General features: G+C 42.8%; 2 protein-coding genes across 16 annotated transcripts; one reads left to right on the forward strand and one right to left on the reverse strand.

Annotated features, from left to right (window-relative positions):
* Nucleotides 1-1,302: 1,302 nt before the first annotated feature.
* On the reverse strand, nt 1,303-24,434 carry DBT (dihydrolipoamide branched chain transacylase E2). 15 transcript variants are annotated; one of them, XM_042840629.2, is made up of 14 exons: nt 22,317-22,395; nt 20,700-20,754; nt 18,655-18,773; nt 17,886-17,949; nt 16,671-16,794; nt 16,419-16,494; nt 15,366-15,547; nt 8,807-8,934; nt 8,096-8,339; nt 6,798-6,964; nt 6,286-6,363; nt 4,934-5,125; nt 4,662-4,733; nt 1,303-3,040 (listed from the first exon to the last, which is right to left on the reverse strand). In XM_042840629.2, the coding sequence occupies exons 5-14, from the start codon at nt 16,735-16,737 to the stop codon at nt 2,873-2,875; spliced, it is 1,374 nt and encodes a 457-aa protein (XP_042696563.1). In that variant the 5' UTR covers nt 16,738-16,794; nt 17,886-17,949; nt 18,655-18,773; nt 20,700-20,754; nt 22,317-22,395; the 3' UTR covers nt 1,303-2,872. The 15 variants fall into 15 exon arrangements, with proteins under 15 accessions (XP_042696563.1, XP_042696565.1, XP_005300958.1 ...); XM_042840631.2 differs by lacking the exon at nt 20,700-20,754 and having other exon boundaries at nt 22,317-22,405; XM_005300901.5 differs by lacking the exon at nt 17,886-17,949.
* A 181-nt stretch (nt 24,435-24,615) lies between these two features.
* On the forward strand, nt 24,616-36,812 carry RTCA (RNA 3'-terminal phosphate cyclase). The gene is made up of 11 exons (XM_005300904.5): nt 24,616-25,167; nt 25,577-25,677; nt 27,758-27,901; nt 28,369-28,492; nt 29,121-29,179; nt 30,987-31,128; nt 32,111-32,235; nt 33,349-33,407; nt 34,053-34,147; nt 35,294-35,398; nt 36,215-36,812. Exons 1-11 carry the CDS (start codon nt 25,123-25,125, stop codon nt 36,311-36,313), a joined length of 1,098 nt encoding a protein of 365 aa, XP_005300961.1. The 5' UTR covers nt 24,616-25,122; the 3' UTR covers nt 36,314-36,812.
* Nucleotides 36,813-72,089: the final 35,277 nt, after the last annotated feature.

A 72,089-nucleotide genomic window follows, 5' to 3' on the forward strand; every position in this document is an offset into this window, starting at 1 on the left:
CCCAGTGGAAATAAAGAGATGTGATGCTGTGGTGAGTGGTCTCCCGCTCCACTCCCTTTTCAGTCAGAAATCCCAACAGTTCAGAGCACCTGCACAGAGGTTTCCACAGGATCAGGAGAAAGGGGAACTTACATAGGAGATGCTGCTGTCCCTCCCCTTCTACACTCCCACCCAAGCAGTACTTGATTGGGCTCCTCTCTGCATGATAATTCCATCTGATAAATATTAAAGGTGAACTTTTAGGTAAGTGGGGTTTGTCTCTCTACCCCAAAAAAGAAGCAGGCCACAACTTCATGGATCCTCCAAGATTTGAGCACATCTCAGACATGGCTTCTGGAGATTCTGTGTCTCTGCGCTAGCTCAGGGCCCCGCCTCCTTGAGCTCCCTGAAAGCACAGTCCCAACCACAGGCATCCCTGGGACCTCCTGTGAAGTCTAACCCCTGCACTGATTCCCAATGGGTTTAAGGGAATTGTGCACCCAGTCCCCAGCTCTGCCCATCTTGCCCACAGCACATTGGATCCCAAGAGAGCCAGGACAGAAGGACAGGACAGAAATCACAGCTCACTGCTTGAAAGAGAATCAGTAAAACTATGTCCTCAATGACATTGCCCAAGAGTGCCGCTTGTGAAGACAGTTTTTGTAAAGTGGATTCATAACCACTATGTCAAATCCTCATCAAATGGCAATGCTTTCCTGTCACTACCAACCTGGGCCAGATTAGAACTGGTTCCATGTGAAGGTAAAAGGCTCCATAATCCATCACTAACCCCCTGATCCCTGTTAGTTCCCCCCACATCCATTTATAGATACCAACTGTACTCACTTTTCAATCCTCTAAGATTTTTTTCTGATTTAGTTATTGAAAACTTCTCTTAAATACCCAATTTCCTTCCTGATTTAATTAACTACTCAGATAAGTAGAGATGATTGCAGAAGATAGACTGCCCATTTTGTTAAGGATTTGACAGACAAAAATAGAAATCTGGCTCTCTTTGCTGGCAGAGTAGTTTAATCTATCTAAGGTATTTCTAAGGCACCTATCATGTTGTCTCATTCCTTCAGCCCTTCAATTTGGTTTTCATCCATAGTCATAAGGTTTTCACGTGCATCATTTGGATTGCAGCCCTTACAGCAACACAAATGATAGGTGAATAGCGTTTAGTCCATGTCCTTTTGCTAAGTATCACGAGAGCAAGACTCCAAGCACCCCTTCTTTGTGATCTCGAATAGGAAGAAGATTTATTCTCCTGTTCAGGATTGTCAGCATGAAATTCCCAAATAAGAAGATCCAAAGCACAAAGCTTGTCATAAGTTTTATTAATAGAAAAATCAGATTAAAACGAATCTTGTCTTACACTGCAAAAGCTAATACAGATAGAAACCACTGTGCATAGGAACATGAGTAGCAGCTTATATTTCTGGTGTATATCCTCTCCCCACAGCTTGAGAGTTTCTTCCTCGCCCCCTTAAGCAGTTAGCACATCAGGTCTTGCATCTTCCTCCCTTCCTTCTCATGGTCCCTCAGTTACACCTTTCAGGTTACTTATATCTACTCACCACAGGGTCTTATCCACAAAGGTATTCAGCCAGATGTACCCTCCAGAGAGGAGATTAGTCTCTTATGAAATGTCCTTTTTGACTTCCCCAAATTGTTTGGTTACATTATAGTGATCCTATATTGTTTTTGCAACTCAGTGTTCTCTGGAAAGTGTATGCGCACAATGGTTTTTCTTTGCATCTTATTTGCAAACCAGCATTCCCACTGTCCATTGTTTTAGCCTAAAACAACATATATGCTATTTGTCCTGGGGGTGCTAACCTGAATCCTATTGACTGTCTGCCTTGCATATGAGTTTAGAGAGGATTTATCTAATTCTTATGCGCTGTTTACACAGATTCTATTTCATATCAAATACTGATCTGTTATACCTTCGTATCTGAACAAACAATAGCTGTCATGTGCAAGGTGACGACAGTCTTTTAGAGCACAGTAGCTGTTTGCTAGGTTATGGTAATTATAAACTATGGTGGTAAGCAGCTATTTGGTTAGTGATGGAAAACCTATTCATGGCATCCTTTTGCAGGATGTTGCTTCCCAGAAGAAAAGTCTTAGAGTATGTAAACAATCCTACATACTTTCAGCCTACCAGAGTGTGTTGCAAGACAGTTCTACAGAGTTATTACAAAGAGTTGTTGGATACAAGTAAATATTCTGAAACTGTGCAGGAAGTAAATTTTGGGGGATATTGTCATCTTCCATTGTCACCTGATACTGAGTACCTGTGCTAAGAACTTTCTATGTATAAGAGGACTAGAGGAAACATTAGCACCATAAACCAATAAAAAGTCCACTGGACATCTTTAAAGATAATCGTAAAGACATTTTATTTGAACATTATTTCTGCATAATTTCTTTCAGGAACTTGGAAATATTCCATTAGATTTGTTAAAATAAATTCCCGTTTTCAACCAGGAATAATTGCGACGTAACTTCCCTTCTATCCAGAATAAGCAGTTTAAAAGTACTGCAGACATGTAGATATCTGTCTTTCAGTAATGTCAGCTTAGTGGCAGTCAGCACATATTATCACAGTCAGGCACTAAATACTTCCCCCCCCCCATCACATTTAGAAGTCACACCATGACCTATTATGTATGACAGCCTCCCATAGAATAAACTACAGAACTACTCATTTTAATTGAAAAGAATGGAACAGGTTATCAATAGACTGACATAGGCTCTTGAGACCTTTCAACCAAATAATATAATTATATAATAAGAAAACGGACATATGCTAGCATAGCTAGCTTTTATAATGATCGAGTTTATTCCTCCGAAGTTTAAGGATGTGTTCTGGCATTAGTGTTCTTTATTTAAGATCTATCAGCATGGAAGCAGGGTTCTCCAAATAGGATTTCCACAAGTTAGAAAAACGGGCCATTGTAGCTCCATCAATAATTCTATGATCAGCTGACCAGCTCACATTCATTATCTGTGCTTTAAATACTTCCCCATTACCATTAAATCGGGGAAGAACCTAGAAAGAAGAGAAGGGAAGAAAATAGGAACCTGATGAAAGAAACTATACAAACATGATTCTTGTCTTAACAATTGCTAGAGTAAATATAGAGTAGTATTTCAATTAAGAGAATACAGATTTCCCCCCAATTGTTTATGTAGTGGGTCTCAAACAGAATTACCACGTACCACTCCTAAGCAACCCTGTTGAATTTATCTTAATTCCTCCCTGACTCCAAATTATCCTGCTAGACCAGAGGTCCCAAAACTGTGGGGCGCACTCCCTACACGGGCATGAAGGAACATTTGGGGCATGGCTGGGCCCGGACCAGCCCCCACATGGGGCAGGGAGGGAACACCACCCAGCACCACTCCCCGCTCTGCTCTGGCCCTGCCCCCAGCCTTGGCTCCTGGCCATGGCACCCAGCCCTGGTCTTGGCCTCAGATCTGCCCTGAGCTGCAGCCTGAGCCTTGGCCCCCTTACCCTCATCCGCGTCCCCTTCAGCCCCTCAGGGGAGCTGCGGTCCCACTCCTGGCCCCAGGGGGCGCAGACAGGGATAAGGGAAGTATGACTCTGAAAAGTTTGGGGACCACTGCGCTAGAGAAGTTGATTGAACCTTTGGTGTTGAGGTGACACATGCCTCCCAAACCTTCCCTAAAAGCTCAAAAAGGCATAGGGTAAATATATGAAAAGTATTATCCACTAAGAAATGTAGGGGGAGGGTCTGTTTTGGTTTTTTGCTTGTCTACACTACCAAATGTATTTATCTGACTGTACAAAGTTCTTAGATAGATTTAAATCTCTGGATCACGTAACAAAACTTAAATATCAGAAGCAATTTGTTTCAAGTCTTCTCCTGGTTTGAAACCCTGCAAGTATTCTTTCTGAACAAAGATGGTATTATAAAACCCCTACAAATATCAGAATATAATCTAATTTTTTTCTTTTATACCTAGAAGCCAACAAGTTAAATAAAAACATCATGAGGTGAATATAATGGACTTCTGGTAGACAAAAAGATTTTTGTTTATAATTTTTGTCTGTGCTCAGCCTTTTAAGTCTTATAAAAACATTGTAAGATTTCATTTACAAAGTTTACATAGTGTCCTTCTTCCACATCTTGTAGAAAAAATGCTTTCAGTAAGAACAATGTACAGTAGTACCTCAGAGTTACGAACACCAGAGTTACGAACTGACCAGTGTACCACACACCTCGTTTGGAACCAGAAGTATGCAATCAGGCAGCAGTAGAGATGAACACCCCACCCCAAAAACCCCCAGAAACAAATAAAATTCAGTACTGTGTTAAATGTAAACTATTAAAAAATGTAAGGAAACTGGTTCTGTGCTTGTTTCATTTAAATTAAGATAGTTAAAAGCAGCATTTTTTCTTCTGCATAGTAAAGTTTCAAAGCTGTATTAAGTCAATGTTCAGCTCTAAACTTTTGAAAGAACAACCATAAAGTTTTGTTCAGAGGTATGAACATTTCAGAGTTATGAACAACCTCCATTTCCAAGGTGTTCGTAACTATGAGATTCTACTGTATCGAAGGTAGACAAAATGCAAAGTTTTAATTGAACATGGTCTTACTACAGTACAAACACCTGTGTCTTTGTAGTTAGATCAACATACACATACCTGTATCTTTCCAAGAGCACCAATAGCTACTTCAGGAGGTAGTATCACTGGTTTGGCATAGGTACCACCAATCTAAAAAGGGAAACCAAGAAAATTAGCTCAAGAATATTCCAGGAGTGCCCAATTGCAGTAGCAGCATGTTTCTTGTATGCTGTACTGTAATATTTGTTATAGAAAATACTTTTTTCTAACGATTACATATTTATCAATGTAACAGGTAGTAGTTATTTTTTAACCAATTTTTTGAATGTAAAAACTTTTTTTTAACTCACTGTGCCAATATTGGAGAGAGTGAATGTTCCTCCAGTGAGGTCATTTGTTCCCAACTGGCCTGCAGAGCCCAAGGTCAGAAGGCGATTTAATTCAGAAGCAATCTCAAACACGCTACAGACCTGAACATTTTTCACGTTAGGGACAATCAAGCCTTGTTCTGTGTCCATAGCAACTCCAATGTTGTGAGAAGCCTACAATATATTCAGTTACAATACAGTAAGTTTCACTAACCAACCATACGCTATATGTAAGTTAATGCAAAAAAAGGAAATATGAATTAGCTTTATTTTATACAAACTGAAGTGCTAAAATATTGTTTTCAGTATTTCCACTAAGGAAGTTTCTGTTCAGAATAAACCACACTCTATGCAGATTTGAATTTTTTAAAGACAAGTCTCTTTGGTATTCTCCATATAATTCTGGAACAGTAAAGGCAACTTCCAAACTGTTTTGGGGGAGTTTAAATCTAGGAAATTTAGGCTCCTGAGTTCAACATCCCCTTGGAAATATGAATTCTTTATACTGTTAACAAATCTGTGCACACATCGTAACAATAAAAACTATCACCCATGCTGTCAGTCTCAGCAGCGAGACCATGAATTTAAAGGAAACAGAGACTGAACTGCCCTTTCATCCTCTGAAGTGATTCAGAAAGAGTAAGTCTCAGAGATGTGGAGTAAGACAGTTCAAGGGAAGCTTGCATTGCTGACACCCGTGCTATATCATTTCTGTAAATACAGGAGTTCAGTCCTCAGGACCATCAACCCAGTACCGTTCACAAGCACAAAATAAATCCATGCAAAACGTGTATTCCGGATAGCCCTAACCACAAACTCTCCATATTTTCTATGTTGCATGTCAAGCTTCCTGCTTTCTGTCATACCAAGAAAATCCCATATTTTTTTTAAGTAGAAAGGTGACTTATTTAAGACATCAGGGTTGATAGACAGAACAGTGTCACCATTGCCACAGTAACAAAACATTTCTCCCCCTACATTTGTATGGGTTATGGTTTGGGACTGCTTGGCCCCTTGTCAGAAAGAAGAGCAAGAGAGCAGGTTGCTAATATGGCTAGCAGTGGCATGTCTTTCTTAGCAGGCGCTATATAAATAGCATCAATTGCATTAATCTAGTCCTCTCCATTCAATCCATTTTGATATTAGACAGAGGTGGTGGTGTATGGATCATTTTCCATCACAGTACTTAAGAATTGCTTTGGGATCTATTGTTTTCCCCCTTTTCCATTCAAAAAAAGTTAATTTATTTGTACCGAAAAAGAGCCCTGATTATTAGATGCTTGGAGGAGCATTACTTTTTTGGCACAGGAGTATTTTCATAAAATTGCACAAACCTTGTATGTGATATTTTGACAGTTTTCATCCACAGACGCATTAAGAATAGGATAATGCAATAATCCCAGAGAAGCTGCCTGTTAAACATAAAAAAACAATATTAACACTAAGACCTCTCTTAATACTCTTATCACCCAATGGAGAAAGGAAGGGGCAGGATGAGTGTACCTCAGGCAGCTCGTAATATCCAGAATGCAATCAAGTGTTTGTCTAGGTTACTCTAATTTCTATTTTGAAATACTCTGGAGATCCATACAAGTACCTAGATAGGCAAAGGGAACGGGTTACTGTAAGCAGGAAGAGTTCTCACTGTAGAACTAAAGAGGGTTTTTGTGTGTTGCTGATTGTAATGATGAGAGGGATAAAATAAAAAGGCAATTAAAAAAGCTGGCTGAAACCAAATGAAAAAATGCAGAAGAAAAGCAAGTTTTTCCTTCCTCCCCACTATGTCCTTTGGTGTCAACAGTATATGCCATCAGGAATCCTGTTCTGAAATGCAGCTATGACTCACCTTTATGAAGAAAGGCATAAAGGAGAGTTTAACTCCACGAACTTGTGCTAGAGGTTTCAATTCTTCTCTCAATTGAACGAGCTGAGTTAAGTCAATCTCATCACAATAACCAAAGTGAGGAATCTTCAATGCAGCAGTCATGGTCTTTACCATTGCCTTGTGAAAGCCTGAAAAATATTCAATGGGTGCTTTTACCAATAAAAAGCTTTTAGAAACTTTAGAGTTAGTCAATTTTGTTTGAAAAACTATAAATCTTTCTTTCAAAAGTTGGGATAGAATCCACTTATGATCATTCTTGCTTGGGCACCAAGTTACTTTAGTACTACACCAAGAGCTACTAAAATAGCACTGGATACAACTGGACACTCTGAGTACCTTTCCCAGACCTGAAGAAGAGTAGCTCCGTGTAACTCAAAAGCTTGTCTCTCTCACCAACGGAAGCTGGTCCCATAAAAGACACTACCTCACCCACCTTGTCTCTTTGTATACAATCGGAATTTTACCATGAGTGTGAAAATATTGATGGGGAGACTCGTTATACACCTGAAGCAGGTACCCGATAACTTCAGTAATGAATTTATGCTGCTCCAAATGTTTGGAATTATTTCCGTATCCTAGCATCTGTCTCTAGATCATTCCTACAGGCTAACCTTGTGTGCAAGGCCCACAAATGTTAAGCTGCATCAGTCTTTTCATCTTTTCTAGCCCAAATATTATGTAACTGAGGAAAACAGAAATGTAATTTGCTCTCCCAGTGCATCTTGTCTTATCTGTGCCCATCTTAGATTGGGAGCTCTACATGGCAAGACTGATTACATCACACATAAACAATCCTACTCATTGATCCTGCTAATAAATTACATAATGATTTCTATAGGAATAGTATTTGCAATACCGTTTGAAGAATTCCAGAGTACCTATTTCCAAAATTTTGCACAAAATGTTTTTAGATGTTCATAATGCACAGTTAAAAAACAGAATTTAAAATGAACAGGTGCAAGTCACAGCCCGATGCTACTAGCAGAGAACATGATGAAACCACACAGTGCCAGAGAAGAACACTGACAACCCTGTCTGACCACCATTTGAAAAATTATTTCAAACTCCTCCCTTCTGCGAAGTACACTTACCTTTCCTGATTCTCATTGTCTCCCCACACTAGTGTGATTACAAGATGAAAGCTGGCTCTCCGTCAATGGGAATAGGAGAATCAATTTAAATGTTATCATTCACTGACTAATTATTTAGAAGCTATATCAACTATGAGTGCTACTTCATGATTGCATTTATGTTTTTACCTGTCACAGCCTCAGTTTTATCTTTCCCTGCAAACACGATGGGCTTGGAAATGGGTATAGGAATTTTAGTTCCTTTGTCCTTTGGAGCAGCTGGTGCAGTCTCCGATTTTGGTAATGGTGGGATAATTTCAGGTTTTGGTGATGGAGGTAAAATAGCTCCCGTCTGCTTGGCCAAATAATTGAGAATATCTTCTTTAAGGATGCGGTTATCTTTCCCTGTTCCAACAACTTCACTCAGTTTAATCTGAAAAGTATATAACAAACTATAGAACTTTTGCTATATAGCACAAGTAGAGAAATTATATGTTGTAATTGGATTATAAATACAAAAATGTTACAGGTACTCGAGTAACATTCCTCAGGTTAATACCTTCTTGTGACTTAGTATCTGCTCAAACACTATCTAAACTTTCTGAAAGACCCTCTGTGTCCTTAATTATATATATATATTAAGGCAGAATAATGATTATTTAAAAGGTACTTTTTTCTTATAGGAGAAATATTATATACAAGCAGTTCACAGCTTCAACAGTGAAACACTATTCATTTGAAGCAAGCCATTTATCAACAACTTTTTTCATTGTTGTTCCCTGGCAATTCACCACCAGCTTTCAATAACATTTGAGTTTTATTGCCCTCCCAGATGCAGTCAGACTAATATACAAGCAATGGATATAAAACAGAGCTGGCTTCAATAGAATACAATCCTACATTGTTTTCCATGGCAAGGCGACGGACAGCAGGGGTTGCCAGTGTTTTGTGGCCTTTTATCTCTTGGTGTGTATGTTCTTCATGAGACACAGCAGGTGTCTCAACAACATCCTCTTCTGAGGCTACATCTGAAAATAATATAAAAACTGCTTTAACTTTACTACATTGCTCAAAGTGGTTTTGATTAAAACAGAGATATGTATACAGGTTATGGTTATGAATATATATATATATACACACACACACAAATATACATATAGATATATACACACACATATAGACAGATATACAGATATAGATATAAACGGTAATTGTAACTCAGGTTCAACTTCAGCATTACCTCACAACAGGGTGATGAAGCACTCTGGAAGAGAGGGGCTATCTCCCCAACCACAAGACACTGGTTTCAAGCACCTAGTCACTTCATCTTGAATGGTCCCTTCACCTTGAATGGTCTTTATCTAGAGATCTTGATCTGTTTTATCTTGTATTTATTCATAGAGTCACAGATTCTAGGACTGGAAGGGACGTCGAGAGGTCATCGAGTCCAGTCCCCTGCCCGCATGGCAGGACCAAATACTGTCTAGACCATCCCTGATAGACATTTATCTAACCTACTCTTAAATATCTCCAGAGATGGAGATTCCACAACCTCCCTAGGCAATTTATTCCAGTGTTTAACCACCCTGACAGTTAGGAACTTTTTCCTAATGTCCAACCTAGACCTCCCTTGCTGCAGTTTAAGCCCATTGCTTCTTGTTCTATCCTTAGAGGCTAAGGTGAACAAGTTTTCTCCCTCCTCCTTATGACACCCTTTTAGATACCTGAAAACTGCTATCATGTCCCCTCTCAGTCTTCTCTTTTCCAAACTAAACAAACCCAATTCTTTCAGCCTTCCTTCATAGGCCATGTTCTCAAGATCTTTAAACATTCTTGTTGCTCTTCTCTGGACCCTTTCCAATTTCTCCACATCTTTCTTGTAATGCGGTGCCCAGAACTGGACACAATACTCCAGCTGAGGCCTAACCAGAGCAGAGTAGAGTGGAAGAATGACTTCTCGTGTCTTGCTCACAACACACCTGTTAATACATCCCAGAATCATGTTTGCTTTTTTTGCAACAGCATCACACTGTTGACTCATATTTAGCTTGTGGTCCACTATAACCCCTAGATCCCTTTCTGCCGTACTCCTTCCTAGACAGTCTCTTCCCATTCTGTATGTGTGAGACTGATTTTTTCTTCCTAAGTGGAGCACTTTGCATTTGTCTTTGTTAAACTTCATCCTGTTTAACTCAGACCATTTCTCCAATTTGTCCAGATCATTTTGAATTATGACCCTGTCCTCCAAAGCAGTTGCAATCCCTCCCAATTTGGTATCATCCACAAACTTAATAAGCGTACTTTCTATGCCAATATCTAAGTCGTTGATGAAAATATTGAACAGAGCCGGTCCCAAAACAGACCCCTGCGGAACCCCACTCGTTATGCCTTTCCAGCAGATTGGGAACTATTAATAACAACTCTCTGAGTATGGTTATCCAGCCAATTATGCACCCACCTTATAGTAGCCCCATCTAAATTGTATTTGCCTAGTTTATCGATAAGAATATCATGCGAGACCGTATCAAATGCCTTAATAAAGTCTAGGTATATCACATCCACAGTCTTATCCACAAGACTCGTTATCCTATCAAAGAAAGCTATCAGATTGGTTTGACATGATTTGTTCTTTACAAATCCATGCTGGCTGTTCCCTATCACCTTACCACCTTCCAAGTGTTTGCAGATGATTTAGCTGTGCCATTCTGAGGATGTTTCTCAGACCTGAGGAAGAGCTCTGTGTAGCTTGAAAGCTTGTCTCTCTCACCAACAGAAGTTGGTCCAATAAAAGATATTACCTCACCCACCTTGACCTGTCTCTGGGACTGACATGGCTACTACACTGCATACACCAGGCCCTTGTCCAGCCCAGGAGTAAACAATGAGGAATCATCAAAGCAAATGGGAACAGCTTGAAAGTGAAAAGAAACCCCAGTCTTCAGAAACTAAGAAAGGAGAGAGTTTTCTCCACTTTGAATATCTGTAATGACTGAAGAAAAAAACTGCCACCCCTTTTAAAATGGAAGGAGTTTGTACTGAAGATCATCCAGAATTTGAAGGACTGTCTCGATCCCTCCTACAGGTAGGCTGGGAAACTGTTTAAGGCAACAAGTAACTCTTATTAGAAAAGGGGTTTTATCTGCTATGAAAGTGAAAAGCTTGAGGTTGTGTCTTTATGTTTGTTTTCTGTATAGCTCATATATATGTTTGCTGTTCCTTACTATTCCATCTTTGAATCTATGGTTTTTCTATTGAATAAACTTTGTTTATTTTCATCCCAAGCAGGTGCCCAGTGTGCAAACTGTGTGGAGTGTGTATGCCATAGTGAGCTAACTGAAAGAATGTCTTCATGACTTCAGGGTTGATGAACCAGAAGGGAACAGACCAAGTATCTGGTAATTCAGAACTCAGGGAGGATTTATTTGGGGAGACTTGGAACCTGGAGGGAAGTTGGTATCTTCTCTGCAAAGAATAACTACACTGGTGAGAGCCAAGGTAAGATCTTATGCTTGTGGGTAGACTACTGGTGTCAGGGAATTGAACCCATAGCTGCACAGCACAAAGGCCCCCCAGGTTACAAGGCAGGCAATGACAAAACTCCTTACTGGTCTGGATGGACCCCAAAACATCATAGGAAACCTTATAAGAAACTGTCCATTTTGGGACTTTTTAAAAACAATCACTAGATCAAATCAAGCAGCTTTGTCATTTTTTAAAAACACACTCAGGAAGAGAATTGACCTCAAGAAATTATGAATTTTCTAATCTCTAATTGACTGTATGAACAGTAAAAAAATCCCACTCTAGTGTAAAAAACTAAATGATTATGGAGATAAAACTGTGTTTAAACATATATAGGTTTTTTTTCTTTTGGCCATAATACTGCTACTAGGGTATTTCACTTTACCTGAAGTAATTTAAATGTAATTAATGTTAATACATTCATTTAGAAGTGGATCAGAAAAATACACAACAGTGTTAGGTATTATTAAAGTGATTAATGCCACGTCAAGTTAAAAAAGCTTATTTGCAAATAAAGATTTAAGACATCTATGTGATATTTAAATAAATTACTAAACAGTCATTATTTTATTTGAAATTCTAGTTAGTCCCTTGCATTTTACTCCCTACAATAAAAGATAGCTCAGAAGTGTGAGTGTTCTGACGGGTAACAAAAGTTCCAACAATTGAAACTGTCCCCAGTGTTGAAGTTTAGAGCTGCAGTTGTTTACATTTCTCTGATATATTGCAGTGCTCAGAAGTTATTGTAATTCTCTCCAATACCTTTGCAAGCCGGAAGTCTGGGGAGAGTGTATACTTTGCTACTGTGTGATTTGTGGCATTTGCCATCACATGAAAAGAAAACAAGTAACAGTTGCAAATTTACCATCATATTGTACATAACCCAAATTATAGAATTTGGATTATCATAAATTTACATAAAATAGATTTTATTATCCTTTTCACAGGTATGTTTCATTATTGTGGTTTCACTTGAGATTATCACTTTAGAGATTTAAGGTAACATTTTAAAAAACATCTCAGTGACTCTGAATGTCAGTAGGACTTAGACTAGTAATTCATCTAGGTTCTTAAAAACATTTCACCGTTACAAGTATAATATAATTATTCAACAAGACATCTGGTGGACCCCTAAGATAACCAATACTTAATTTTATTCTCCTTCCCACAAACCATAGCTAGATTGGTACCAAATACAAAGATATTATGCAAAACTGGACCATTAATTTATTTTTAGTGAGTTCATCATGGAACTGAAGGCTTCTTTTTCAATATACAGCTACCCAATGGAAATGCAACCCCTTCTCTGTTATTAAAAAATAAGCTAATATAGGGATATTTTTAATAGATAGCTGAATAAAAGAAAACTTTAGCCCCTCCTAGAGATCACAGAGCAAAAAGAAAATCATCAATTTTTCTTGAACTAACACAAATCTATCTTTTTGCCCCAAAGAAAATATTAGTCTTATCCCCAACGCCCCTCCTCTACTTGCGCTACATTGATGACATCTTCATTATATGGACCCACGGAAAGGAGGCCATTGAAGAATTCCACCTGGATTTCAACAATTTCCACCCCACCATCAACCTCAGCCTGGACCAGTCCACACAAGAGATCCACTTCCTGGACACTACAGTGCAAATAAGTGATGGTCACATAAACACAACCCTATACCGGAAACCTACTGACCGCTGTACTTACCTACATGCCTCCAGTTTACATCCAGGACACATCACACGATCCATTGAGTACAGCCAAGCCCTAAGATACAACCGAATTTGCTCCAATCCCTCAGACAGAGACAAACACCTACAAAATCTTTATCAAGCATTCTTAAAACTACAATATCCACCTGGGGAAGTGAGGAAACAGATTGACAGAGCAAGACAGGTACCCAGAAATCACCTAGTACAGGACTGGCCCAACAATGAAAATAACAGAACACCACTGGCCATCACATACAGCCCCCAGCTAAAACCTCTCCAGTGCATTATTAACGATCTACAACCTATCCTGAAAAACGATCCCTTACTCTCAGAGACCTTGGGAGGCAGGCCAGTCCTCACTTACAGACAACCCCCAACCTGAAGCAAATACTCACCAGCAATTACACACCACAGCACAGAAACACCAACACAGGAACCAATCCCTATAGGAAACCTCGTTGCCTACTCTGTCCCCATATCTACTCTAGCAACACCATCTGAGGACCCAACCACATCAGCCAGACCATCAAGGACTCATTCAACTGCACATCTACTAATGTTATATATGCCATCATGTGCCAGCAATGCCCCTCTGCCATGTACATTGGCCAAACCGGACATCCCTACGTAAAAGACTGAATGGACACAAATTGGACATCAGGAATGGTAACATACAAAAGCCAGAAGGTGAACACTTCAATCTTCCTGGTCATTCTACTACAGATTTAAAAGTCACTATCATTGAACAAAAAAACTTCAGAAACAGACTTCAAAGAGAAACAGCAGAACTAAAATTAATTTGCAAATTCAACACCATTAATCTGGGCTTGAATAGGGCCTGGGAGTGGCTGGTTCACTACAGAAGCAGCTTTGCCTCTCCTGGAACTGACACCTCCTCATCTATTATTGGGAGTGGACTACATCCACCCTGATTGAATTGGCCCTGTCAACACTGGTTCTCCACTTGCGAAGTAACTCCCGGCTCTCCATGTGTTAGTATATAATGCCTGCATCTGTAACTTTCACTCTATGCATCCGAAGAAGTGAGGTTTTTACTCACGAAAGCTTATGCCCAAATAAATCTGTTAGTCTTTAAGGTGCCACCAGACTCCTTGTTGTTTTTGTACATAAGCAGGATATACAGAGGCAAAACCCCTAGATTGAAATCCTTGCTCCAGTGAAGCCAATGGCAAAACTCCCACAGACTTCATGGGAGTTTCATCCCTAATCTTCAGGAGAGAATTAGGGTCATTTGCCATGCACCCCAACTCCTGACTCTATCTCTTGGGCTAGATATGTACAAGAATGCAAAACTGCCAGTATATCATTGCAGTGTTGTGGCTGATTTTAAAAGCACAAACTAGTTGAAACTTAAAGTTTTGATTCCCAGAGTAATACATCCCCTTGTGCAGATGCAATATTGTTTATTGTATAGGATATAAAATTGCATGCCTCTATGTAGAATGGAGCTGTTACGATTTTTGTGGGAACCATGATTTTGAATTGTCTGACTTGAAAATTTCAAACTCTACCACCAACAACTTTGGATTTTCTTCTATTTTTTTTTTGGGTATAAAAAAAAGTAAAAAGAATGTTGATAATATTTAAATGCATACACCACTGTTCTACTTTATGTAGTTCAGGGGTGGGGAACCTTTTTTGTGTCAGGGGCCACTGATCCAGCCAAAAAAATCAATGGTGGGCCACACATGTTCAACTCCCCTGCCCGGGGGGCACGGAGGCTAGGGGCTTCTGCCCCCCCTGCAGCAGGGCAAGCTGGTGCTCATGGTTTCAGTCCCGCCCGGGGGGGTGGGGGGAGGTGAGAAGGGGGAGAGAGGAGGGCACCAAGACTCAGAGCTTTCCCCTCCCTCTCCCCCCCCCCACCCCCCACGGCAGGGAGAGCCAGCACTTGCAGCTCCAGTCCATCGGCACCAGCCCTGTGGGTGGGAAGCCCTGAGCCTCCGTGCATCCCCACCCCTCCCAGCGGGTGAGCTGAACGTGTGTGGTCCATGGGCTGGATGAAAATGAGCAAGGGGCCAGATCTGGCTCACGGGCTGTAGGTTCCTCACCCATGGTGTAGTTTCTTATAAACAGAAGTTAAATTGTATAGATTTTAATTAAATTCATTTTCTGCAAAAAATGTAATCTTAACCTTGAATTCCCCTGAATACCTGGATGGTTTTGACAACAAAAATAAATTAATATGCAAGAGGAAAAGTGTTTACAATACCTTTCAGAGCATCAGTTTCTATGTCCACTAATGGTTTTCCAACATAAGCAATTTCATCTAGATTATAATGGAGTTTTCTAATGATGCCATCATAACGACTAGTGATAGTGACAGAAGCTTTATCACTTTGTACTTCACAGATGCTATCAAACTGAGACACACTATCACCTTCTTTTACATACCTATGGGGGGGGAAAAGATAGGCTTACATAGCACATGAGAGTAAAATCATACTGGCTCAATGTATTCTTTTAATAAACTCAATTATGAATAACAGTATAATATGATGTGTTGTTTAAAATGTGAATGTATTCTGTTGTATACCTCTTGCCAGCCTATAGACAGGAGAACTATCTTTGATATGCAAAATGTTACCATGACTTGGGATTCTTCCCCACAATACATTTGTTCTATCGTTTTACTACAAATATTAGTGTTCTCTTGACAGGATACAAACTATTTTCAACTAAAAGCCTCACGTTCAGTTAATGAATAGCACAGGTTGGTCTGACCCTGACAACATGAATATGTGACAGGGAAGCTCTACAGTTGGAGAGTCTACCTCCAGCTGACACAGAGCAAAAAACATTCCATGGCTGCTTTCCCCTTAGTGGAGTCTCAATTCTATTAAATCAATTTACCATTGAGGTTTTGGGAATGATTTCTGTGCTAGGTTCTTCCATTTTAAAAGGAATTATGGGCCTAACTGGGGTTTTCCTAACCAGAAGCTCTGTTCCAAAATTCAGCCTACCACATGTGGTCCAAACTTAAACCTCCTGCACCCCCAAACTAGTCATTGTGGAGGGAAGAGAGAGTGCTACCTTTAGCTGTAATTAAATTATGGACTCTTCCCCAAAGCAGTCCATGATGAGGTAGAACAATAGAATATTAAACTCAGATTATACAGGGCATGGGTCTTCAAAATGTGGCAAACATAATTAAAAAAAGCCTACACAGGTAACACAAAAAGGTTATTCACAATCTATTGATAATTAATGTAGACATTAAAGCATTTTTAATTTCTGAGTATGTTAGTAACAAAATTAAACTTACCATTCTTTCACAGTCACCTCTGTAATTCCTTCTCCAATATCAGAGAGCTTAAACTGGACAATTTGGCCATTTGAAACTTGAAACAGATAATCGGACAAAAATAGCAAGTTAAATATTAAATCTAAAATACCAGCTAGAAAAATGTTAATACACCAAATATACTAGATTATGTACTAGTAATTAGACACAAATCACAGACTACTGACATAATGGGAATGTAAAATAAATTACTTAAATATAAAAAAAACTTACTAGCAGATGTTCTGAACAATCTGTGTTGATGACTAAACTTGAATGCAGATTTGTCAAATATGCTCATGTATTTGGACTTTATAAAGCGAACACTGCCACACGATCTAATATGGTGAACACAGATCTGGAGGGGAAAAAATCTCAAGTATTAAAAAGGTGGGGTCTTAAATTACAATTGAAAACATTCTATAATGTATACAGATTCTAAATTAGCACAGTCTTTATTTGTCATATGTACTTATATAGTTTTACTAATATAACACTTGGGAGTTCAAAAACATCAAAACATCAAGCATTTTGTCATCACTAGTTAATAAAAATCATGACAAGATTTGGCATCAAATATATAGCCGTTATTGTTTCTAAGCAACTGGCATATGTTTTACAAAGATTACATACACACACTAAACACAAGTACAGCCATTTAAAATATTCATATGCAAAATGCATGTTGGAAAGAACTTTTAATGTGAGGAAAAAAATCTGTACATTTTCCTTTGACTTTATAGTAATCACAGGTTGATCTGAGGTGCTAATTAGAATGTAATTGAGATTCTAGGGCACAAACAACTGCCTTTCCAGTCCCATTTAAAATAATCTAGAATTGGCATATACCTTCAGGTAATTATTCTTTAACATCAGCTTTATTAAATTATTTTAGTATTGGGTATAATTTGCATGTTTTCTTTAGATCTGAAATTATATACAGTCCAGAAACCTAATTCAGGAGTGAATACAATAGTTTGAAAAGTTCTTTGATATAGAGGCATTGTATAGTCACAGAAGCAGTAATTCTGGATAAATGCCTACAGGCCAAGAGTGTTCCCACTGAAGTTAATGGATGTTTTATCATTAACCTCAATGGCAGTTAAACCAAGCCCTTAGAAACAGAAACCAGTTTACTACTTTAGCATGTATTGGAGCATAAGCTTTCGTGGGTCTCATGCATCTGACAAAGTGGGTATTCACCCACGAAAGCTTATGCTCCAAAACATCTGTTAATCTATAAGGTGCCACAGGACTCTTTGTTGCTATTTACAGATCCAGACTAACATGGCTACCCCTCTGATACTTTAGCATGAAACATGTTTATTTAAATTTTATTCTGGTTTTATGTTGTCTAAAAATGATCACTAAAGCTAACAAAAATAACTTTAAATAAATTAACTGCTGAGATTTGCTACTAAAAAACAAAACTCAGGTGCTACAATGTACCTCAAGTGGCTCAGACTGTAAAATTTAGAAATTATCTTCTTAGAGGATCCAGAAAACAGGATACCTGCATGGGAAAGTTTGCAATTATGTGTTTTAACTTAATTTTTCCCCCTTTCTTAGTTCAGACAAATAGAAAAGCATATTAACTTCCTATAGACAAAGAATATTAAACTTCTCCCATAAACTAGGAAAGGATTGGTTTTATGTGACACCTTTCATAAGAAAGATAATCCAGAATACTATGCTATATTGAATTTTAGGTACTGTTCATGTATTTCTTATGCATATTAGTATATATAATTTGATCTGATATGTAAATACCCATAACTGTTTCCTTTTTTCCCAGGAACAATATTTACACTGCACAGGCTAACTCTAACAACATTCCAATGTCATTTTCAGCTACCTTTCAGCTACTTGTTATTGAGACAATCTCTGTTGAGCTAGAATGAGTATTTTTTCTAATTCCCCCTATGAATATCCCTTCCTGCCTATTTCCATGACAAAAATTCAGCAAAATAACATTAAACGACAGTAGCTCTTGTTTCATGAAAACATTTAAAGTTTATGGCAAGTTAGATTATGTTCCAGTAAAGTGTGAATGACTTTTCTGCCCTGATTTTTTGGATTTTTTGTTTGTTATATGTTTACATCTCCTCGCTTGAGATCATGGCTATATTGTTTGCTCAATAAGGCTTATTAATTCAGAACATAAAATACAATTCTATTCCCTTATAAAGCCCCTAACTGGAAAATGCTCAATATTTACCTGAATAGATGATCACAAGCAGCAACCTCTGAACTATCACTAAATCTGAAGTTTCATGAATGCATTCCATTTGATTTTAACATTAGGTAACCACTGAAGATAGTAAATTAGTACTGTCACTGCCAAAAAAACAGACTGGTTTTGGTACAGAAGATTTTCAGTCCTGTCTTGAGTTGACATTTTTAGGAATAATTAAAAACTAATGCAGTGTTTTAAATGAAATATGTCTTTGATTTTTAATACTACACATTCTTTACGAAAAAACTTGGTGAGTTAACAGTTAACATATTAAATGAATCATCCAGCATGTAGTCTCTTTATACAATAAGGTGTTACTTTCTTAACAGCTCAAATCCATGGACTAAAGATGCTGGTAATTTCACTGCGTAATATCATTATAGCAATATTTATTGTTTCATTGAACAAATTACAAAATAATTTGTTATTATGACATGAAATAAGAGAATCACTCTTTTAATCCTATACTAGGAGTACCATTTAAATAATCCAACAAATATAAGAATATTAAACACATACACTGATCTTTGTAGGATTGGGCCTTAGTTAGAAACTGAGTCGAAACAAGCTTTGTAGGCTAGCTAAAGCCAGAAAACATTTATGAAAACAAGTGCTTGACACCCAGGATATGTCTTTACTGGTCTATTTAAACTGGTTGATTGGCACCCAGATCTGAACACCAGCGTTAGCCTAGACTGGGTTTGAATGTTTCCATAGTAAAGTCATACCAATGTTATTGTGTCCTCTCTGTTTCTGCACTCGCTTGTGTGTACTTGGGAACATATCCCATGGTTCTTTGTGCTGAGACACTAAGATTCTTTCCCAGTCAATTGTTGGAGAACTTTTCTGTCCTTTGAGGGGCACTATAGGAAGGGTATTAGAGGACTACCAGCACTCAAGTGATTTTACCTGGACCCTCACTGTAAAGCGGGCTGGTTTCTGCCCAAGTGAAAGCAGCAGATTCTAATCTATACCCTCAGCCATGTAAACTAGCCTGGATGTGAAGTACCTCCAAACCTGGGTGACAAGTTTTTCTATGGAGATAATGGGGTGTGCACTAAAATCTGGGTAAGAGCCCAAGTTGACTGCACAGTGAAGATATACCCATTGTCAGACACTGCCATTGTCAGACACTGCCATTGTCTGACAATTATAGTAATACCACAGTCTTCCCATGCAAATGTTAAACTTATTTCCAGAATGGTTCTGCTGGCCCAATTTTGCTCCTGGATTTCTAGATAGGTAAAAGAGGCCCTTGTGCTTTCTCAATCTACAGCTGTCCAGGAGACTACACTGCTAGCTTCACAACAGCAGTTGATGCCATATTCCCTTCAGGCTTGATTACCATTATATACTCTACTTAAAGCTACTACTTAAATCCATGTGGAAGCTTCAGTTAGTGGAGAATACCACTGCTTTCTTCCTAAGTGGGGCAGCTGAAACAACACATGTGCTCATATCTTTGCATTGACTGTTAGTTTGCAGGTACAATGCAAGGTGTTGATCTTTACAGACCTGAATTAAAGTTATGGGACCAGTTAAATTAAACTGCAAATCACTCAATCTCAAAACCCAGTCTGAACACAGTGTGACAAGTCTAAGAGGCCTTTCAGTGAAGGATGCCTACCTTGTGAACTCACTTGTCTCGGCAGTCTCTCAGAACTAGAACATAACTGAACTTCAGGGTATTTTTTTTTTTTAATATTTGTTTAAATTTTGTTTTGCATACATTTTCTATATTTGAAAGTGCCCAGCTGCCTTCATAGAAATCAGTAAAATAAAAATTGTATCACAATGTTATGATTATTTTATCATGAAACCTCAACATAAGTTACAGGCAAAAATATATTTACTGAATCCTGACAACCCTCATGACTCTTTGCAGTGGATGTTTTCAGGAAGAGAAATGGAATGTCTTCCAAGAATAAGAGAAAATGCATGCAGTTAGGTATCCAATCTAAACAGACAATGCTAAATTACAGACCAGATAACTCACTGATGCAAATAGACAAAAGAACCATTTTTACCTTAACATAGTTTTCCTCTGGATATGAAAAGCAGGCATCCTGATTAGATAGACGACTAACAAGACAACGCAGAAACAAGAAGCGGGAGTTTTCAAAATGCTTTGACAATTACAGTGAGTTGAATGTTGTCTAAAAAATGGTTGATTGCTAAACTGTTTAGACAATTGTCACAAAAATCCTTCACTACAGTATTATTAAGTGAATCCTAAATAAGAGTAACAGATTTATTTGGGCATAAGCTTTCGTGGGTAAAAAACCTCACTTCTTCAGATGCATGGAGTGAAAGTTACAGATAATCTGTTAGTCTTTAAGGTGCCACTGGACTCCTTGTTGTTTTTGTGGATACAGACTAACACGGCTACCCCCTGATACTAAATAAGAGGGAAAACTTGGTAGGTCTGTGACTAGATGGAACTGGATATAATTGTTTATAGCTGATAAGATGCTGTGGGGACAAAAAATATCCACTTCTCTCACAAAGCAGGATATATGTTCATTTTAAATGGTTTTTCACTTGGAAAAGCTCATGAGATATTTTCATTTTTGTGAAGTTCCACACGACAACAGCAATCATATACTCCTACACCAACATGCTTCAATAAAGGTTTCAATATAGACAGTTGCAAATACTGAGCATCATTTTGCAAAAACATTTTTAATTGACGAGATTACAAGTTTTATTAAAAGCAGACTGTTTGAACCCCTCCCAGCAAGTCAAGAGGCTGCTTATGCCAGCTCTTTGGAGCTACACATACAACATGGTTGTGATGCAAAGACACATACACAAGGACCATATATAGCCTATATAGGGATGTATTTGTATATGAAGGGAGTTGCCATCTGTGTGGGATATATAGGTGATGCAATGGGACAGATAATTGTGAGGCTTACCTAAAAAAAGGGTATAACTGGCTTATGAAAATGTGTATTTGAGATGTGGATTTCCTTGTAGAGATGTCTGCATATTGAAGAGATATGAAACAGTAGGGAAATATCTGCATTGGGATGTCTGGGCTGGTGGGTTATGGGGTGGGGAGGGGTCCACATTGGGGTGTCTAAGCTGGGAGGCTCTGGCATGGGGACCACTGGGGTGTCAGCTATGGCAAGGGACAAGTCAGCACAGGGGATTCTTGGACGGGAGCTATGGCACAGGGATGGGTCCACATGGGTATCTGGGACAGGGGAGATCTGGGCTGTCAGGGCCGGGTCTGCACTGAGGTGTCTGGGAGGAGGGTTAGAGTGTCTGAGACAGGAGGCAATAGCCTCCGGGAGGGGTCCATACTGGGGTGCCTGGGATGGGGCTGTGGGAAGGGGCAGGTCTGCACTGCGATGTCTGGGGCAGCGGGTCTGAGGTATCTGGGACAGGGGACTATGGCCTGCGGGAGAGGCTCGCACAGGGGTGACCGGGATGGGGACGGGTCCAAAGGGGGGTTACGGGGCAAGTGGAGGTGTCTGGGGCGGGGGTCTCTCCACTAGGGACCTTCTTCTCTCCCCTGCTCAGGAGGGGCAGGAGGTGCCAGAGGCAGCGGCTCCCCGGCGGGCCCGCGCACCCGAGAAGGCGGGGGTGCACGCGTTGCCTGGCCCCTCATAAGCTCCAAGGCGCCCCGCCCCCCTTACCAGGCGCCCCGCAGTCCGCGAGCAGCTCCTCAGCGCCCTCACTGCCGCCATCTTAAACAGGAAAGAGAGGGAGCCCCTACAACGCCCCCCACACCTCCCACCCGTCAACCAATCAGAAGACAGCTTCAGACCCAGCAGCCAATCAGGGGGTAGAGGACTAGCCCACTCCCAAAGCCAGTCGGTGGTGTAGGGAGCGGCAAGGTCTTGGGGCATCAATTTGTTCGGGCGCGGCGGAGCTTTGTGACTCGGGGCGGCGAGCGCGTGGCTGGGGGGCAAGCGGGCGTCCCCCAAAGGTGAAACTGCTGGGGAAGGGACTTCGGGGAGACTCGTACCGCACAGCACAGGGCGGAGCAAGGAATCGTGGAAGCTTCAAACGGGCCCGTTTCACCCACGTGAATTCACAGCGCCTTAAGTTCACCTATGCAGAGTCCCCACGCCCATACTGTTTCGTGTTGCTACACCTGGCTTTCCCTGGATATTGGAAATGATTGTCTTTCCCACTCCCCTGCAGGAAAGATACACAAACCAGGGGCTGCGGAATGACACTGACTACTACAGCACTCAGTCTTCATCAGTGATGTTTGCATTGATTGAAGCACCGCAAAAGATGCCGTTAATGCACAAACTCAACAAATGTGGGGGACCGGAGAGGATGACGGTTTTTCTTTGATCTTTCAGTTATAGGGATTTTAGAGGTTACTTAATAGGTAGAAAAATATCAGATTGAAATATGACTATAAAAGGGAATTTCCGTTTTAAATTTCATAATAAACATTAAAGAGCGAAGTTTCAGAGGGGTAGCCGTGTTACTCTGAATCTGTAAAAAGCAACAGAGGGTCCTGTGGCACCTTTGAGACTAACAGAAGTATTGGGAGCATAAGCTTTCGTGGGTAAGAACCTCACTTCTTCAGATGCAAGTCCTTGCATCTGAAGAAGTGAGGTTCTTACCCACGAAAGCTTATGCTCCCAATACTTCTGTTAGTCTCAAAGGTGCCACAGGACCCTCTGTTGCTTATTAAAGAGCGAGTGATCATCAGATAAAGTTGGTATTTCTCGTTATTTTAGTTTTTTAACTCTTTACTCTCTGATGTTATTATTCATTTATTTTAATTTAATTTTCTCAGAGGAGAGCCCTGCAAATCCGCAGATACAAAGCAGATATCTGAAGATCATGGACGGATGCTGATCCAAATTTTATTTCTAAAGCCCTGCAAATCTGCAGATATCCATGGATTATTTTTGCGTATCATGGATCAGATGCGGATACAATTTTTGTATCCGTGCAGGGCTCTATCTTGGAGCTTTCACAGCAACTGAAAATGCACACTATCAAAATTATCCCTTGTATCTACACAGTAAGACCTTGTCTGCACACAGTGTTCCTAATGTGGATGCAGCTATATTGGTGTAAATGTGCTTATAACGACATAATTTATTCCTAGGAAGCAGAATAAACTAAACCAATGGAAGCACATTTACACTAGTATAACTGCATTCAAACTAGAGGTTGTACTGGTATAACTATTGCAGTAAAAAAAATCACCCCCAAACCATACAAAATCTGTAAGAAATATTATATCCCTTTATTTTATGCCCCCTTTTTTCCAGTTAATTTTGATAGCCTTATCATGTATTGGTTTGATAGTTTTCTTAACTTTTTTACAGTTGTTTCCTGCTTTATGAGTGGCAAAAGCAACTATGAGAGGAGGCTGGTTAATTTATTCTACCATATGGTGTATAGCTATACAAATTACAGTCTGGATTAGTATCCTTAATTTGAGAATTTTATTCAAAACAGACTCTGCAGCTGTATAATATTTGGACATTACTAATCCACACCAATTTTTAAAGGATTATCTATGGTCGTAATAGAATGTTCCTTGAAGTCACTGGGACCTGAGGTGCCTACAATTAAGTATTTGCAGCATTGGGGACTGAGCATTCTCTTTTTGTATATTGAAAGCAATCAGTTTGTTGTCTGTAAACATCTCTTACCCTCATTAATGGAATAGGTACGTTTAGTTCCTCCTTTGTGGTCCCAGCACGTAATAGCTCCTTATAGTCCATTGAAGTTCTGCTGCAAACTTCACTTGCCGCAGAAACAAACATACTCTTGAAACATAAGCCAGCTTCCAGACAGTTATAGCAAACAGCTGTTTTAGGCTGTTAGAAGCCCGACTTCTTTATTATGAGTTTTTGGGACCTCAGGCCTGGCTGATCTTATTCTCTGCTGCTCTACATTCTTCACACATCTAGGAATACACCTTGGAGTATGATGGAATAGTCAATAAGGAAGCACAGTCAAAACATGCTGATAAACCGGAAATGTAAACAAAGGGAAGTGCTCTCAGTTCCCACTGACTTCAGAGGGGGACGGGGGGCTCAGCGCCTGGTAGGAGTGGGACCAAGATCTACGCACTTTTCCTCACCCCCCCAAACTTCTCTCCGGACCGGCCTGAACGTGCGCCCTTCCCACAGTGAGGGAGAGTCGGGCCGGGTCTATCGGCTCTCCGAGCTGCTCCTCACAGCTAAGTCACCCCCTAGAAGCCGCAGTCGGGAGGGGGCCCCGCTCACTCTGCAGCTGCCAGGCAGCCAGTGGCATTTCAGCGCTGGCTGCAGCCTTCACCGCTAGCTCAGAGCCCGGCTGCTGCGTCCTGACTCTCCCCAGCCACGTGTTACCGGCTCCTGCACTGTGCCCGGCCTAGGGAGCCTGTTCCGCCGGGGCCTCGCTGTCTGCAGAGCCCAGACAACTCTCCATCGTCTCGGCCGCTCTTACCCGGGGAGGCGCCGCGGCTGCCTGTTGCCCATGGACGGGGACAGGGTGGAGATAGATGGCGGGGTCATGGAGGGGGTGAGTGCAAGGACCGGGCCCGTGGATCGGCCCGGCCTTCCTGGTGGAACAGCACAGAGCTAGGCTGCCAGGGGCCCCGGGGCGAGCCTGGCTCGGCCTGGCTCCCGCAGAAGGAGGGTAGAGAGTGCATGAATGGCCGGCTGGGCTCCGGGCTGGGGGGGGGTCCTAGTGGGCTCCCGGAAACAGCCGGGCTGCGCCTTGGGGATTCAGTGTGTGCTGGGGTGGATCCTGGCTTGGCCCCCATCCCTGGCTGGGGATGGAGGTGGATAAAGGATTGGGTTTAGGGCCTTGATGGGAAAGGGGTGGTGGTTAGCCCGGCTTGGAGGAGTGGGGTGGAGGTAGACCCCTGGCCCAGCCATCCCTGCCCTGTTCTCCGTGGTGCAGCTGACCACCTGTCTCCCCCTTGCAGGGTGGCCAGATCTTGCGAGTCTCCACGGCCTTGAGCTGCTTGCTGGGGCTTCCCCTGCGAGTGCGGAGGATCCGAGCTGGGAGGAGCCAGCCTGGCCTTAGGTAAGCTTCCCCCAATGACCCAGAACTGGGAGACTTTCCATTAAAACGTGTTGAGGAAAAACCATGCCTAAAGTTGTGAGGGGTGGCAGGAGAGCATCCCACTCAACACACCTGGCATTGGCTGTGTCTACACTGACCCTTTGCTCAAAGCCCTTCTGTGTTGCTGTGACACTAATGCAACTCCAGCAGAGGTAGCAGTGGTGGCAATGCTAGTGTAAGTTGGGGCATGGGTATTTTTTTACCACCACATTGCCTAACCCTACCTATAGGTTTTGAGGGCACAATAATAATAAAAATGCCACCAGATAATAGTATTCCTATTCACTGGAGCTACACGAGTGCTACTGCAATAGTAAGAGATTTTTAGCAAAAGGCTATTGTGTCAGGAAAGGATCCAAGATTGAACTCCAGAAACTCTGAAGTCCTAACCTGTTCACATGCTTCATGTAAATATATTAGCTTCTGGCATACACTTTTGGCATCATCTATATAGTTTGTTATGGCAAAAGAGTATTTGAATTTGTTTCACCTAGGAGGGCTTCTGTCTCCATGACCCTCCACTTGGGTCTGGCTGCCTGATTCCCTTTCCCATAAGAGATCCCATCAGTTACACCTTGTTATAAAAACATAATATGACAATATGAGATTTCAAATATGATCAAAATTGTAAAATGTCTTGCTGAAACATACAGCAAAATATTCCATCCCTAGCAAGGGAGACTGCAAACATGTCTATAAACAATGTCCCCAAATAGTGAGTTTCCCTATACCAAGGCACAAAGATCTGAATGTTTTTACCTAGACTGTTTAAGGAGCTGATGGTTAATGACTTTTTATGTGGCTGGTGTCAGTACTATGTAGGTTTTGCTTAGGACACTTGGCAATAATTTTAGAAACAGAACCTGAAACAACAAGGAGAGGCCATATTTGGTTTTAAAAGATTGTCTGAGGCTATATGCTTTCTTTCCACTGTAGAAACTTCAAAAATATTTGTCACATGTGTGTACCTATCAAACTCAATTTAGTAATTGACATTCTTGTCTGTAGGCCTCTTCTGCTCCCTTCTTTAACTACTGTCTGTCTTTGATTTGTGACATACTAGTCCAATCACAATGTCACAGTTACAAGGCTATGGCATATAAAAGCCAACAGAGTTAATTATACTAATTACATTATTTTAATTTGAATCATAGTAAATGGAAACTCGTCCCGTAGCAGTTGTATACACCACACATTATTTATATATTTAAGTTGACAGTGTCAATTTGAAACTAACCAGCTTCACCAAAATCAAACAAAATCATTTTGGTGAAGTTGACTTGTCCTGCCTTTGAGTACCTTTGCACACTTAAAAAAAAAAAATGTTGACCATGTTTTCCTATTTTATTTCTCCAATGTTTTTCTCTCCTCTTGCTTTGTGGAAGACCCACACAAATAGAAGAGTGAATGTCCGCACAGCAGGAGCTATCAGGACAGATATTGCAGGAGAGCTCTGATCACCCTGCTGTGCACCTGACTCTAAGATGGCTTGAGTCAAGTGACTGCCCCTGATTCTATTCCAATCCTCCTCTCTGGCTCCATATAGCGTACTGGAATGGGGTTACTGCATTTTGGCTCAAGCTTTAACAAGTTCTTGCAGGGAAAGCAGGGGATTCCTGCTGCACCCCACCTCAGTCCCATCTCTCTACCCTGTCCTGCTCCTGTGGAAGAGAAACAGGATCCCCACTAATTCCAGAACGCTATTCTGGTTCCTCAAAAAGAACAGGAGTACTTGTGGCACCTTAGAGACTAACAAATTTATTAGAGCATAAGCTTTCGTGGACTACAGTCTCTAAGGTGCCACAAGTACTCCTGTTCTTTTTGCGGATACAGACTAACACGGCTGCTACTCTGAATTCTGGTTCCTGTGGTTTACGGGCAACCATGAAACTCTGTGGGAATCAGTTTGAATTTCTACTGTTTTGGTTTGGGCTGAAGCTTGCAATTGTTATGCTATTACTAAATATGTAATAGTTCTGTAATGTAATGTGGGTGAGTAGGCAGTCTGATATATGTCTTAATATAGTATTATGACTTGAAGGCCTCAACATCTGTCTGGACTAGAGATGATTCGAGATTTATGTGATGGGCAGCTGGATGGTGGAGAAATCGGTTCAACAGAAATAACCTTCACTCCTGGGAAGATCAAAGGTGGAACCCACATAGCGGATACCAAAACAGCAGGGTATGAGTGTTGTAATTTTAACTGTTCTTCAGCAGTTTTTAGGTTATGGCAAAAATGAGAAAAAACAAGGAAATTCATGCTGAGGACTGATACTATCTCCTTAATTCAGGCTATTAGTAATGTAGATGTACAAGGGAAATAAACAAGAAACCTATGTTAATTTCCCCCTCAAATGAGAGTGTATGCAAAACTTGACTGATCAAAGATAAAACAAAAATCTTAGGGAAAAATCTTTATTTTTAGGCTTGTAAAGAAACATCAATGACAAAAAGTTACTTGTTAGGATTTTGGCAGGGTAATGTATGTTAGAGGAATGTCTAATGTCATTTCACTAATGATTATCTTCAGATTGAAATATTCCAATTTATATGTAAAATGCTCTTGAAACTTCACTTGCTGACTGATATTTACTGGTTTAAGTGGATTATGCCTGCATTACCTGTGAGTGTTTTCCAAATTCATTTTAGGAGCGTGTGCCTCCTGATGCAGGTAGCAATGCCATGTGTGCTGTTTGCTGCTTCCCCTTCAGAACTTCGTTTAAAAGGTGGGACTAATGCTGAGATGGCTCCACAGATAGACTACACAGTGTTGGTAGGGATCAGCTTCTTTGACTTGCTAAATCTTTCAGGTGCAAAAGTAACTTGTGTACTTCTGTATGTTCCTATTACTGCTTTATATCATCAGTGGTAACTGTAGAGTAATCAAAGCAATTTTTTTCTTTTTTTGCTGTTTCAAATGTGAAATGAAATAGAATAACCTCCTTTCTATTTAAATGCTAAAATATGCAAGTGAAAAATAATGTTTGATATATTAATAGTGCAATATTTCCATACTATATGTTTAAAGGGCACCAAATTCCTCACATAATTCCTTGAAACACAAATAAGTCTGCCTCTACTTGTTTATTTCTCTTTTTATTTTTAGTTGTTAAAGATAATTTGAATTAAAAGTCTCTTTGTTCTAGAAATGCTAAGTATTAATAGGGAAGGAGGGGAGCAGGTCCTTAAGAGAATCTCTCTTACAAAGTGGTCTGCAGAATAAAATGTGGAGATCCCAATCTAATTCATTCTTCATGACACTGAATATTTTTTATAGTGTATTTTGAGATCTTCACTGTAGACCAGTGTATATCTATTTTTCTCTCTGTGGATTGAATGATAGGGTGGGATATGTTAAACACGAACTAGTTCTGCACATTTAAAGTATGCTTACTCCTCAGGTCTTTAAACCAATAATTGAAAAGTTCAATTTGACCTTTGACTGTGACATAAAAAGGAGGTAAGTTATACTGTCATGGCTTTTGAAATACTTTGTGCAGGGGGCCAGTCTCTAAGTGGAATGTGAGTCCTTTATGTTTGAGTGCTTTCCAGCCCCATTTTGTCCACTGAAGACAAAGGGAGTTTTTCTTTTGACTTCAGTGGAAGTTGTATCAGACCTGCTGAAGGCCTTCAGTTTACCCACCTATGAAAAGAGGATAAGATATATCTACTCATGGTTGTTGAGTGGCTTAATTAATGTTTGTAAATTGCTTCAAGAACATTAAATGACCATGTTATTTAAGTGCAAAGTATTATTTTAATTTCTTATATAGTGCTTACCATGCTAGCTGCTTATAGTCTCTACCCCAAAGAGTTTACTGCCTGTTTTTAGACATGGCTCAACAGATGAGAACAACAAACAGTAGGGTGTGAGAAAAGAGGAATAAGACATGGACTATGCTAATAAGCAGGGTGGATAAAAATTGATGATCAAAAATGGATTTTTAATTTAAATTTGATTTTATTTAAATTAAATGCAGGTTTATGTTTAAAAACTATTTAAAATTAAAAAATTGACAACCTATAAGGCCCAAATTTATTATAATCTTATTAAGATTATTTACATTAAATACAAAAACATAATATTAAGTGGTATTTGCTCGCTACCAAGTTTTAAAGAAAGGCAAACCACTGACCGAGTGGAAGGCACTGGCTAAGCACCTGGAATCAAAGTCCGTTAAAGTGCTAAATTAGCTTTTGACAACTGTGGCGCCTCTTCTGCAGGTGCAGAGAGAATATTTTCTTCACTTCAGTTTATTCAGCTAGTTTAGTTCAATGACTATTTCTTTCAAAATTAAGAAACCAATTGGGAGCTGAAAAAGCAGGAAAGATTATTTTCTTCTTCCAGTCTATGAATAAAAAAATAGCTGTAAAAGGATGAGATCTACTAGTTCTAAAATCTTGCAGGAGATGGTGACAAGAAACAATCAGTTCAACTCACTAGCAACATATTAAACAAATGAAGCATTATAAAATAAGTTACTTTTAAATGCAAAGCCTGTTTTATTAGAAAAAGTTTATCAGAAGTTTATGTATCCACCATGTTTAAGGTAGTTTTATTGAATAAAAAATGAAGGTGTGTTGTGCATTTTTAATTTAATTTGAATTTCCACCCAAATAGAGCTTGACACAAAATAATCACAAGTAAAAAAAAAAAATAATAATAATAATCCTCATCTGGTAAATAAGAATTGCACGATTCATCATTTTCTGACATAATAAAAATATAAATATTAAGAACCTGAATAAATGTAAGTCAAGCTGTATAATGCTTAAATAGATAAAATGTGTCCTCCTGGTTAGCAAAAAGAAGCACCAAATTTAATATAAAGGCCATGTTTAGTTGCAAATATGTTAAAATAATGTTTTAATGATTATCAACTAATAAGAATCATCCTTTCTTTAGGAAAATTAAAATTGATGATTTAAATCAAGGTTTCCTGCTTGCTGATTTAAATAATGATTAAAATCAGTGATTTTAATCAGTCTACCCTGTTAATAAGATTGTGCAGTTAATTAGGTTCATTCTATGCATGTTGAGGGTAATACTATGTTTTTATTTTTTGTACTCATTTCTATGATACACATCACAAATTTCTAAGCCACTTGATCTGTCTAAAATAGCATGTTAAGGATAAGAACACATACTAGCAAACAAATATGCTAAATCCATTTTTAGTTTTCTTGCTTATAGGAATAACTTAATTTGTAATGTCATGCACCCCTTTTCTTTCCATTTAACCATATCTGATATCCATTTTTAATAGGGGCTACTACCCCCAAGGTGGTGGTGAAGTGATAGTCCGAATGTCACCAGTCAAACAGTTAAGCCCAATAAACTTAACTGAACGTGGCACTGTGACAAAGATACATGGAAGAGCATTTGTTGCTGGAGCCTTGCCCATTAAAGTGAGTGCCTGTAATATTCCTAGAAGTAAGGGGATGTAATTTTATATAGTGTAAATAAATATTATACAATTATTTGTCTCTTATGCCATCTTTATAAGTAGTTCTATAAATTTATTGGTATTTTTTTCTGTAGTTCTCCACCTGTAAACCCAGGCAACCATAGTACAATGAATCCAACTGTACAGACCTTCCAAGGAGAGGAAAATTATAACAAATACAAATTTAGAGAATTCCAAAATAAAGTATTATTATATAGATTATGGTAGCACCCAAAATGGTAGGAGAGAACATTGTCCTTGTTGTAACCATTCGGAAGCCCTTGGCAGAGATTCAAGATTGGATACCTTTCTAAAAGATAGGCTTTAGCTCAACCAGAAGTGATGGCTTTGATGCAGAAATCTCTGGTTGAAATTGTCTCTCCTGTATTATACAGGAGGTCAGGCTAAATGAACCTAATGGCCTTTCTGGCCCTAAAATCTTAAGAACCTATGAAAATGTGCTATGAGCTTTCCAAACACTGTTGTATTTAGAATCTCTATCCCAAAGATCTTGTAACTGTGACCTAAAATAGCTCTCCGCTACATAAAATGTTGTGATTTTTAAGATCAGATATCTCAAGCTTTATCAGGGCTAGATATAAAATCCTTATCTTGTAGAATGGGGGGAAATCCTGAATTTCTATTGGTATTGAAGCTCCTATGTACAGCTTTAAAATCTGTCATTGGTCCAGGACTGAATATTACCTAAACTTTGTAGGAAAACTGCACCTTGAGGGGAAGGAGGATAAGTTAGATGTCATCTTACAGTTTGTAGTAGTTTACAATAATACATGAGGTACATTCATTTTAAAAGCTAGTCTCCTTATAGCTTGGAATAACATTATTCAAATATGCATTCATATGGTTAAATATATATGGAAAATGTTAGAGCAGACATTTATTTTAACTACTGTACCTGGTTCTTTTTTGTTTTACCATGCTAGCTAGCAAAAGACATGGCATCAGCAGCAGTGAGATGCATCAGAAAAGAAATCAGGGATCTTTACGTTAATATTCAGCCTGTTCGAGAACCTGATAATCAAGCCTTTGGAACTGGAAGTGGAATAATGTGAGACAAGACACAAACCTCCTATTTACTTATTTTACTGTGTTATAGTTGAGAATATGGTAATGATCCTTCTGTGACTGAGAGAGGTAGTAAACAAAAAAAGCAATACCCCTTTCCCTTTTATTAAGAATAGTAATTGGGGCACTTTATAATAAGCCAAGAAATTTCTATTTTTATTTCATCTTTGGCAGGAGAGATTGGTGTGTGTAAATCTTCTTCTAAGAATTTGTCAGGAGTTTGAATTAAATACATGTTAACAAAAACAAACTAAAACTTTGTTTTTAAGCATCTGACTGAAGCTTGAGCAGTTGAGAGAGGGAGGGATTTTTAGTTTTTTAATGTTATAATCTCAGTAGTTTTCTAGCCATTCATGGAGTTCTCTAGCAAAAACAGAGTACTCAGGACCTGGTATTTCTCATTTAAAAGCAGGAGAAATTGTGTTTGTTAGGAAATAGGCCTGCATTTATTCCAATCACAGAGATGCAAAAAAGGGAACAAATGTTATCTCCTTTGCAGATCACTTTTTTAAAGGAATTGAAATACAAAAAACTATATTGAAGCCACATTTAACGTACATATTTAAAGACAACACATTCATAATATAGTTACTAGTTAGGTCACTAAGTATACCTAAATATATACAGTATGTGCAATGTGGGTAATTTTTTACTGTGAGGATATTACGTCTGGCTTCTCTAGCTTTTTAATATATAATATATATATTTAATATATAAATAAAGGTCAAATATATAACCTTCCATGCTGAATTTCTGTATTTTCTATGCATGTGACTGTGCTTTTCTGACATGACACTTCTTCCAGCATTACGTCAGGGTTGTCAGTTGGTGCTCACTCAGAGGAGTACCATCTGCTGAGTGAGCAACGAACCTCTTCCCCCACCTGTGTATTTTTTCTTGGACATTTTCCATCCAGTTAGTGAGATCAGCCCTAGAAGTCGAAGTGTATGTTTCCATTGACTTTAACAGGAATTGATTTGGGACTCAAGTACTGGTCATACCAACCATTCTTATCTTGATATCATAACCCAGTGTGCTGTGGTTGCAGATAAATGCCTAATTGCTATCTGGTAATTTACTTCATTTTTCTGTTTAGTATTGTTGCAGAAACTTCAACAGGTTGTCTGTTTGCTGGATCATCACTTGGTAAAAGAGGTGAGAGTTGTGTAAAGTATATCATGTTTCGTGCATTTAGTTTCCTACTGGATATTAAATCCATATTGTTAGTAACCAGGGGCCAACAGACATTCACGGATTTTAGTTTTGCTTTATAGAATCTTAAACTTTCATTTAAAAAAATACACTGTCTTTACATCCATGTTTTTTCCACAGCATGGTGAATCAATCAACAAAGTTGTGAACTTATCCACTTATTTTAATGGATTGTTAGAAATCACTGATTTGGGAAGACTTCTGGGTTATTAAAACATACACACTCCACCCCTGTTCATCTGATGTAGGATTTGTCCTGTACTATATAAAGCAGAGTATATAAGTTAAAGGTGTAGGAGTGAATTTGATTTAATTGATATCTTGTTTGGCTAAAGCTGCTTCTTAAAGTCTAAGGAGGCCTAGACTTTTCCCAATGCTGAGGAGTAGGTACCATATTTATCCAGATGCACTAGTGGGATGATAGATCACAGTACTCAGAGAGTGACAAGTGAACATTTGAGCCAAGAGTGTGGCAATAAAGGTGTAATTAACTGCCTTCTGTTTCCTGTTTTTTTTTTCCATATTCTACAGTGAATGAATATTATAAATGTTCTGGAGCTTCTTAATCCTCCTGAACTCTCTCCCTAGGTAAGAATTCTGACAGGGTTGGAATTGAAGCTGCAGAGATGCTGCTTGGAAATCTTAGGCATGGGGGAGCAGTGGATGACTATCTGCAAGATCAGGTAAGAATCCCATACACTGACTTTAAGATGAAGTTAAGGCAGCAAGCACACAGCGGGTTTGACTGTGTATTGAGTGTACATCAAGAGAGCAAAAAAAAAATAAAAAGTCTTGAATTTCAGAGTTAAAATTGCATTTCCACAGCAAGCCACAGATTTACATTCAAATAGCCACTACAGCCATAACTTTAGGAGGTGTTCAGGGGTCTCCCAAATCCAGTCACCCTGAAGTCATAGGGGAGGGGCTAGTAAATAGCCTTTTCCGGTTTCCACCCCTTAAGTGTTAGACGCCTCCATGGAGGGGACCTCGCAGCATGACTTCTGGATTATTATAGCAATAGCAACCCACTACGATAAGCCAAAATGGACTTTTTAGGAAGTTTAAACAAGCCACTTAAGCCCATGGGGAAACACATATGACACCTGGAAAGGCTCCTGAGGCTCAAGGAGGGGTGACAACTAGCCTCCTACGACTCACTTGACGTTTCCTCTTCCTGCAGACCTCAATAAATCCAGAGGAAGAGGGTGGGAATTCCCTTCCCCCACCTCCCTATATCTACTCTCTCTAGATCCCCTCTACACAACAGATCTAGAGAAGGCAGCCCTGTTCTTGCAGACCTAAGTGCCTCAGGAGGTGACTAAGTGAGAGCAAGGGAGAACATACTGAGGGAACATTCTCTATTTTGCGTACCTGGCTCCATGCAGGAGACCTGGGGAATGAAGAATCCTTCAGCTTTCTCCAGCTACACCACATTTAGCGCCAGGCCAGGGTGCAACAATCAACATGTCAGAGTGGTATTTCTAATTCAAGTCAAACTACTACATATGTGGTGAATACCTCTTTGAGTGTGTCATCATTCAGAAACCTCATTCCCAGTGTCCTGTTCAGCCCCAGGTGTAACCTATCAATCTGAAGTCAGATGTGATTTTTTTGGTGTGGATTTTAGCAAGGGGGCTAGAATCAAGATTGCAGTGGCAATACCAGTATAAACTTAACTCGGGAATGGCTGTTACCAGTGTATAGTATACATTGAAACAGCAAGCCTACTTGCTTTCAGTTCACTTGTGTGTTGCTCTGACTCTTTTATGGATCAGTGTTATGGAACTGTAGTAATGGTTTAAAAACTAATTATTTTTTTTCTTCTTAAGCTGATCATTTTCATGGCATTAGCGAATGGGGTATCTAGAGTGAAAAGTGGACCAATTACACTTCATACTCAAACAGCTATACATTTTGCAGAACAGCTAACAAAGGTGAGTCCAGAGAATGGAGAAGAGTACTATTAGTGGGCATTCATCCTGTGGCTTAGGCTTAGTGTGTAGCAAGCCAGAGCATGAATCTACAGCACACTAGTCTGCTGCACACTAAAGCCAGGTCTACACTACAAACTTACACGGATACAACTACGTTGCTCAGGGGTGTGAAAAATCCACAGCCCCTGAGCAATGTCGTTATAGCAACCTAACGTCCTGTGTGGACAGAGCTGTGTCGACAGGAAGCCCTCTCCAGTCGACATAGCTACTGCCTCTCATGGAGGTGGAACACCTACGCTGACAGGAGAAGCCCTCCCTTCAGTGTAGGTAGCATGTTCACTGAAGCGTTACAGCAATGCCGCTGCACCATTTAAGTGTAGACCTGCCCAGAGTCACTGGGTGGACCCTGCTAGCAGCCAGAACTATACATTAACTCCCTGGTTTGCCACGCACTAAATCTCCATGTAGATGAGCCCTTGATATGTATACTTTTGTAGTGTCACCCTCTGATGGCTTTTTTGTGGTGTATGTGAAATGAGTTTGGTGTTGGGATACAGGTGGTCAGAACACCACAGTTCTTACTAATTACTAGCAAACACCCCTGAAAATAAAGAACAGCGTGTTTAGAGTTCAATTTTAAATTCCGTGGCATTGGTTAGATGCTTTCACAACCTTAATTAAAAATATTTTCAGTGGAATTAATTATATATACATGTACATCTGTTTGACTAAATATATTATTATTAGACATCTAGTATTCTGGGTCTGGTCTAACTACATTATAAGTTTTCTAATACTTTGTCCTCATCATTGCAGGCTAAATTTACTGTGACAAAATCAGAAGATGAAGATTCCACTAAAGATACCTACTTTATTGAGTGCCAAGGAATGGGGTTGATAAATTCAAGCTTGTAGTTTTTCTTTAAAGAAAAAACATACCTCTGATGCATTGCACTACATTTCAGTTGACATGCTACCCAGTGGGGAACAGGAGTTACTTTATCATAAATAATTGGTTTGATTTAAATTCAGAGATGATGTAGTGATTTTGTGGTATGCTGAGAATACTTCCTGTCCTTCCTTTGGCTGTTAACAGCAAAATGAGTACTGATGAAATAGCAAATGGAATAAAATGCAAGTGTTCAGGAGAGCTGAAACTAGAGATGAGTAGCTTTAAGCATCTGAGTGCACCAGAATTGTTAAACTACCATTACAACTTTTAAAAGTTACTTAAATGACACAACCATTCCCCTTAAAGTATGTAGGTATATCATATGGGATCCTTTACATATTTATGTTACGAAATAGTGCATTTCTGTTTATCTATCAGCCTTTGTCTCTAAAGTATTCTGTTTCTGTAGTCATTTTGCTGAAATTAATATGGAAAAAATAAAGCAATTTCGGTGTACTTTAATTGGATAGTTTTTGCTTATGATTTCTTCAGCAGTTTGTTGGAGTGAGGTAGATTCATTAGCTGTGAGTTAAGTTTTTTGCAAACACCATCTGGAACTTCTTTTCAGTTATCCAGGAAGGACCATAGACACTCTCTGCTTTAAAGTCATCATCTTTCTTGCGTTAAGGGGTCAGCTCTACAAGTCGTCTCTTCTGTGCTGTAACCTGTCTTTGTTTATGACTTCGTTTATAACTTTGTCTACACTTGCAGCGACGTGTAGGGTGTGTGTAACTATATGCCACAGTGAAAGATAGGCTGCATCTACACTCTCTGTGGGGTGTAGCTACACACAGCATTGGGAGGGCTCTGGCTGGGGGTGGGGCTGTGGATGAGGAGCTTTGGGTGTAGGAGGGTGCTCTGGGCTGGGACTGAGGGGTTCGGAGGGAAGGAAGGGGATCAGGGCTGGGGCAGGGGGTTGGGGCGTGGGGAGAGGCTCAGGGGTGCAGGTTCTGGGTGGCGCTTACCTCAAGTGGCTCCTGGAAGCAGTGGCATATCCCTTCTCCGGCTCCTACGCAGAAGTGCAGCCATGCAACTCTGCACGCTGCCCTGTCTGCAAGAACCACCCCTGCAGCTCCCATTGGCTGCAGTTCCCGGCCAATGGGGGCGGCGCTTGGGGCAGCGTGCAGAGCGGAGCCCCCTGGCTGCCTCTACGCGTAGGAGCTGGAGCGGGACTATGCCGCTGCTTCCGGGAGCTGCGTGGAGCGGCCCCCAACCCTGCTCCCTGGCTGGAGCACCAGAGCGGGGCCATGCTGCTACATCCAGGAGCTGCGTGGAGTGGCCCCCGACCCTGCTCCTCGGCGGGAGCTCGAGGGCTGGATTAAAACAGCGGGTGGGCTGGATGCGGCCCATAGTTTGCCCACCCCTGGCCTAAATGTTGCATTTAGGCACCTAAAGTGGCCCTTAAGCACCTAAGTCCCTTTGTGGATCTAGCCTGAAGTGACTTACACAAGGTCACACAAGAAAATAACTGCAGCAGAAGCAGGAACTGAACCTAGATCTCCAGCATCTTAAATAAGAGCCTGAACCACAAGACCTTCTTCCTACTCTAGATTGTGTCCATGGTATTTGATTTTCAGAGCTGCAGCTCAAGTGTAGTACTCTCGTTTCTTTTATGTTCATTCAGATCATTGGCTGCAGTTGCTTCACTGTGCATTTTAATTGGGATTAAAGCATTGAATTTAGGACTGAAGAATGCCCACTGAAGCTAAGAAATCGCTCCATATGTATCTGGTTAACTATATCAGCTTCTCCTTACAACTTCTTTCCTCTCAGAAATCTGTCATGCACAGAAATTGGGCAGGATTAATTTCGTAACCAATAGAAATAACCCTTAAAAAGCTTGTATTTCTAATATTAGGAATGGCCTGGTGGTGGCAGCAGGCAACCTAATAAACCAGTGTTGTATGAATTGAAATTTAGTTTTAAAGTTGATATCAGGAGCACATCTCTCAAACACCATTCCAGGCTCTTGACTTTCAATGCTAGTAAGGGGCGATAAAAGACCCAGAAAATACTTATCCAAAAGCGGAGAAGCTTGAAGGGAAGCATACATGCAGCTAACATCTCCTTTCATCAAAACACACTGCTCTAAAACATGTTAAATAAGTCTTCCCTGGGATTTTTTTTTAATTTGCATTACACAGGAGATTAGCATACATTCCTTATTTTCCAGAGTTGTAGGTGCTGTAGAAAAACCTACGATAGCGAAAAGAGAGAGGGAACTGATTGTGACATTTTAATGTTGACATCTCTGAAGATACTAGCTGGTGTGTATCTTGGAGTAGGGTGCGGTGTGAAGAATCTCCCTCAGTTTAAACTAAAAAAAAAAAAAAAAAAAAGGTAACCAAAATTGGGTCAGTTCCTCGGATGTGGCCATGTTCCACTCAGTGGCAGTGCAGGACATGAAACTAAGAAGAGGCAAAAGTGATTGTTTTCCCTGATATCGAAGCCAGTTTGGTCCCAAATGCAAGTCAGAGCAGTGTCAGAGTTGCCATAAATTTTGCTCAGCTATAGTAACCCCCAAGGCATCATTTTAACAGCTGCTCAACTTGGGGAAGCCAAGAGAAGGTGGCAAAGAATCAGCTATCCTCTTCTACGTTACCTAGGAAAGTCTTCTATGCCTGGCGAATCCTCAGGTAGCTGGCTTTTGGGACTGCTTTGCTCTGAAAGACTGGCACCAAGCAGCCATATTGGAGCCTAGGATTTAAGTTGCTCTAAAATCCAAAACAAGAATTATGATCATTGTGACATGTTTTAATTCTAGACCCTGTCATATGTTATGGTTTCAAAAGCTTGAAACAAAACAGAAAAGCCTCCTCTAATGTAGTCACCTACGTATTTAAAGGCAGGATTTTAGGGCAATATAATTGCTGGATTATAAATGGATTAATAGTTTTATAAGAGTTCCCTATCAAAGACTTGATCAATCATAGTTGGATCTCTCCTAGTATGCAAATAATCCAATTTAGAGTTCAGTGCTAAGCACTTTAAACCTTTGTGTAATGTACTTCACAAGGGATATTTACATTGACATTCTTTTTACAAGATGTCCACATTTACTTGAAAAGAACCAGGAGTGCCTACCTCCCCACATACTGCAGTTTGGAAACTAATGCCTTCCCTTCAGATTAAAAAACCCTCCAATAGAAATTCCTTTAAATACTGTTTTTCTTACCCTATAATCACTGCTACATGTTAACAATCAAAGAGGAATGTCTTACTTTCCAACCACAAAGGATCCATTAGGCAACCAATTGTACTTAGGTTATGTTAATTCTTAGTTCATTTAATCTTTAAAATGTCTAACAGAGCTAACTCTTGTAATATTAAGAAAAGCCCAAGAATGAAAGCATTGGTACAGTAATCTACATCTTTTAGATTTATGTAGTCCTTTATATTCGTTTGAGTGTGTATGTGACTCACACTGCTTTAAAGGTAGTAGTAAAATTGAGGATTAGCACAGGTATGATTAACAAAAACAAACCACACCCTTTGGCCAAATGCTCAGAAGGTGTAAGTTGTCATAACTCCATTGCCTTCTGCCCTGATGTGTACTACTTGCAAATTGAACAGAATAGTATTTTTACTGAGAAAGGTATGGTCTGTTGGTTTAAACCTGGGACTTTGGGTACATCTACACTACAGGGGGGAGTCGATTTAAGATACGCAAATTCAGCTACGTGAATAGCGTAGCTGAATTCGACGTATCGCAGCCGACTTACCCCGCTGTGAGGACGGCGGCAAAATCGACTTCTGCGGCTTTCTGTTGACGGTGCTTACTCCCACCTCCACTGGTGGAGTAAGAGCGTCGATTCGGGGATCGATTGTCGCGTCCCGACGGGACGCGATAAATCGATCCCCGAGAGGTCGATTTCTACCCGCCGATTCAGGCGGATAGTGTAGACCTAGCTTGAGAGTCAGATAGTCATAGACCTTTCACTTGCACCCTCTGTGGTTTTGGCAAATCACTCCATCTCTCCGCCTCTGTTTCTTCATCTACAAACGGAATGGTATATACCTGCCCCATATGAAAGAGTAATAAATGGTTAACTTTAAAAGTATTACTATTCAAAGAGACCTTGGGTACAAGTTGTTCTGTGTAGTATGGTAATTCTAGCACCAAATGGTTTTCACAAAAACGTTTACAAAAATTAATATAGCAAAATGTGAAACTCATCCCTTTCCTTCATTCCATTCATTGCTGTGAGGTTTGTTTAGAGTCATTATGGACCATTGAAATGCTAACGTTAAGTACAGACATTTTGTTAATAAAAACAAAATAAGGACGTTCCAATGCAAAACACTCACATTAACATGGAATTGATTCTATGTGTATCCCTTCTGCCAGCGTCAATGGCAGCTACAAGGGCTGGGTTCTAAAACATGTAAGGGTTCTTCTTGGAAAATAACACAACAACTTGAGTGCCCATTCAGTCTTTGATTTCAGCTCTGAGAAAAATAAAATAAACTCTCCAAATCAGTTCTTTTCCACTTGGGAGGACTCTTGAGTTTATTTGGAATATAAAACAAAGGAATATTTTAATAAGGGAAAAGGGAACACAGACAAAAGAATAGAGCTGGGTGGAGAAACTTTGATAGAATCATACAGGGACATCAAAAACACTGGTCTACAATTTTTGAGAAGTCGTCTGCTTCAGAGATAAAATGTGCTATTTATTATGTATTTTGATGTGCTGAATTCAAATATGACAATTAAAACAACTGATTGGCTACTGTTTCTAAGATATTGAAGTTTTTACATTTTATGTTTATGTATATTATGTAGATAGAGTTTTAATCATAAATTGTAAACCTAGGTCTTTTCATGTGTTTATGGTTGCTTTACATGATAATATTTCACTTGTCCTGTTTATGTAACACTTTAAAAATCAGCAAAAGGGTTATATAAATAAAATTTATTATGAAACAAAAGGCAAAAAACTATTATGTATGTAGTTTAGTCCTATTCAGTGTCTACTCGGCTTGTCTCTTGTATTCATTAAATGGAGCATCTCTTGTCACTGTCCAGCAATAGTCTGCAAGCATTGATGGGCTCCATTTGCCCTGATAGCGTTTCTCCATTGTTGCAATGTCCTGGTGAAATCGCTCGCCGTGCTCGTCGCTCACTGCTCCGCAGTTCGGTGGAAAAAATGTAGATGAGAGTGCAGAAAATGTATCTTTAGTGACATGTTGCAACCAAGGCTTTTGTATGCCTTGAGGAGATTTTCCACCAACAACCTGTAGTTGTCTGCTTTGTTGTTTCCGAGAAAATTTATTGCCACTAACTGGAAGGCTTTCCATGCCGTCTTTTCCTTGCCACGCAGTGCATGGTCAAATGCATCATCTCGAAGAAGTTCACGAATCTGAGGACCAACAAAGACACCTTCCTTTATCTTAGCTTCACTTAACCTTGGAAATTTTCCACGGAGGTACTTGAAAGCTGCTTCTGTTTTGTCAATGGCCTTGACAAAGTTCTTCATCAGCCCCAGCTTGATGTGTAAGGGTGGTAACAAAATCTTCCTTGATTCAACAAGTGGTGGATGCTGAACACTTTTCCTCCCAGGCTCCAATGACTGTCAGAGTGGCCAATCTTTCTTGATGTAGTGAGAATCTCTTGCACGATTATCCCATTCACAGAGAAAACAGCAGTACTTTGTGTATCCAGTCTGCAGACCAAGCAAGAGAGCAACAACCTTCAAATCGCCACAAAGCTGCCACTGATGTTGGTCATAGTTTATGCACCTCAAAAGTTGTTTCATGTTGTCATAGGTTTCCTTCATATGGACTGCATGACCAACTGGAATTGATGGCAAAACATTGCCATTATGCAGTAAAACAGCTTTAAGACTCGTCTTCGATGAATCAATGAACAGTCTCCACTCATCTGGATCGTGAACGATGTTGAGGGCTGCCATCACACCATCGATGTTGTTGCAGGCTACAAGATCACCTTCCATGAAGAAGAATGGGACAAGATCCTTTTGACGGTCACGGAACATGGAAACCCTAACATCACCTGCTAGGAGATTCCACTGCTGTAGTCTGGAGCCCAACAGCTCTGCCTTACTCTTGGGTAGTTCCAAATCCCTGACAAGGTCATTCAGTTCACCTTGTGTTATGAGGTATGGTTCAGAGGAGGAGGATGGGAGAAAATGTGGGTCCTGTGACATTGATGGTTCAGGACCAGAAGTTTCATCCTCTTCCTCGTCTGACTCAAGTGAGAATGATTCTGGTGCATCAGGAACCGGCAGTCCTTCTCCGTGGGGTACTGGGCGTATAGCTGATGGAATGTTTGGATAATGCACAGTCCACTTTTTCTTCTTTGACACACCTTTCCCAACTGGAGGCACCATGCAGAAGTAACAATTGCTAGTATGATCTGTTGGCTCTCTCCAAATCATTGGCACTGCAAAAGGCATAGATTTCCTTTTCCTATTCAACCACTGGCGAAGATTTGTTGCACAAGTGTTGCAGCATATGTGTGGGGCCCACCTCTTGTCCTGATCTCCAATTTTGCCGCCAAAATAAAGGTGATAGGCTTTCTTAACCATAGTGGTTATACTGTGCTTTTGTGATGCAAAAGTCACTTCACCACAAACATAGCAGAAGTTATCTGCACTGTTCACACAAGTACGAGGCATCTCTGCTCACTTTGGCTAAACAGAAATGTGTCCCTTTGCAAAATCAAACACTGACAAATAAGAGAGCACGACACTGTATGATTTCTACAGCTGATATAGGGCAATTTGTTCAGCAGAGTGATGTAAGCTTTGTTATGATTGCATCATCCATGACTTCTAGGAATAACATGATGCAATTCATATCATGTATGACGCAATACCAGCTTCAGATTGCATCATTCATTGTTTTGCCTAAAAAGCAAGTACTGTCCAAACCCAATCATAGATTTATTCATAGATCCAGTCAAAGATGTATTTTAGTCATTTCTGGTTTAAATTGAGATCCCTTCCCTTTATAACTCACTTATCCTCTGCCATTCCCAAGTCAAGGGTCATATATACTGACCCAATAGCATATCTTAAAAACTAGAGCCAATCAACAATTTTAAGCATCATTTTAGTTCTCAGTGACCCAGAATTAGTAAAGTTTGACTACATTTATTTCAGAAGCATTTTGGCTGTAGAGCAGTGAAATATAAAAAATGGTTTGCAAAATGAGGTCAATTTCACTGGAATTTTGTTTTGGAAAAAAACATGGAAAGAAAGTTCAGACAGCACCAAAACTGCTAGGAGTTTATCCAAAGCCCATAACCACCACCTCAACCAGCCGCAATAAGTGTCCAGTGGCTGGAAGTCCAATACCCTGACTACCCACAGTTCCACCCAGCTGAAACCCTACTCACAATTTGAGTCAGGGCATATGGTGTGGCCAGTCCTCTGCTGACCCAGCTCTAGTCCCATCAGAGCTGCTCAGCCTGGTTCTACCCCAAAGCAAAACCCTCTGGTCCAGCTCTTGATTCAACTTGCTTCAGCACTGAATGGGTCAGGGTGCTGTAAAATCTGCTCTGTTCCCCTCTGCCAGCACTGCTGTGGAATCTACTCCACTGGTCCAGAATCTGCTTCCCCCTGCTGCTGGTCCAGCAAGTGCTCACCAGAAGTGAACTCTCTCTCAGCTGCTGTTTGAAGCAGTACTTGTCAGCTCTACTCCCCAGTCCACTGCTGGTCTGATCAAGCCTTGTCTGTAAACTCTTCCTCACAGTATAAAAGTTCTTCCAGATGATGGAAATCCACAGCAAACTGTATTCTTAGATAAAACCCCAACTCCTTAGACTAAAGCTTTCACCTTTAGAGCAAAACCTTTTCCTTACCCTAGCTTCATTATCAACCCTTAGTTCACATCTTGTATCCTTATGGTGACCCACTCACCCCGGGCATGGTTAGCACAGCTCCTATACCCTTTCTTTAGGTAATAAGGTTAATTTCGTATCATATGCATTTAAAACAAAGTTTAATCAAAACAACAAAATCAAACGTGGTAGAATTAGTGATAACAATATGCAAATTAAGCTGACCTGAGTTGGTTTTTTCCCTTTCTCATCAAAAGAGGGCTCCATCCCCTAAATCCTCTGACCATGGGGCTTGCATATGAATTTAAACTCACAAGTCAAAATATGGGTTACAATTCTCTTAGTAAATAACATTCCTACATTGCACATACTGTACATAGTTATACTTACATTTCAGAACTTGTAACCATCGTGCATTAGCTGGAGTGTTCACCTAGACTAAATTATTTGTAGGGAATTTATTAATATTTTGTTTAGTACAAGATGAAAAATTACTTGCACCTGCTATATAAGTATGCCCTGAGTTTTCTTATGTTATTTAGGGCAAATCAGTGTCTCACATAAAAACATTACTGTGAGTATTTAGTTAAGGCTAAGATGGTTATATTCACAAATAAGCTCCTATATGTACCATGGAATCAGATGTGGTTAGTCATCTCAAATTGTCTTAACTGCCCTATCTAGTATGTTTCCACTGGATAAGAATTACATTTTTAAGTGAATTTAGTGGTCGGGAGGGTGGGGGGTGGCATTGATCAGCGTTCACATTGCACTCCCCAGCAGTACCCGGCCGAAGCCGGGGAAGCTAATGATCCAACCAGCAGACCAAATTCAGTGATGAATCATGGCCGCATACCACCTGAGGCACGTTGTACATACGCTAAGAAGAAGAGTGGTCAGAGAAAGGTATTGGATTGAAAGATCTGGAAACTGAAGTCCTCAGACAAATAAATTCATTACATACAGCCTCTCTGTTACAAAAATTTCCCCAGATTAGAAAATAATGAAATCTAATTTTGATTAAATTTCATTCCTCCCAAGAAGAAAAGTAAATCTTTAAACCTTTTCTCATCTTGCTGTCTGAGTAGAGTCATCATAGAAGATTAGGGTTGGAAGAGATCTCAGAAGGTCATCTAGTCCAACCTCCTGCTCAAAGCAGGACCAACACCAACTAAATCATCCCAGCCAGGGCTTTGTCAAGCCGGGACTTAAAAACCTGTAGGGATGGAGATTCCACCAACTCCCTAGGTAACACATTTCAGTGCTTCACCACCCTCCTAGTGAAATAGTTTTTCTTAATATCCAAGCTAGACCTCCCCCACTTCAACTTGAGACCATTGCTCCTTGTTCTGTCATCTGCCACCACTGAGAACAGCCAAGCACCATCCTCTTTGGAACCCCCCTTCAGGTAGTTGAAGGCAGCTATCAAATCCGCCCTCACTTTTCTCTTCTGCAGACTAAACAAGCCCAGTTCCTCAGCCTTTCCTCATAAGTCATGTGCCCCAGCCTCCTGATCATTGTCGTTGCCCTTCGCTGGACTTTCTCTAATTTGTCCACATCCTTTCTGTAGTGGGGGGCCCAAAACTGGATGCAGTAGTCCAGATGTGACCTCACCAGTGACAAATAGAGGGGAATAATCACTTCCCTCGATCTGCTGGCAATGCTCCTAGTAATGCAGCTCAATATGCCATTAGCCTTCCTGGCAGCAAGGGCACACTGCTGACTCATATCCAACTTCTTATCCACTGTAATCCCCCGGTCCTTTTCTGCAGAACTGATGCTTAGCCAGTGTAACCCTCCTGCCCGTCAGAGTTGGCAGCAACAAGGGCCGGGTTCAGTATTTAGGGGTTCCGTTTCAATAACACAATGCAAAACCGGCTCGAGCCCCCACCCAGTGACGAGGGACAATTACATAACACCCCCTGGGCACCTCTAAGAGGCAATACTTCCCCTCTCGCAAGCACGTAGTCTGAGTGTAGCAAAAGCCTTTTAATAAAGGAGGGAAACAATGTGGCATTATCTTGGGAAAACACCACAAACAGAATTTATAACACAAATCATGAGCAAAAGACCCATTCTCAAGTAAGTTTGGCAGTGTCCTTTTCCCCTCAGGGTTTTAAGTCCAGCAACCCAACAGTCACCCCCCCCCCCACAGTTTCTGACGTTGGTTAGTGCAGACCCCAGAGTTCAGAAGTTCCTCTGCAGAGTTTACCTCCCAGCCTGGGTGGAAGAGGGGGAAGGTATTGGGGGGGCATCTCACATGCTCTGCTGCTCGGGTTGACGGCTGATTGCCACGCCTCTCCGTGGGGTTCTGCCGCAGTCTTCACCACCAGCTGCATCTTTCCGCCAGCTGCCCTGCTATCCTCTTCGCTCGCCACACCTCTCCGCTATCCGCTCCTCTCCACTAGCCGTTCTGGTAGTAGGGGAGCCTTAGTGCTAGTGCACCACTAGCCCAAAGTAGGTTTAATGCCTAGACCCAGGTATCAGTGATTTCAGCTCTGTAGCACATTACAAGACTCCTAATGGAGTCAAAATTAGCTCTGTTATTGCACACTGAAAAGAGGAGGGGTAAAAGTGGTGTTTAGGGCCCTCAGAAGGGGCCTACAGTACCAGGCACAAATACCTGTCCCCAACCTCTCTTAATTCACTGGGGTTTGGCACCCATGTTCCAAAGTGAGTGCTACTTAGGTAAGGATGAGTCCCTCCATCATAAAATGCCAAGTACAGTTCTACTGTCCTTGATTCACGTATCAAGGGCCTGGTCCACACTAACCCCCCACTTCGAACTAAGATAACGCAACTTCAGCTACGTGAATAACGTAGCTGAAGTCGAAGTACCTTAGTTCAAACTTACTGCGGGTCCAGACGCAGCAGGCAGGCTCCCCTGTCGACTTCTCGTACTCCTCTCGCGGAGCAGGAGTTCCGGCGTCGACGGCGAGCACTTCCGGGATCAATCCGGGATCGATTTATCGCGTCTAGACAAGATGCGATAAATCGATCCCAGAAGATCGATTGCTTACCACCGGACCCGGAGATAAGTATAGACCTACCCAAGGATAACAACGCTTTATTACTCCTGCCCCAATAACAAAGAGACTGGGGATCCCACAGCAGCTAAAGTGACCATTTGAGCAAGCAGTCCATCATGCTAGGCAGGGTGGGTGTGCCCATGCAAACGAAATCAGCCCCTAAAGTCCTTTTCCACAGCTCACCACCAGATTTTAGGGGAGAGCTCATTCTAACTCTGCTTACACCAGTCAGTCCCCAGCCTGTAGCAATGCATGGGATTCTTTCGTCCTAAGTGCAGGACTCTGCACTTGTCCTTGTTGAACCTCATCAGGTTACCTTACAAGTCCCTGCCTCAGAGCCAGAGGTTAAAATTTTGTAGAGTGTCTACACACAGGAGTTGTCTGGGTTTAATGTAAATCACCTAAAAAAATCTGATTTAGTTAAACAAGTGCAAACCCTTGTGTGGATAGTTATCAGTATGTCCACAAAGTTGCACCATTTAAATACCAGACCTTTAATTAAACCAGTTCAACTTTGTGTGTAGACCAGGCCTAAAACCCACCCTCCTGTTTTTGGGCATGATTCCCTGCTATGTTACTCCAGTTTTATGATGGTGTAACTCCAAACGGGGGTAATGCAGGGATGAATCAGGCCCTTTGATTTTAAGATTGGAAAATGCCCTTATAAAACAATATTTTTCCCTTCTGTATATTTGTAACTCGTATCGCTCTTGACTCTGGGTATTTCATTCTAGTGTTCACGTTAGGTACTCAGATACCATGGTGAGGGGCAACACTATGAAAAACAAGTAGACAGATGTTCATGTTATTATTGCATATTATTGCAGTATAAAACTGGAATGCAGGTTCTATAAAAACAGAACTGAACATTGTATATGTTAGAGATTACCAATGTATTAGGGATAGTTTAAATTAACGAGATCACTTTATAAATGTCATGCCTAAGCACCAAAGAATTCCAAAGAAATGCTCCAGCAAAGAAGTTATGCTTTTTTGGAAAACTAATGCTTGTTTTATTTATTAACATGACCTATATATTAAATAAAACATTATAAGTGATAATACTCTGTCTATAAAAATGCTCAGATAAAATCAAATGGTTTGAAAGTTTAACCATGGAAAGCTAACGTAGTTTCATTTTAGAATCAGAGCTACCTCTCAGACTAAAAATGAATTAGGAAGTAAATGCACAGGAATAATCTACTGCAGGGGTTCTCAACCTTTTTCTTTCTGAGGTCCCCCCTCAACTTGCTAGAAAAACTACAGGGCCCAGTGGTGGGTGGAGGTGGGGTACTTGGGACTCGTGCTAGGGGTGGGAACCCTTAGGCATAGGCGTAGTTTGTCTTCTGTTTTGGGGGGGGAAAGGGCTGGCGGGGCTCTGGCCAGCTCTGCACCGCGGGGTCCAGGGAGGAAGCGCCACCTCCACCCCCGACTCACTTCAGCAGTCTGGGGCTGTGTGCCAGTGGCTATTCTCCGAGGGCTCGGCTGGGCCAGGAGCTGCCCAGGCAGCTCTGACCAGCTGTGTGAGCAGTCCAAGGGCACTGGCAGCTGAGGAGCAGCCACAACGCTGGCTGGTCACCAGGAGCAGATGGGGGGATGCCATGGATGCTCACTCCATGGCACCACCAGCGATGGTAGCCAATTTGGGTTGGATGTATTTCTGAAGATTTCATCACATGACATTAATCTTTAATTCCTGGAGACTCCAGGCCAATCTGGGAGCATTGGCAACCCTACCACCACCCAGAGGAGTCACACACTGCCTGGCTCCGGCTTCCCGCTCAAGACCTGGCCAGAGGGTGAGGCCTGAGGGGGGTGGGGGAGAGGAGGATGAGGAGGTGGGGGGGTGGAGTTGCACCCAGGACTGTCCCACTCTGGGTAAGGTATTGCAGTTTGGGGGGACAACACCCTTGTGCTCCCCCAACTCTGTCCATGGGCTCAAGGTTTCTGCCCACATTGGGGTTTCAGCCCCCACTCCCAGCTTTGGGGGGGGGAAGCTTGGGGTTTCAGTCCTGCACTGCTCCCCACTTCAGCCCCGCTCGAGGCACCGGGTTTCAACGGTGGGGATCCCAGGAGGCTGCGGACCTGCAGTTGAGAACCGCTGATCTACTGGATACTGAATGTGCTCTAGAAAACTGAGAACTAAAACTAATACTTGAAAAGCATGCAAGGTGCTCAGAGCAGTCGAAAAGAAGGGCTGTTCCCCTTTTTCATTCTGTAACAAGTTGTAAAGGTTTGAAAAAACCTTCGTATAAGGTGCTTTCCAGCTGAGAGACGAGGCTGTGAAATTTTGGTTCCGATGTGTCCAGCACACAACACTTACATGGCAAAAGAACAGCCTGCTAACAGGTGATGCTTTCTCAAAAAGTCATCAGCCAACATTGTTCCTGAGGTAGGGAACTCTTCATGTGGACCTGTTTGCCACAATGCCAAGCTGTTTCTGTCTGCATTCCCTCAAATTCCTGCCCTCCACAAGGTTCTGCACAAGATCAACCAGGGCAAGTGCAAAATGCTGATCATAGCCCCAGATCACTGTGTCACTAATGCAATTCAAACGTTACTGAGTCACTGGTCTGCCTAGTGTAGCGAGATAATGAAAGTACTGCCACCAAGAATAACCATAAAAGTCACTCTGTGAGGCTAGTAGTAGAGCGAGACTTCATATATTGTCTTGAATGGAGATAAGGCTGCTATTATTGTGTTGTGGAAAATTGACTACACGGTTGATTTTGGATCAGACAGCCTGAGGTTCCTTTATTGATCAATCAAACATGCATGCATGGGGGAGTCAGCCAAGGCAGCCGAACCCCCACGACAAACAAAATGCAAAAGCTTATATAGGAGAAAACCACAACAATTACATATACTTCCTTAAAATTTTACATCCATATAAGGAATAAAGCAAGCAAGCCTTTTCTGTTTTTCCTTACTTTTGCCCTTCGTGGTTTCTTGCTCTGTCACCTGGCAGCTATTAATCATAAACTGTTACAAAAGGTTAATTCTACTTTTATACAGTTCTGCTTTTATAGTTTCTACAGTTAGTTCTGCTTTTATAATTTCTCTTTTACCTTTCTTTTTCTATCTCTCCCCCCCCCCCCCCACCCATTTTCTACCTTCAGGCCATACCATACAGACTGCTTAACTAAGTTTAGGCCCTGACCATCTTTCCTCCACAATTGCTGTTGGGACAAAGAAACAACCTGGAATAAGTGTAGAGGGACCCAGAGGAGAGCCACGTGTCTGAAACTCATCCCAGCATACCCTGAACTTTGCTTGTTCAACTCAAATAGGATGGACTCAGATCCAAACCACCCCTGGTTAGAGTTTTGCTCATCTTTAGCAAAAAGTTTACTTCAGAATGATACACAAGAAAAAGCTTTTCTTTAGAAGCTTTGATGTATGTCAATTCTCCTCCTCCACATTTCCTAAAACACTCAAAGATGCATTAGGTTAAATGTTTAGCTTTTCTCCCCTTTATAATTTCAAGAAATAAACTAGGGCTGAGTTTGTAGCCATTTTAAGATTGGGGTCCCTTGGTAACAATCTGTACTCCTGTATTCACTCCTTACACACTATTGTAATAATCTTTGTATAAAGTATGCCTTGTGAGGTATCATTTAAAAACTCATAATTTGCTGGTCAATATTGTCCTGATAAAATGTGTGTGGAACATTGTATATAATGTTATAAGATTCCGCTGTAAGGCAGGGCTGCCCAGAGGATTCAGGGGGCCTGGGGCAAAGTAATTTTGGGGGCCCCTTCCATAAAAAAAAGTTGCAATACTATAGAATACTATATTCTCGTGGGGGCCCCTGTGGGACCCGGGGCAAATTGCCCACTTGCCCCCCCGGGTGGCCCTGCTGCATGGTGTTATTAACACATGTTCCAAACCACAGCCCAGCCCAAACAGAAGTTGGCAAACAGGTCTTTAAGAGAGCATACCTTCTTTTGTTTGTGACAGACCCGCGTGCTGCCCCAGCCAATTGCATTTAAGCAGTAAACAGTCATCAAGCACAAAGGGAGATCCAACAGGTGGGAAAACCTCTTCTATAGACTTTTTGTCTCCTGAAACTCAGCTGGAAATGTTTTCTAAGAGGGGCACTGATACTATAAAAATGAGGGACAAACACTGGCAGGGACCCCTCCTCTTCTGCTCTCACTCTGTCCATCAATTGACTACACCAGAAGGAACTAATGAAGCAGCCATTACACAGAAGCAGGCCTGGAACTTCCTGACCTAGAGGTTTGGCCACTAAGACTATTAAGAGCATGTGTTATGAGAAACTTTGGTTTGACTTTAACACAGTTTGTTAAGTTAGGCATTAGTTGCATTTTATCTTTATTGCTGATTTTTATGTTCCATTACTTATATTCACTTAAATCTTCCTCCTTGTAGTTAATAAACTTGTTTTATTGTTTTATCTAAACCAGTGTGTTTGAAGTGTTTGGGAAACTAACTCCATTTGGGATAACAGGATTTGTGAATATTTCTTTTAATAAAATTACAGACTTTATATGAGCTTGTATTGTCCAGGAGAAGGCTGGGCAATACAAGACATACATTTCTGGGACTGAGAGTGTGCTGGAGTTACCCTGAAGTATAATTCAGGCTAGTGAAAGCCTAAATCTGACTGGTAGACAGACATAGCTAGGTGTGATTTATATGCTAGAGGCTGCTTGTGAGCAGTCCAGGAGTGGAGGCAAAAACAGCAAAGCAGTGTCCAGGTCAGAGGGCAGGGAGGACACTTATAGTCCAGATTATAACCTGGGTATGTCACTCACTTTGTACATCCCACTTTACATCCAGAGTAACTCTGCGGAGTTACTCTGAAATTACACTGGAAATAAATGAAAGATTCTGACCCCTTTGTGATTAAGAAATATCGACATGTGTTGATAGACCTTAGATAAAGAAGTTGGGGTAGTCATTATGGTGTACTGAGGATAACCACATGGCCTCTATTCAAGTGATCTGGTGATGTTGTATAAAGCTCTCTTATCTGAAGCAAGATTACTAGCGTTCTCCTCTATGCTGGTGGGTTCGTTTTTGTGATCAATGTCAGATTTGCTGAATAGCAAATACTCTGTATATTCTAGAACAGTAACAGGAGGATATATGGTCAGAGTTCAGAATATGAGTTATATAATTATATTTCACAAAGCCAAGCATATTCATTAACAGATATTGGGCCTGACCTCGTCATCTTTATAGAGACAAAACTACCATTGACTTCAACAGGAGTTTTTGCCCAAATAGGGAGTGCAACACTGGGCTTAGCGTTGCCAGGTGTCTGGTTTTTGACCAGAACGCTTGGTTGAAAAGGGACCCTGGCGGCTCTGGTCAGCATTGCTGACCAGGCCATTAAAAGTCCAGTCGGCGGTGTTGCAGGGCTAAGGCAGACTAGTCCCTACCTGTCCTGGCACTGCTCTGTGCCCCAGAAGTGGCCAGCAGGTCCGGCTCCTAGGTGGTGGTGGGGGTCACAGGGCTTTGCGCGCTTCCCCAGCCCTGAGCACCGGCTCACACTCCCATTGGCCAGGAACCGAGACCAATGGGAGCTGGGGGGCAGTGCCTGCAGGTGAGAGCCGCACGGAGCCTCCTGGCCCACATGCCTAAGAGCCGCCGGACATGCCAGATGTTTCCAGGGCACAGCGTGGTGCCAGGACAGGCAGGGATCATGTCTTAGCCTGCTGTGTCGCTGACCGGGAGCTGCCCAAGGTAACTCCACACCCCAACCCCAGCCTCAATCCCCTTCCACCACCCTGAGCCCCCCCAAATCCAGAGCCCCCTTCTGTGCCCCAAACCCCTCATCCCCAGGCCCATCCAAGAGTCCACACCCTCAGCCCAGAGCCCGTACCCCCTCCTGCAACCCAACCCCTTGCCTCAACCTGCAGCCCCCTCCCACATCCAAATCCCTCTGCCCCATGCCCCAGCCTGGAGCCCCCTCCTATATCCCAAAACCCTCCTCCCCAGCCCCACCCCAAAGCCTGCACCCCAGCCCAGAGCCCTCACCCCCTCCTGCACCCCAACTCCCTCCCGTAGCCCAGAGTCCCCTCCCACACCCTGAACCCTTCATTTCTGGCCCCACCTCAGAGCCCATGCCCCTAGTTAGAGCCCTCACCTCCTCACCCCCTCCCGCACCCCAACCCCCTGCCTCTGCCCAGAGTGAAAATGAGTAAGGGTGGGAGACAGCGAGCCACCAAGGGAGGGGGAATGTAGTGAGCAGGGGCAGGGCCTTGGGGAAGGGGCGGGGCTAGGGTGTTTCGTTTTGTGTGGTTAGAAAGTTGGCAATCCTAACTGGGCCTCAGCTTTCAGCTTTATCAGCCCATGTGCTATTCACAATTCATTTTAATTTTACCATTTTTACCACTGCTTAATTGATAAACCTTTCTCAAATTAATTAAGCTTCTTTCTTCCCATTCCAAAATTAGAAGGGCATTTGAAAATAATACATAGTATTGGACAAGGAGCAATTTGAAAGAGAAAGATCAACTTGTGAAATTGTGTGTGTTGGAGGGTTAAGGAAAGACATCTCTTATCATCTGAAGAAGAGATTCAAAGCAATGATTCTGTTCAGCCTGAAAAGCATCTGCATTCTGGGCCAAAATGTTCAAACTTGGATGCTTAAGTTGGGCATCTTTTCAAAGCACTGAAGTGATTTAGGAGTACAAGTCCTATTGACTTCCATTGGAACACATACTCCCAAGTCACTTAAGTGCTTTTGAACATCCTCCCCTCCCCCCAGTCCATATTTATGTGCCTATCTGAATGGGTCTACTTTTCAAGGTGTTGAGCATTTGCTGCTCCCATTGAAGTCTATGGACAGTGCAGGTGCTCCATACCTCTGAAAATTAGGCCTCAAGTGTCCAGCTGTAGGCAGCCAAGTGTGAAAATGTGGGCCTTATTGCTTTAGTGTTGCACTAGTGTGCTTGTCTTACTGTTTCAATAAGCTTGCTTAGTTTGCTTTCCTTTGTCTCTATCTGCTGTAAAAAGTTTTGCTATCCAGAAATGGCCGAGTGCCTGTTGGTTAGGGATAATGAAATGGAAAGGTTTAGAATAAGTTAATACACTTCACTCTGCAAAAACCACATACATCAGAAACATATGTGGCTTCATCTGCTCCGCGACAGGAGTTAGGATACCTGAGCCAGTATTAAACAATGTTCCACTAAGAGCAGGTTAAAATGATTTCAGACTAACTTGCTTTAAACATGATTTGGTCAGTCAGCACAAATAGTTTTGAAACCATGTCCCCAGGCAGTTTTCCTTGTTTCCCACATGGAAGTTAGTGACTGAGCCTTATATTAGCAGCCACTGGTTAGCTGGTTACTTCCTGTTTCATTGCTATTTATTAATACACCTCTACCCCGATATAACGCGACCCTATATAACACAAATTCGGATATAACGTGGTAAAGCAGTGCTCCAGGGGGGCGGGGCTGCGCACTCCGGTGGATCAAAGCAAGTTCGATATAACGCGGTTTCACCTATAACGTGGTACGATTTTTTGGCTCCCGAGGACAGCGTTATATCGAGGTAGAGGTGTATAAAACCATTAAAATTACTCTTCTTTGCAATTAGAGCAAGTGACTGCATAAAGTTCAGGTTTCCTGTAAAACAGAGGCAGGTACTTTCTGATGGGAATGGATAAACTATCTTCCCTCCCCCATTCACATTGCAGTGGTTTCTGTAAATGTCCCTGACTACTAGAGATGAGTAGGAGACAGTGGAACAGCTCCAAGTTTTGAACAAGAGTGAGAGACTGATTATATCCCTATGGTTATGCCACTCATCTCGGATGTGGGAGAATGGCAGAGCAAGGACTTGAACCAGGCTCTCCCACATCCCAGATGAGTGCCCTATTAGACTGTTCTGGGGTGGGAGTCTCTCTTATGTTGACTAGAAATTCCATCCTGAACCACAAATCTTTCTGGCTAAACTTTTTCACAACTGGAATGTTTCCACAAAAAGTTTCCATTTTGATGAGTCAGCCTTTCTGGGAAAGGCAGCTGGTTGAAGGTTTCATTGGAAAATTCCCAACCAGCTTCACTGTCTACAGAGGGTGCATTCAGACTGATTCAAACAGATTTAAACCTTTAAAAAGATCTGGTTTGTGCTCCATTAAAAATTTGGGCTGAGTTTCAATTAGGTCACTTGTATTATCAATACCAGTTCAATCCAGCCATCACCTATGAGAAAAAATTGGCAACAAAGCTAGATTAAAGACTGAACATTCAAAATAAACTTATAAGTATTGTTTATATTAAGATAATGTCTTGTTTAAAAACCAAAGTCATAATGAATTTGCTGAATAGACTCCATTCACTAGCGATAACGTTTTAAATAGTTCAAGCCTTTGCTTACATAGGTTATAGATACTAGTGATTAATACATTAAATAGCTTCTTTGGGGTGATATTACAACTGAATGCAAATAGAGAAATTATTTCCCCCATTTATTTTGACAGCAAATGCTAATAATGTCAGCCGTGATGACAATTTCCAAATTTAGGTCAGAGGATTAATTGTTGGGAGCAGGAGTGTCTGTACTCTCCACTTATTTGTTGTGCTTCTGTGAAGAAGCACATCAGCTAGTAGCCATTATAAATATGATAATACACAGGCATCTATTTAAATTTACTTTAGAGACCTCTGAATACTGAGCTCCTCCTAAGCCATGGATGTTCTATCCTGTGAAGAGAAAAAAATGATAGGAAGAGTAACAACCTTAGCAATTTGTTGGGTTTAAATTCCTGAGTCACAGATTTTGACACTAAGATTATTCTTTGATTATTTATAGCGGAACAAGTGGGGGATAGATAACACAGAATTCCAGGAATAGCAGCTCTCCTTAGCCAGCTCTCTTTGTCAAAACAATGCTGGAAAGCTGCTGATATATGACAATGCAGCATGTCTTGCTTCTATGGAACATCTGCTAGAGGTAACGCACCATGTAGACACATTTTTTAGAGGTTTATTGCAGGATGTGAATAATGAGCCAACAGCAATTTTAGAAAGCTCCTCTCCTTACTTGACAGGTTGCTCTAGGAGGAGTTCTGGTTCTATGAAGCAGCTTTTCTCCTGGGGGTCCCCTGAGGAGTGAGGTGGCTCTGAACCACTCCAACACGGGCCAGTGCCTACAAGACATGCTTGAATTTTTGCCTATTGAACCCAACCAATTTAGGTTATAAATCATTCAAGTGAGAGACTTGCACAGCTATAGTGATATAGGATCAACAGATGATATCTCAGCCATACAGTCCTCATAATGGACTTCATGGGTTCCACAGGTCCTGAGACGTGATTGTAAAACGAAGAGTTTAAGGAATACTGATTACACTGGAGAAATGAAATCTCCACCTATAGTGAGATGCAAGAGAAGTTTTCTTTTCCCATAAGTACCAATGATGGCATTGATCATTCCCGTGAGCATCACTGATGGAAAACATTTTCCTCTTTCTCAATATTATTATACTAAACATAAAAAATATTGAGGAAAACAGAAGCCCTTATAATTTTGCCCAAGAAGACAGCTTATTTTGAAATTGGCTTCAAATTATGTTGGTTAATTATGGATAACTGTTACTAAACAGTGTTTGAAACTACCCCAGACAGAAGGGCAGTACATCCATCAAAGATGCTGGAGGGCATTAGCAGGTCAGACCTTCCTCACCAATGGCTCAAACCTGCACCCACTGACTTTGTTAGTGCAGAATCAGGCCTCCAGAGGCCAACATGAGATAGGGATGAAGGAGAACTGTGTGGGGACTGAGTGCTCTGTTGTCTGCTGGAGTCTTCTGTATGTTTGGGTACTTCAGCTAAACCTCTGAACTCAGGAGGCTTCCTCCATTGCTAGATTTATATGGGGTTTGCTAATTTATAACTGGATGTTTCATATAGTGTGCCTACTCCATGACTAGTTTACAGAATGTTTTTGCATATTGTTTGGCTGGGTGTAACGGGGTTGGGACTCATCACGTGACACCTCCTACTGGTTGTCTCTGGGAATTAGCTCTGTCCAGTGGAGCGCCCCCTCCTGGTGGTGTCCCGTCTGTCGTCTCTCCCTCAGTAGCGAGGTAGTGTGGCCCAACGGCCAGATCCATATAACTCCCCCCAGTAGCAAGGTAGTGTGGCCCAACAGCTAGAGGCGTAGGGGGCCCCGGGCCCCCCCTCTCCACCGCGTCCCAACCCCGGGCTGAACTAATGGCGGGGTTCCCCTTGCCGTTGGCTTGGTGGGGATCCGGCCGCAGCACGCCGAGCGTCAGTGTTGCTGTAACGCGGCTTGTCCCTAATGTTCCCCTGGGTCACTTCCTACCCTCAATGTCACGGTCTCCTCCGGAGACATGGGTTCCGGTCTGTTCCCCTCCGGCGGGTCCTCCGTCTGGGATGCAGGGTGTGGGCTGGCTAGGCTGATTCCTGGAGCCTGGGCTGGCCCTCTTCGGGAGCTGGCTGTGTGCATCCTTCTCCTCCGGTGGTCAGCCCCAACTGAGCAGCTTTGCAGGCTTTTATACCTAGCCTCCAGTTGGAGCATGCCCAGCAGGGCTTCCAGGGCGGGGCTTCCTCTGCCAGGAAGGAAGAGTTAACCCCTGCTGCGCCAATGCAGGGCCGCTCTGCCCCATCACATATCCCCCCCTTTAAAACCGCGGCTGGGGCCGGCGGTCCCTGGGGCCCTTCTTCCCCCTCCGTTCCCTGAGGCGGGAAAAGAAGTCTGCATTCCCATGGGCCTTCCCCGGCCAGTGTGACACTTGGAAGCAGTAGGGTTGGAGAGACAGGTACCAGCGCATGATCCGCGTATTCATTTCCTTCATGCTATTGATCTATCTGAGGGGTGCGTGATCCGTCACAAGGGAGAAAGTGTTCCCTAACAGGTAATACCTCAATGTATCAATCGCCCATTTAACTGCCAGGGCCTTCCGCTCTACGGTGGAATACCGGGTCTCTCGGGGAAACAGCTTACGGCTTAGATATAAGATGGGGTGCTCTTCTCCCTCCTCCTCTTGGGACAATACGGCTCCCAGTCCTACCTCAGAGGCGTCGGTCTGGAGAATAAAGGGCTTTGCAAAATCTGGCTGTCTCAGTACCAGCTCCCGGGTTAAGTGGTCGCGCAGGGTACTGAAAGCTTCTTAACAGGCTGTTGACCACTGGACCTTCTTGGGCTGGGAGCTTCTCGTCAGGTCTGTGAGGGGGGCCGCGAGTGTGGCAAAGTTGGGCACAAACCGTCAGTAGTATCTGGCTAGCCCTAGGAACTGCTGAACTTGTCTTTTTGTTGTAGGCGTGGGGTAGCTCTTCAAGGCCTCGACTTTGTCGACCAACGAGGCCGAAGAGTGTGGGAAAAGCTGTCTTTTCTTTAGCGGTGGGTGTCAGACGGATCTGCCAATATCCCTTGGTCAAGTCCAGGGTAGAGGTGAATTCAGCCTTCCCCAATCGTTCCAGCAACTCGTCCACCTGTGGCATGGGGTGGGCATCAAAACAGGAGATCGTGTTTACCTTACGAAAGTTGATGCAGAATCGGACTGTCCCATTTGGTTTGGGGACTAGGACTATAGGGCTCCACCATTTGCTTCTTGATTCTTCCACGACTCCCAGTGCCAACATCATCTCGAGCGCTTTTCTCACCATTTCCCACAGCTTCCTAGGAAGGGGCCGGTGGTTCTCCCTCACCTTGTTGCCAGGGAAGGTAGCGATGTGGTGGCTGGTCAACGTAGTCTTTCCCAGCTGTGTTGATAGGACTGCAGGGAAGGCTGCTACCAACTGGCGTAACTGCTCCTGCTGTATCGGGTTGAACTCCGGGCTTATTGCTGCCGTCCCTGGTTCCTCCGGTTCCCCCGCCAAGGGCCCCAACTCGGGTTCGGGAGGGTACGGAGCGATCATCATGCCTTCCCAGTCTCTCCAGGCCTTGAGGAGGTTCACATTGTATACCTTTGTGTCTCTCCTTTGCCCCGACATCCGGACCTCAGTCAACGGGCCCTATTCGCTTAGTCACCTCGAAGGGGCCTTGCCACTTTGCTAGTAGCTTGGAGTCAGAGGAAGGTAACAACAAGAGGACTCGGTCCCCCGTCTCAAAGCTTCTCATCCTGGCCCCTTTATTGTATTGAGCTTCTTGATTGTGTTGGGCCCTCCTCAGGTTCTCACATGCCATGGTGCCTAACTCACGGAGACATTCTCAGAGATGGAGGATGTATTGGATGGATCCTTGGACCCGGGTCTCTTGTTCTTCCCAGGTTTCTTTCAAGAGGTCTAAGATTCCCCCGGGGTCTCCTCCCATAGAGGAGTTCAAATGGGGAGAAGCCTGTTGACGCTTGTGGTACCTCTCTTATGGCAAAGAGGAGGGCAGGCAGTAGCTTATCCCAGTACTGGGGGTCGTCTTCCACAAACTTCCTCAGCATGGATTTCAGGGTGCCATTGAACCTCTCAACTAACCCGTCCGTCTGTGGGTGATAAATATTCGCGCACTGAAGACCTCAGTTTAACAGCTGGCACAATTCTGCCATCAGCCTAGAAGTTATGTTGGTCCCCTGGTCCGGCAACATCTCTCGGGGCAGCCCGACCCGGGCAAAGATATGCAGGAGCTCATTGGCGATGATGGGCGCCGTGACGGCCCGGAGGGGCACCACCTTGGGTATCTTGTGGCATAGTCAACCACCACCAGGATATACTTATGTCCGGAGCTGCTCCTGTCCAAGGGCCCCACCAAGTCCAGGCCAATCCACTCGAACGGTGTTCCGACCACCGGCAGAGGCATGAGGGGTACTTTTGGGACCCCTTTTGGGCCAGCCTTCTGGCACTCGGGGCATGAGGCGCAGTAGTCCCATACTTCCTGATGGATGCCCGGCCAGAAGAACCTCTGGGCCACCCGTTGTAGGGTTTTCTCCCTCCCCAGATGTCCCGCCCAGGGTACGGAGTGGGCCAAGTGGAGCAGGTCCCGCTGGAACCGCCGTGGAACCAACAGTTGGCGTATTTCTTCCTGCCTTTGGGGTTCCTGGACCACCTGATAGAGTAGGTCATTATGGATCTCGAAGTGGAGTCCTTGTGGCGGGCATCCGGATGGGTCTTCTTCCCCAGGGGCGCCCATCGCCTGTTCCCAGGCCCGACCGAGGGTGGTGTTCCCCCTTTGCTCTTCTAGAAAATCGGCGTTAATCTCCAGCCATCTCTGGCCCTCCTCTGCCCGGGTTTCTGTGTGGGGTCGGCCCTCTTCACCTACCCCAAGATTCCCCGAAGGACCCTCTAGGGGATTGTCTGGTGGGGTTTGGCCTAAGAATCCTGTTTTTTTGGCTCGGCCACCTCTTGTCTTCATCGGTAGGACACTCCACTCTTGTAGGAGTGTGGCAAAGCCCGGCCAGTTGCGTCCCAGGATCACCGGGTAAGCTAATTTTGAGGCCAGCCCCACTAGGCACCGCCCTCCCTGCCGTGTCGTCTCGAGCTGTACCCAGACGGTGGAGTAGGGCTTCATGTCACCATGGATACACTGCAGGTGTATGGGGGCCCCCACGGGCCTGGTGGGTTCTACCAGCCCTGCCCGGATGATGGTCTGGCTACATCCGGAGTCTACCAAGGCCATGGTGGGTGTCCCATCCACTTTCACTGGTACAAGAATCTTGCCCGGTCCCCACCTGAGGGCTCGCAGACCCGCGGTCCAAACCTGCCCATAATTACAGTCCATATATGGTCATTCTCTCCGGAAATGCCCTATCTGTCCACACTCATAACACCTCTCCCTCTTACTTCCTTCGGGTGGGGCGTTCTGGGGGGCACGCTACCTCCCCAGCGAATCGCCTAGGCTTCGCGTGAGTTTCCCCCCTGGAGGCCCCCTCGCGATATGGGGTGGTGTGGTTGCTGAGGGCTGGGGGCGGACACGGGGGTTCCCCCCCATCTCCCTTGCAGGGTCCCAGTGCTGGGGCCGCGTTCCGTTCACCCTGCGCCCCCCCTTTGGAGGCCCTCTTCTGTTCTCCCTCGGCAGCCAGGTAATCCTCCATCAGTGAGGTTGCTTCTGCAAGGGTCTTTGGGCGGTGCCGTTGCACCCATTCCCTCCCTCCAGTAGGGAGAATCTGCAGGAACTGCTCCAAAGCCACCATCTCAGCTACTTGGACACTCGTCTGGCATTCTGGCTCGAGCCACCTCCAGCAGAGATCGCGAATGCGCTGTGCCACAACTCGAGGCCTAGCCCCTCGTGCGTATCTCTCTCGTCAGAGCCGCTGGTGGTAGGTCTCGGGGCTAATCCCAGTTTGATCCAAAATGGCCGCCTTGACCTTGGAATAGTCCAGCGCCTCCTGCAGGTTGAGGTTGCGATATGTGGCCTGTGCCGGGCCTGTCAGGTAGGGGGCTAGAATAGTGGCCCAATGCGTGCTAGGCCACTGGACGGCGGTTGCCACCCGCTCAAATGTTACCAGAAAGGCCTCAGGATCATCCCCTGGCCCCATCTTTGTTAGGCGTACTGGCAATCCTCCGAGACCATCACCCACGCTGCTGCCTGCTGCGTCTAGGGGCGGACCTGGTGCATGCCCTATCAGTGTAGCCATCTGCTGAAACAGTTGTTCCTGGCTGGCATTTTGCTGGGCGTTCAGCTCCCGGATCAGCTGTTGCTGCTGTTCCTGTTGCTGCGCCGCTTGCAGCTGTTGTTGGGCTGCCAGCTGTTGGAGCAACTGGGCTTGCTGCTGCTGCTGTTGCACCGTCTGCTGCTGTTGGTTCTCCAGGAACCATTTCAGAAGTTTTTCCGCTTCCATCATGGGTCTCTGGGTCCTTACTTCAGGCCCTGATCACTGCCCACATTCTCCACCACGTGAGACGGGGTTGGGACTCACCACCTGGTGTCTCCTACTGGTTGTCTCTGGGAATTAGCTCTGTCCAGTGGAGCGCCCCCCCCCCCCCCCCGGTGGTGTCCCATCCGTCGTCTCTCCCTCAGTAGCAGGGTAGTGTGGCCCAACGGCCAGAGTCCATATAGGCTTGTCCCTAATGTTCCCCTGGGTCACTTCCTACCCTAAATGTCGCGGTCACCTCCGGAGACATGGGTTCCGGTCCGTTCCCCTCCGGCGGGTCCTCCGTCTGGAATGCAGGGTGTGGGCTGTCTAGGCTGGTTCCTGGAGCCTGGAGTGTGGGCTGTCCCTCCTCGGGAGCTGGCTGTGTGCGTCTTCACCTCTGGTGGTCAGCCCCAACTGAGCAGCTTTGCAGGCTTTTATACCTAGTCTCCAGTTGGAGCATGCCCAGCAGGGCTTCCGGGGTGGGGCTTCCTCTGCCAGGAAGGAAGGGTTAACCCCTGCTGCGCCAGTGCGGGGCCACTCTGCCCCATCACTCTGGGTCAGGCTGGAATTTTCACTTCTTTAATGTTATTCTGTATACTGACAATATACAGGTCATAGGAATCAATTTCAACCACCCCTAATATTTCCCTACCTCATTGGGGTGTTGTGATATTAATGTTTGCAAAGTGCTTTGAGAACCTCAGATGAAAGGCACCATGGCTCTGAGCCAGCAAATCATTTAAGTATTTGCATGGTCCTATTGATTTCAATGAGTCTACATGCATGCTTAAGTGCTTTCCTGCTTGGAGCGGGGAGGGACCATATACGTAAGAAGCATAGCAAACAAGTATACTATTTGTGAACAGCTGGCCAAACTTTTCAAGTGTTCGCTGATTTTGGATATCTAACTTGAGACACCTAGGCTTTAAATGATCAGATGTGCTAAACACTGACAACTCCCATAATTCTGAAGCTTTCTCTGGGATTACTAATTGTTCCTTAATACCCATGCTGGAATAGTGCACTAAACAGCATTAAGTCTCAGGAAGTTATAAATAAGGTAATAAATTAAAAAAAAAACACTCAAGGGAAACGAAAAATATTCTCTCAGCAATTTGGAAAGTCCAGGTCAAATTAAGTCTTTAAATTAAAAACAGATTTGCTGAAAGAAGTTAATTGTCTCCAGTTTCCTATAGGAAATGCTCACTGTATGATGTTGTCATGCTGTCTAGAGCAGCTCACATCAATGAGTGCCCACCTCAGGGCAGACTGTCAAAAACAGGGCAGATATTGCAACCTGGAGGTAAATTCTATAATTAGATTTCACCACGCCAGTGACAAATGTGAATTCCTGCATCATTATAACAGTCTCACCACAGCATCACAGACAGTTCCCTTAGACTCCCCAGTCTACCTTGCTTCCCAGGCAAATGGAATTTAGTGATAAATGGTCATCATACACCAAAAATCACACCACATTCAGGTTGCTTCCAGTCCCAAAAGATCTGTCACTTACCCCAAATCAGTTGGTACCCTAGATCTTATACCAAAGACAATGCCTGTAACCAATCCTGTAATACATTATCTAAAGGTTTATTAACTAAGAAAAAGAAATGAGTTGTTTTCAAACACACACACAAATGAGTTGCAGTCTAAATCCTAAGAGTGACAGAGTTGTAGCGATATTTCAATTCAAAGTGTCCTTCAGGGCAGACCCAGGAGGTAGCCTGGGGATCTCTGGCTTCATTTTGGTGTCTCTGGCCCAGTGAGAGTTCAAATAGCAAAGAGATGGAAAAATCTCCCATCTTTCTTGCAGTCATTCATCTTCCAAGTCCAAAGGACAAGCTTCCTTGCATGTAGTATTTCCAAGGTGTGATAGGACCACTAACCGATCCTTTGTATCACGACGTTCCTTAATGGCCCATCTGATTTTGATAGTTCTTCTGGGGGGCAGGGGGAAACACGCTTCCCATCTGAATTTACAAGTTTACAGCAAACATTTTCAAAGTTATAAAGCAAAACTTACATATTTCCTTATAGCAAGACATTACAAACAAGATTAATGCATACAGCAACTTACAAACATTCTATAGAGTCAAAACACTCCATTTGGAGCAACACTAACACATAAATGAACTGGACCGGTCGCCAGCTATAAGTTTGCCAGTTCTTTGCTAATGCCTGCAACCTGGCCTGCCAGCGTCACAGACATACTGTATAATAATTACTGAAATATGTTTTATTAAGTCAAGTGTGTGTTTTGCTAACTGGTGCTAACTGCCAGGTAAGTAAAACAACTCAATAAAGACCTCTGCTCAATGTACAGCTGTGGCTAAAAATGCTAACAATATGTTACATTGCAAAAGGAATGGATGGTGAATGATGCAAGGAGTATTATAATGTCCTTTATATAATCAGTGGCACTGCCACATCTGGAACATTGAGTACAGTTCTGGTCACCCCATCCCAAAAAGAATATTGCAGAACTAGAAAAGATTTAGAGAAGAGCAATGAGAATGATTGAGGGTCTTGAAAAACTCTCAGATGTAGAGAGATTGAAAATATTGGGATTGTTTACTTTAGAAAGGAGATGAATAAGAGGGGATATGCTAAAAGTATTCATCTTCTCTCAATCATTCATTATTGTAGTCTATAAGCGTCTGTTCTCCCTGACTCATAACAAGACCAAGGGGACATTCAATGAAATTAAAAGGTGGGAAATTAATAATAATAATAATAATAATAAAAATAAAATAAAATACTCTTTCACACAATAAAATATGGAATTCACTGCCACAGCAAGACACTAAAGCCAATAATGTAATAAGAGCAGTGAAGGGACTGGATATTTATATGGATATCAAGAATATCCAGACTTATAATTAATGACAACAAACATTTTGGAGGAGATATTAAACCTTGGGCTTCAGGGTAAGAACCAATATCTAACTATTAGAGACCAGGATGAGACCCATATAGGTGGGCAGATTATTCCACATCTGTCTGCTGCAGGTTTCCTACACTAGCCCCTGAAGCATCTGGCACTGGCCACTGTCAGAGACAGGATACTTGTCTAGTCTAGAAGGACTTTGGATCTGATCCAGTATGGCAGTTCCTGTGTTCCTAACATTACAAAGCAACAGTGCTGCATGGAAAACTGCCTACTATGCCTTCTAGGAGAGAATTTCATCCTTCCTGAAAACAGAAATATGTTAACAGAAGAGGAAGCCTATTTATTTGGATGAATGTACTTAAAATACATTGAAGTCCTTGAAAGCTGCCATTATTATGCCACAAAGGCAAGAGATACCCGTTTTCATGTTTTTTCTTACCTTAGATCACTTCTCAATTTAGTTTCATTTTCAAGTTATTGCTTGGCCTGATAATCGGTTGCTAAGCCAAAGTTGAAAAAGCAAGGCTTTAAGGCCCCTGAGCCAGAAAAAAACAAATAACTTTGAGCACATGCTTAAGCCTGCTTCCTGCTTTTGAAAAATCGAAGCTCAAAGTATTGAGTCTGCACTAAGAAAACAAGTTTAACTAATTACATTGCAAAAGTGCTGATTAGAGGTTTAATATACAAGTCCTTTCATAGTTATGGGTTTTCATGTAAATCAGTGGTTCCCAGACTTGTTCCGCAGCTTGTGCAGGGAAAGCCCCTGGCGGGCCGGGCCGGTTTGTTTACCTGCCACGTCCGCAGGTTCGGCCGATTGCGGCTCTCCCAGTGGCCAAGGTTCGCCACTGCAGGCCAATGGGAGCTGCAGGAAGCGGCGGCCAGTACGTCCCTCGGCCTGCGCTGCTTCCAGCAGCTCCCATTGGCCTGGAGCAGCGAACCATGGCCAGTGGGAGCCGTGATTGGCCGAACCTGCGAACGCGGCAGGTAAACAAGCTGGCTCAGCCCACCAGGGGCTTTCCCTGCACAAGCTGCGGAACAAGTTTGGGAACTACTGATGTAAATCAATGGGAGTTTGGCACAAAGGGCTGAGCAATAAATCTAGATAGAACTACTATCAGTAAATCTAGAAGGAGCCAGATCTGATGACAAGAGATAAGAGAACAGTACCCAACAGTACCATTATCAAGATTTATTATGGTTGCCACTACATTTTTGAATGGGGCTGTATAAAATGCTGGCAATGGAATATGAGGTCCACATGTGTAGAACTATACTTAGCCTGTGCTGATTGAGGGCATCAAGAGAGAGGGTGGGGACCTGTCCCTCTCCACTGTTTAAAGACCGAGCTGATTAGGCTCCATAGATAGTCTTTTGCTCTGTTAAGTGACCACTGCAGCTGAAATCACTGATAATCAGGTCTAAGTGCTTAGTCATGCTGTGGGGACAGTGTTTCTGTGGACGAGACAGCCCAGACTGCACTAGCAGTGAGGTTCCCCCACTGAGAGCTCAGCTGAAATCACTGAGAGCTGGGTAGACCTCAAGAGACCAACTCGTAGAGGTCACAGTGGCAGGTGGCAGCAGAAGGTGACTGCGCAGGGCCACTGGTAACAGAGTGGTGGAGTGAACGGTGGCACAACAAACAGCAGTGGCCAGAACGAACAGTGAGCATCTGGAGGAATGAGCAAGGTGCCTTCTTGCCCCCCACCTGGGAGGTGTGCTCACGTGAAAGCACCTCTGAACTCTGAGTCTCCATTGACCAAGGACAACACCGGTGAGTGGGGTGTGGTGGAGGGAAAAGTGAGGGGCACGTTAAATAAACATTTGTTTGTTGGACTGTATTTTAGTGACTTTGCTCCAGAATGCTAGATCTGTGACTGGGAATGGAAACTATATATATATATATATATAAATATATATTTCCTAGTAGGCCAAGATTTTTAAAATGCATTATTTGCCAATTTGTTATCTCACATCATTGCTATCTTGAGAGGTCATTATGTTGGGGATTTTCTGTACTAAACATTTTTATTATTATAATTAATTTTTACATAAGAATGGTCATACTGGGTCAGACCAATGGTCCATCTAGCCCAGTATCCTGTCTTCCGACAGTGGTCAAGGCCAGGTGCTTCAGAGGGAATGAACAGAACAGGGAATCATCAAGTGATCCATCCCCTGTTGCCCATTCCCAGCTTCTGGCAAACAGGCTAGGTACACTCAGAGCATGGTGTTGCATCCCTCCCCATCCTGGCTAATAGTCACTGATGGACCTATTCTCCAGGAATTTATCTAGTTCTTTTTTTAATCCTGTTATTGTTTTGGTCTTCACAGCATCCCCTGGCAAAGAGTTCCACGGGTTGACTTATGTTGTGTGAAGAAGTACTTCCTTTTGTTTTTTTAAAACCTGCTGCCTATTGATTTCATTGGGTGACTGCTAGTTCTTGTGTTATGTGAAGGATTAAATAACATTTTCTTATTCACTTTCTTCACACCAGTCAAAATTTTATAGACCTCTATCATATCCGCCGTTAGTCGCCTCTTTTCTAAGCTGAAAATTCCCAGTCATTTTAATCTCTCCTCCTGTTTCATACCCCTAATCATTTTAGTTGCCCATCTCTGTACCTTTTCCAATTCCAATATATCTTTTTTGGGATGGGGGTGACCAGATCTGCACGCAGTATTCAAGGTGTGCACGTACCATGGATTTACATAGAGGCAATATGATATTTTCTGTCTTATTATTTATTCCTTTCTTAATGATTCCCAACATTCTGTTTGCTTTTGTGACTGCCGCTGCATATTGAGTGGATGTTTTCAGAGAACTATACACAATGATTCCAAGATCTCTTTCTTGAGTGTTAACAGCTAATTCAGACTCCATCATTTTGTATGTATAGTTGAGATTGTTTTCCAATGTGCATTACTTTGCATTTATCAACACTGAATTTCATCTGCCATTTTGTTGCCCAGTCACCCAGTTTTGTGAGATCCCTTTGTAACTCTTCGCAGTCTGCCTGGGACTTAACTATCTTGAATAGTTTTGTATCATCTGCAAATTTTGCCACCTCACTGTTTACCCATTTTTCCAGATAATTTATGAATATGTTGAACAGTAATGGTCCCAGTACTGACCCCTCAGGGATACCACTATTTATCTCTCTCCATTCTGAAATTGATAATTTATTCCTACCCTTTGTTTCCCATCTTTTAACCAGTTACTGATCCATGAGAGGACTTCCCTCTTATCCCATGAAGGCTTACTTTTCAAAAGTCAATTTAAATTAAATAATTTTTTTTTAAATTTATATATTTTTAGAAATCTAGATCTGTTATGTATTTTGGTGTAACTTGCATTATCCTTATGTTAAATTTGCATTATCCTAACAAAACATTTACTTTATTCATATATCTTTTTTATGTTGCAGGGCAAAGTGAAAATGAAAAGACAAAAAACAATACAATAATTTTTCCACTCAAAGGCTCAAAAACTAACCAAGGTGAAGAACAAATCAAGAACCAAGAATATATCAACATGTCATCTGAAGGTTCAAGTGGTATATCTACATCCGACCAGCCCGAAGCACAAATACAGCTACCTACTGAAGAAACTGTCTCCAAAGCCTAAAGGCAGTTCCCGATGTTTGTCGGTCAAAGTGTTCCCATTTATTGAAGTTACAAAAGATGGCTACTGGTGCACCTCTTGCAAAAAAGCTTACGAAGAAGGAAAGCTTCCCAATGCTATAACTGGTAAAAGTGGAGGAGCTTGGTTTGTCAAGCCAATCAGCAAAGCCAATGCTGACAAACTACGTGAAAAGGCTGCAAAACACCAGGTCTCTGGAGTGTATCAACATGCAGAAAGCCTTATAAGCCCACTTTCAAAGCCAATTTTAGAAGTACTTAATGAGGCTCTTAAGAATGCTGGAGACACAACATAGTTCATGTGAACAAACATGGCTGGGGCATCCTACTTTCTATTTAAGCAAGAGATACCACACACTACAAACTGGAAGCCAATGTTAAGTGCATTGTCACTTGTTCATCCTGAAGTTGAACACTGGTTCTGAACAAGACCAGCAAATACTTGCTATCTTTCTGCAAGAAACTCAACTGACTGGCTAGAAGCAAGTGGTGCAACAGTGAAAGACTCAACAGTTGAAAAAGTGAAGAACTCTCTCACCACATTCAAAAAATTTGCATACATGGCTGATGAATGCACCGATGCAAATGGGCATCAAGTATTAAGTCATTGTGTACATTATCTTGATGTCAGGGGTAGGCCAGTAGATGCATTTCTAGATGTTCAAGTTACATGTAAGCACAGTCAGGATGAGCTCTACCCTGACATCTGGTGGTGAATTATGGCGAGTGTGGAAAAGAACTCCAGGGGCTGATCTTGTTTGCATAGGCACACCCACTCGCCTGGCATGAAACAACAGCAACTCAAAGTGGTTACTTTGGCTGGTGTGGGATCCCCAGTTTCTTTGTTATTGGGGCAGGAAGAATAAAGTTTTGTTACCCTGATTCTGTGAATCAAGGGCAGTGAACCTGTTGTATGACAGAAGGACTGAGTGAGTCCATCACCATTACCTAAGTAGCACTTGCTTGACAAGGGGCATGGGTTACAAAACCCAGTGAATGGAGAGAGGATGGGGACAGGTATAACTTAGAGAATTTTTTCACTTCAAGGTCCCAGAAGCAAAGGTAAGGTTTTCATCCCGAGGCCAAAAGACCAAAAACATCAAGACACTTGACCACGGCCTTGGATAGACCAAGAGACTACTAACACTTGTATGGCCCCCTCCCCGAGGGGTTGAAACACCAATTGCACTACCTCCTCTCTCCACTGTTGAATGTCAGAGCTAACTTTGATTCCATTAGAAGTCTAATTACAGACTGCTGAGCTGAATTCACTTTGGGCCAATGGTGCACTAGCACTGGGGCTCCCCTACTATGAGCTGAAATCACAAAAGAGCTGAGATCACTGAGGCTGTGTTAACTAGTGGGGGGAGCCTGAAGCTATATTGCTAAGCGGCTGGCAAAGCAGATAGCAGAGTGGAGCCTCATGGGGACGGTTGGAGCGGAGCTGAGCGACTCACAGGTCGGTGAGCAGGGCGGAGCGGCTGGAGAAGCAGCGAGCAGAGCGGAGCCTTGTGGGAGCGGCCCAAGGAACGGCTAAAGTGGAGCAGAGCTGAGTGGCTCACAGGTCGGTGAGCAGAGCGGAGCAGCTGCCAGAGCAGTTCGTGGACGGCGGGAGCGGCTCATGGGACAGCTGGTGGAGTGGAGCGGCTCATGGAGAAGGCTGCGGCGGAACCCCACGGAGAGGCAGCCGGTCGGCCTTGGATCACGTAAGGTGCCCCTTAACACCCTGCGTGCCTCCCCCCCCCCTGCTCGAACTCTGGGGCTGCCCTGACCAGGGACAGAGACTTTGGGGGGTTGTTGGACTTTGGGGACTTTGGTGATCCTTGGGTTGCTGGACCCAAGAGACTTTGGGGGGTTGTTGGACTTTTGGGACTTTGGTGATCCTTGGGTTGCTGGTTTCAAGAACCAAAGGGAAAGGACACAGCCCAATTTGCTGGGGTGAGTTTTTGCTCATGAAGCCTGTTTGTGGTGTTTTTCCAATTTAACGCTGATGTCGGTTACCTCATGTTATTAAACATTTTCTGTTACACTCAGACTCTGTGCTTGCGAGAGGGGAAGTATTGCCTCTTAGAGGCGCCCAGAGGGTGGTATGTAATTGTCCCAGGTCACTGGGTGGGGGCTTGAGCCGGTTTTGCATTGCGTTATTGAAACGGAACCTCTAGATACAGAACCTGGCCCTTGTTGCTGCCAACTTAGATGGGCAGAAGGGTTACATACAGAAGACACATTGGCTGCATCTGTGACAACCCACATCTTAGAAGAGTTAAATGCTTGTCAATTGGACCCCAAACAGATGGCTGCTTGTGCATTTGATGGAGCTGCAAACTTCTCTGGAAGACATGGTAGAGTACAAGCTTTGCTCAGAGAAAAAAGTGTAACCCTAATCTCTCCTATACACACTGCAGAGGCCATCTACTCCAACTAGCATTAGTACGAGCTGCAGAATCTTCAAAAGACATTAAAAAAGCTATAAATTTAATGTCTTCATTATATTCTTTTTTCAGCAAGAGTCCAAAAAGACTGAATATCTTGGAAAATATAGAAGATACACGGGGACTGAAGTTCAAATTAGTCCAACCTGGGAAAACCCGCTGGCTTTCTCATGAGCGATCCTTGGCTGTTGTCTTAAAATTACTCCAGCCGTTATTACTGCTTTTGGAAAGTATCTACCAAGATGGGATGGATCTAAGTAGTGAGGCTGGTGGATTACTTTTCTACTATGTTCAGAGAAGACTATTCTCTCTCTTGTAAGTCTACTATTGAAACCAATTGGGTCATTAAACAATGCCATCCAGGCATCTGCTACAACAGTAATAGATCTTTGTCCAGCAATAGAAGCTACATATGGATCAATCAGAGATCTATCAATTGAAAAAGTACTGGAAGAAGCAAAGACTTCAGTCCAGAAGTTCACTAATGTAGGGTTACCATACGTCCTCTTTTTCCCGGACATGTCCGGCTTTTCGGCACTCAAACCCCCGTCCGGGGGGAATTGCCAAAAAGCCGAACATGTCCGGGAAAATGGCGGCTCTGTTTAAGAGCCTGGCTGCCTGAACGCTACCGGCTTCGGGCAGCCCCGTGCCTCCAGACCCTGCGCCGCCGGAGCCCGGGAGGGGAAGTGCCCCTCTGGGGGCGCAGGGTCCGGAGGCAAGGGGGCTGCCCAAAGCCGGTAGCTCTCGGGCAGCCCGGTTCTTAAACAGAGCCTCCAGAGGCTGCGGCTCTGTGTAACTGACACTGTGTCAGTTACACACAGCCCCGGCGGCTGGAGGCTCCAGCCGCCCCTGCTCTGTTTAAGAGCTGGGCTGCCCAAGCGCTACCGGCTTCGGGCAGCCCCCGTGCCTCCAGATCCTGCGTCCCCAGCCGGGCACTTCCTGTCCCGGGCTCCGGCGGCGCAGGGTCTGGAGGCACGGGGCTGCCCGAAGCCGGTAGCGCTTGGGCAGCCTGGCTCTTAAACAGAGCGGGGGCGGCTGGAGCCTCCAGCCGCTGGGGCTGTGTGTAACTGACACAGTGTCAGTTACACAGACACACACAGTGTCAGTTACACAGAGCCGCAGCCGCTGGAGGCTCTGTTTAAGAACCGGGCTGCCCCAGAGCTACTGGCTTCGGGCAGCCCCCTTGCCTCCGGACCCTGCGCCCCCA

This window comes from Chrysemys picta, chromosome 8, assembly GCF_011386835.1.
Source record: "Chrysemys picta bellii isolate R12L10 chromosome 8, ASM1138683v2, whole genome shotgun sequence".
NCBI lineage: Eukaryota > Metazoa > Chordata > Testudines > Emydidae > Chrysemys > Chrysemys picta.

Coding starts and splice junctions, on each gene's coding strand:
- DBT (XM_005300899.4), bottom strand. CDS start 24,425: ATGTTTGTTTCTGCGGCAAGTGAAGTTTGCAGCAGAACTTCAATGGAC. Junction 16,495..16,670: donor ATTGTTCAGAACATCTGCTA/GTAAGTTTTTTT, acceptor ATCTGTTTCAAG/TTTCAAATGGCCAAATTGTC. Junction 15,548..16,418: donor GAGGTGACTGTGAAAGAATG/GTAAGTTTAATT, acceptor CCCCCCCCATAG/GTATGTAAAAGAAGGTGATA.
- RTCA (XM_005300904.5), top strand. CDS start 25,123: ATGGACGGGGACAGGGTGGAGATAGATGGCGGGGTCATGGAGGGG. Junction 29,180..30,986: donor GACTGTGACATAAAAAGGAG/GTAAGTTATACT, acceptor CATTTTTAATAG/GGGCTACTACCCCCAAGGTG. Junction 34,148..35,293: donor ATGACTATCTGCAAGATCAG/GTAAGAATCCCA, acceptor TTTCTTCTTAAG/CTGATCATTTTCATGGCATT.